The sequence below is a fragment of the Malania oleifera genome, chromosome 8 (genome assembly GCF_029873635.1).
Source record: "Malania oleifera isolate guangnan ecotype guangnan chromosome 8, ASM2987363v1, whole genome shotgun sequence".
Lineage (NCBI taxonomy): Eukaryota > Viridiplantae > Streptophyta > Magnoliopsida > Santalales > Ximeniaceae > Malania > Malania oleifera.
Genome location: NC_080424.1, coordinates 108,863,196 through 108,935,284, shown reverse-complemented (window position 1 = coordinate 108,935,284; position 72,089 = coordinate 108,863,196). Strand labels below are relative to the sequence as shown.

General features: G+C 36.0%; 4 protein-coding genes across 13 annotated transcripts; all 4 read left to right on the top strand.

Moving 5' to 3' along the window:
- The first annotated feature begins 510 nt into the window (after window positions 1–510).
- On the top strand, window positions 511–10,113 carry LOC131162974 (splicing factor U2af small subunit B-like). 10 transcript variants are annotated; one of them, XR_009138886.1, is made up of 5 exons: window positions 511–1,734; window positions 6,752–6,807; window positions 6,928–6,994; window positions 9,646–9,753; window positions 9,994–10,113. XR_009138886.1 is itself a non-coding variant. In XM_058119624.1 (2 exons), the coding sequence occupies exon 1, from the start codon at window positions 859–861 to the stop codon at window positions 1,687–1,689; it is 831 nt and encodes a 276-aa protein (XP_057975607.1). In that variant the 5' UTR covers window positions 511–858; the 3' UTR covers window positions 1,690–1,734; window positions 9,646–9,989. The 10 variants fall into 10 exon arrangements, 1 of the variants encoding a protein (XP_057975607.1); XR_009138882.1 differs by lacking the exon at window positions 9,994–10,113 and adding an exon at window positions 7,199–7,484 and having other exon boundaries at window positions 517–1,734; window positions 6,928–7,115; window positions 7,575–9,989; XR_009138881.1 differs by lacking the exon at window positions 9,994–10,113 and adding an exon at window positions 7,199–9,533 and having other exon boundaries at window positions 517–1,734; window positions 6,928–7,115; window positions 9,646–9,989.
- Window positions 10,114–20,037: 9,924 nt separating this feature from the next.
- On the top strand, window positions 20,038–23,692 carry LOC131162973 (bZIP transcription factor 60). Its single transcript, XM_058119623.1, has 3 exons — window positions 20,038–20,797; window positions 21,361–21,584; window positions 23,104–23,692. Exons 1-3 carry the CDS (start codon window positions 20,298–20,300, stop codon window positions 23,415–23,417), a joined length of 1,038 nt encoding a protein of 345 aa, XP_057975606.1. The 5' UTR covers window positions 20,038–20,297; the 3' UTR covers window positions 23,418–23,692.
- Window positions 23,693–29,822: 6,130 nt separating this feature from the next.
- LOC131162972 (pyrophosphate--fructose 6-phosphate 1-phosphotransferase subunit alpha) lies at window positions 29,823–40,571 on the top strand. Its single transcript, XM_058119622.1, has 19 exons — window positions 29,823–30,009; window positions 31,264–31,436; window positions 32,448–32,560; window positions 33,274–33,348; window positions 33,457–33,570; window positions 33,656–33,723; window positions 33,978–34,061; window positions 36,660–36,713; window positions 37,016–37,096; window positions 37,219–37,312; window positions 37,402–37,475; window positions 37,596–37,706; window positions 37,810–37,854; window positions 37,955–38,011; window positions 39,012–39,116; window positions 39,211–39,327; window positions 39,577–39,683; window positions 39,849–40,014; window positions 40,221–40,571. The coding sequence occupies exons 1-19, from the start codon at window positions 29,920–29,922 to the stop codon at window positions 40,347–40,349; spliced, it is 1,857 nt and encodes a 618-aa protein (XP_057975605.1). The 5' UTR covers window positions 29,823–29,919; the 3' UTR covers window positions 40,350–40,571.
- A 23,484-nt stretch (window positions 40,572–64,055) lies between these two features.
- Window positions 64,056–66,055, top strand: LOC131162890 (mogroside IE synthase-like). The gene is made up of 3 exons (XM_058119498.1): window positions 64,056–64,147; window positions 64,229–64,902; window positions 65,185–66,055. Exons 2-3 carry the CDS (start codon window positions 64,254–64,256, stop codon window positions 65,898–65,900), a joined length of 1,365 nt encoding a protein of 454 aa, XP_057975481.1. The 5' UTR covers window positions 64,056–64,147; window positions 64,229–64,253; the 3' UTR covers window positions 65,901–66,055.
- Window positions 66,056–72,089: the final 6,034 nt, after the last annotated feature.

Here is a 72,089-nt window from a genome sequence, read left to right as displayed (position 1 = left end):
TCCTGGACCTCTCCCAAGAAAGAGAGGAGATGAGCCAATAGGGTTCGGGCCAAGATTTTTTAAAAAAATATATACTTTTGGTGGATATTATGTGCGTCTTAGCATCAATACGTACTTATAAAAATAACATTTTAATTGTGGTGCAAGTACAAATAAAAACTTAATGACTGAGATACAATTTTTCAAAAATTATAACAAAACAAGATTTTTTAAAAATAAAAAATAAATTTTTTTTTAGAAAGATTCAAATAATGATTGAAAATCATTTTGTTCAAAATAATTTCACACCTTGTGGTGGAAATACATTTCTTCCTTATATTTTTTAAGCGCTAGAGGGGCTAAAAGTAAATAAAAGAAAAAAAGGAAGAGACTCAAAAGACCATAGTGAGGGCGCAATTTTAATCCGCGGTCAACGACGGAAACATGAAGTAAGAGCATTGGACGGTGTTGATTTAGCGTCGTGGCATGCTTAGTCGGCATATAAATATCCAGATTGGATCAATCTTACTTCTCTTTTCTCTGGCTTCGTGGAACCCTCTAATGAATCTCAAGTTCTAAAACAAAAAAACCCAACGAGCGGAGTCTGTTTGGGTACTAGAACCTTCTGCCATTCCCCCCCCTCCCCCCAACTTTCTTCTTTTGCCCTCTTCCTATTCGCGATTTAGGGTTTTCATTCTCTGATTCATACACACATGTAAATCCTGAGAGGATCGGCACCTCTTTCTTCCGATTCTTCCATTTCTTGTTTGTTTCAATTCCCCCATTCTGTTAATTCTTTATTTTTTTTTCCTTCTTTCGATCCTCTGCAAAGCCGTAGCAGGTTTGACCTGAAGAGCACCGCCACCGCCTTCCTCGTCAATGGCGGAGCATCTGGCTTCGATCTTCGGCACCGAGAAGGACCGCGTGAACTGCCCCTTTTACTTCAAGATAGGCGCGTGCCGCCACGGCGACCGCTGCTCGCGCCTCCACAACCGTCCCACCATTTCGCCCACTCTTCTCCTCTCCAACATGTATCAGCGTCCTGACATGATCACGCCGGGCGTCGATGCTCAAGGCCAGCCTATTGACCCTCGCAAGATCCAAGAACACTTCGAGGACTTCTACGAGGACATCTTTGAGGAACTCAGCAAGTTTGGCGAGATCGAGAGCCTCAATGTTTGCGACAACCTCGCTGACCACATGATCGGCAACGTTTACGTTCAGTTCAAGGAGGAGGACCAAGCCGCAGCCGCCTTGCAAGCCTTGCAGGGCCGGTTCTACTCCGGCCGCCCCATCATCGCCGATTTCTCCCCGGTGACGGACTTCCGGGAGGCCACGTGTCGCCAGTTCGAGGAGAACAACTGCAACCGAGGGGGTTACTGTAATTTCATGCACGTGAAGCTGATTGGGAGGGAATTGAGGAGGAAGCTGTTTGGGCGGTACCGTGGTTACAGGAGGAGCAGAAGTCGGAGCCGGAGTTTAAGCCCGCGGCACCGGAGGGAGCGGGATTTCCGTGGTGGTGGAGAGTTTCGGGACCGCGGTGGGGACTTCCGTGGGAATGGGCGGCGGGGTGGGAGGTATGATGGTGGCGATGGGGGACGGAGAAGGCATTTGAGTCCTCGGCGGAGCAGGAGTCCAGTGAGGGAGGGGAGTGAGGAGCGCAGAGCAAGGATTGAACAGTGGAATCGTGAACGCGAGGAGAGGCTGTAATTCCGTGCTCCTGAGTGGTGCTGCATTGGCCTATTTCTTCTGTTGGTAACCATTCTAGGTCCAGATGTTTTGTTCATGGTGCTTGAAAACTTCATATGATGTTCTTTTGAGCATGAGGGGGGAATCAGTTTAGCTTATGTTAGTTGTCCTTGTTACTACTGTTCACTTAGCAGTTTATCACTGATGAAAGGATTTCCAATTTATGCCTAAACTTTATGGTGCTTTGTTTAGACTTTAGAAAGTCATGAGCTTTCTTTTGTTTTCTCCCAAGATCGTGTTTGTTTGTGTTAACAGTTTGTTTCTATCATGTGTTTTCGATTTTTCTCTTTGATGGTAAAATTGTATATCTGCCTACTGTGAGCCTGAGATATTTGTCCATGTTTGTATACTGCTCTGAGATCATGAACAAAGATTATAGCGACTCACTGACCCCATTAGCAATGAGATGTTATTTTTATTTAAATTGTTTTATTGTTGGTAAGTATCATTCATTTGTGCTTCATGTCTTGTATATGTTCAAAATTTTCTTTTGTTTATTTGTTTGCTAATTGTTTGTTGTTACAAAACTATCTCAGTTTTTGAGTTGCTGAGAGTTTACTTTTCTCAATGTATGTTATATCTCAACCCTGTGGTTGTATGGTCACTGTTGAAGCATTTTCTCCTCTAATACTTCATGCTAGATTTATGGTCATACTGTGCGTGCTTGCCATGGTTTTAAATCGCGGTAGCGAGTAGCATAACGTAACGGTAACGGGTGTAACGGGGAAGCAGGAGTGGCGGATGTTACATAATGGGAAGCGGGTGTGATGGCTGTGAATTTTTTTGAAGCATGCACAACCTTGTGCATATTAGCGAACTTGTATGTTTCAAGCTTTTAGTCATTCTTAGAAAGAGTTTTAGTGTATTTTGGATCCTTTAGTTCGAGTAACTAAGTCATTTGGTAAGGACAACAAGTTTACATTTGTTTTAAATCACCATTGATAGAAAAATTACGTGTGCGCATATTTATACTTCCCATTGTTCTTATCCGTGATAAATTCTTATGTGTGCTAAATTAATTAATAAAACAAAATACATTAGACACTTCATTAATCTATTAGACACATAAGACATACGAATAATACAAATATAAAATAGCTAAAAAAGAAGAAGGTTGAATTGAAAAATATAAAACATAAATAGCACATTACTAATATTATCTAAATAAAATATTTTCCTAGCAAGTTAGTATTTTCAAATTGTTAATTCATGCATCTATTGTGAGTATTTAAAGAAATAGTAAATTTTGTATCATTGCCATCCTCTTTATAATCTTTTTCCCCTCTTGCCACTTAGTATATTGAGAATGATATATGAAAGAGAGGGAAAAAGTGAGAAGAAAAAGTAAATAATGAAATTAATTTTTGGTGTAACAGTCGTGTAGCGGTTACGTAACGGCCATAGTGGCCTTTATGTAAACTGTCGCGGACTGTAACGGCCTCTACGATCGTGATTTTCTTCCCACTGATTTCACGGTGTGTAACGGTATCGGTAACCCAAAAAACCTTTACGTAACGGCGTTACGTAACGGTCGCGGCTTTTATTTAAAACCATGGTTGTCACGACCCTCAATAAAATATAACATAATAAATAAAAATGGTCAACCCGAACCCGTGGGTAGCGGGGACACCTGTCAAGTGTTGCGGAAAACCTAGTAGCAGTAAACATACAATGTCGAAAATCTAATCATAAAACATAATACCAGAGTTATTTACATTCCCAAAATGCTATATTTATTTACAATCTTTCAAAAAGTCAAAAATGACATTAGGACCTTACAACAAAAATCTCATAGTCCTAGTTCAACGCTTACCCTTCTAGTAGTGAAGCTCCACTCACTCAACGGCGGCCTTGACCCGCCGGTTTCTCTGGATTTCCTGAAAAATGTGTTAATGTTGGGGGTGAGACACTTCTCAGTAAGGGAAAATAAATTAAATACAGCTGTGTGACAACATGAACATTTAATACAATTATACATATACCATACGTTTCATAATTCGGGAAAACATTCATCATATCATACTGAATAATCATACATTTTCATATTTTCTAATAACTCATAACGTACATAAAACATCCATTATAACTGTAATACAGAAAATAAACCTAGGATGAATAGTTAGCTGGTGTCATGTATTACCCTTCATGACGAGTTGTGCAGTCCAAAGGCGGGACCCGACAATGGCTAGCCGATCACTGCCGAATCAAATAAGTTTGTAAGTACGATGGGCCCGCCACACCCTGGTCCGGACTGCTTAGATGGACGTCCACACTCTACTGAAAGCCATATCGACTATCCATTTTCCATCCTCTCGTGGGATGGTTAGCACTAATCTGACGTAGATATCTGATCTACAATATAACTACGGTACCGAACCCTGAACTGAACTAAACTAACATCATGGTTGTAATAACATATAATACATGAACATACATAACATCATCACGGTCTCGTGCTGAAATTGTAAATGCATGGTCTCGCGCCAAAATCATAAATACGGCCTCGTGCCGATAATGTAAATACATGGCCTCGTGCCAAAATCGTAAATACAGCCTCGTGCTGATAATATAAATACAGTCTCGTGCTGATGACATAAATACATGGCCTCGCGCCAGATACGTTTCAGGTATTTACATTCTGAAAATAACTCATTTATCATATATTCGTCAAACTCAGTATAGCATAACTAGTCTTTTCAAAATTCCTGAAAATATGCTTTGCTCATAAAATCATTCATATCATGATTCACTTCGCATAAAATAATGTTCACGCCACACATAAGCCGTTTAAAGTCATGCTTCATATTCTAAAATCATCATCTCTGGCATTTCATACATACATATACATTTTAATCATAATAGCAGTATTTTCCAAACATACATTTCATGTGCGATAAACAAATATAGCATAGATTTTTCTGAAAATAAATGTGCTCATAATTAATAATAACTTGCATGGAAAATAATTGTTTTAGTTTATTCCCTTACATGACTACTGAGAAAGTCCCTAAAATTTTCTAACTTGACCCCCGTAGGATTTCCTACTCAATACCCTGAAATTCAAAACTCTAAGTATTAAACATCAGTATTTTCATGTATACATCAATTCTTATAACTATCACAAAGTCTAATTTGGCTTAAAAAGCCTTACCTCAACTCTGGGTTGATTTCTAACTTCGTTTCCCCAACGATCCGTTCTGGAAAACTAGCCCAAAATCGAAGAGAGAGAGTGAGAGGGCCGAAGAGGAGAGAGAGAGAGTGGAGAGGAAGCTTCAAATGACTTTTAAAAATTGAATTTTTCATATTTATAGATGGGGAATTTCGTCGACGAGCCCATCCTTCGTCAACGAATTCTCACTAATTTCGTCGGCGAAATTTAGTCGGCACCAAAACCCCCTCTCGGTATTTCTTCGTCGATGAAATCCTTAAAGCCTTCGTCGACGAAACCTTGTGTTCGTCGACGAAGTCTACGGCCTCCTTCTGTTTCTATCTCTATTTCCCTCTCTCTTTATTATTTAAATTCCACTGTTATTCGGGTTGTCACATGGTGCTTGCACATGTGCTTGTGGGTCATGCACACATGCTAATAATCTGCTCATTTGGTTATCATTTTTGTTGGTTTAATCTGTGGTTTCTTCGTGGTGTTGTTTGAGTGCCTATATACATATTAAGGCTTCATCCTTTTACGAAAATATAGGGCAATCATAAGCAGTGTTAGTCTAGTCGGGCATTTTATATTAAGGCTTCATCCGTTTACAAAAAAATACATTGCAATCGTAAGCAGTGTTAGTCTAGTAGGGCATTTTTTTTTTAAAGAATATTCTGCCTTCATTTTCAACTGTTTATCATCACTTCTATATGCGTATCTGTGTTCCATATGGATTTTTTCCTTTTAACTTTTAAACAATTTTGGTCAATGGTACATAGACCTTGAAGATGGGTTCTTCAAAATATGTGGATGTTTTATTCATCTAATAAGTTAGTTAATGCATCACGGAGTGTTATTCTTGAAATTGAGTAATCATTAGAATCCAAGTTCTTACCAAGGTGTTACAATAGTAGGTCTAGAAATTCCATTTTTTGTGGGGAAAAATTATATGCATGAACAGTTGGTTTGAAAAGAATTCTGGAGAAATATGTGCATAGGGTTTGTTAAGAAAACTAGGTATTGTGTAGTGATTAGCCCAATATTTTGCTTTATATTTGGGGATAAATATAATTTTCATTGGAAGATTTTGCAATTAATTAGAGAATTCAATTTTTTTCTGAAATTCCAGTGGAAGGGGGGGGGGGGGGGCATATACAATAAGCATAAATTTAGAACAACGGTTAAATGGCTGTAGGAACCTAAAAATCCAGTGGTGGCAGGTTCCGTACAAGGTTGAATGTAGGTCTGCCTCTGGGTTCTCATATTCAATTTAAAGCTTGCTCCAAAAGCGTGTGGCATATGTTTTTTGAGTCTCACACTGTCGAGGTTAAGGTTTATGAGAATGCCTTGGTCTTGAGGTAAAAAAATTGTCACAAGACTTGCATGCCTTTAAAAGCCATGATTGACCCATACTACTTACTTTTTTCTTATATGGAATCATTTATGAACATGTTGATTGTTACTCATGAAACTGTTACGTAGACTTTGTGGAAAACATAGAGGTGTTCTACCACTAGCAGCTGGATGGAAAGAGTTTGGTGGAAATATGTGAAAACTGGCTTTACTTCATGATTTTGTCTCCTTGGTAGTCTAACCGCTACTATTTCTATTATATATGCTTTTCTTTGGTTCCTTGTCTCTGTGCTGTTGTGGGTTAGACTCTAGGAGGTGTTCGGCAAATGTCTTAATGTTTGCACATCATTCAAATACTCTTATCTGATATGATGTTAGAAGTGTAGATATTGTAGCTTTGCTGCATCATTTATTTTGTTGCATATGCATCATTTGACTGTAAATTCATATAGGGCCATGCAGTCATTTGGGTGGCATTGTTAGGATGTGAGAATGAGACTGTGACCCCGAGTTTCACTGCAGGTTTGTAGGTAATTAAATATTGAGAGTTGAACTTAACATCTGAGTCTTGCATAGAGGTTGGTGCTCGACTGTTTGATGTTCTTATATTACTATTCCCTATTCTTATTTCTCATTCAGGTAGATGCTGCCTTAATTTTGTGTTTTTTCCCCTAATGATTTTTCACCTATGATTCTAGGGTCTATTTGGGAAGCTCTTCAATGGGGCTGGTTTGAAGAAGTTGGAAACTGTGCCAAACTTCTCTGGTTAGCAAGCACATAAATAGATGCTAATTATTTTGTTTTTTTTTAGGAACAACAAAAATGGCTCTTGTTTGTAAGGATACCCGTACTGTTTCTTTTCCAGGATGCAGGAAAGCTGACTATAGTGAGACATTTTACTTTTTCAGTAACAGTTTCCTGAATTTTTGTTGCTTGATCCAAGTAGGTTGACCCTGTCCTGTTTTGTAGGTGAGTCACAGGAATGATCTGTTAGCTGGCCCTTCCTTTCTGCATGCTATCCATTCTCCACTACATTTTCTGCCTTGTGGCATTGACCTTGTTCGGTGGACTTGTTTTTGTTTTCCAAATTTTTTTCACCCACTCATCCATCTTATTGCAGCCTTAGACATGCTTCACCCAATACATGTAGTGGGCCTCTTAGTAGATGAACTTCAGAAATGATATCTGGATGGACTTCATCCACCCACTCATCCATCTAATTGCAGCCTTAGACATGCTTCACCCAATACAACTGGTGAGCCTCTTAGTAGATGGACTTCAGAAATGATACCTTGATGGACTTAATGAACATCCATTCGAAGTGTTACTGTTTGTTCTATTATAGGCTTTCTGATGGCATGAAAAGCAGAGTGATGATGAGGCTCACTGGAATTCAGTGAAGCTGCAGCGAAAAGCCAGCCTATTTAAAGTCTCTTGATGAACCTGATGTGATATCATGTCAAACATTGCTTGGTCAGACCAGGATTGGGTTTGATTGAAGTTTATGTGGGTAACACAACCTCATTATTAATTTTTTGTCCAATTAATCAATTGTTTATTTCTTTTAGTATCTTTCAGGTGGAGCATTCTCCCCCCTTCCAACCCCTACGTTACAAGGGTTTGAATCTGGGATATCCCATCCCTCACCACGCCTCTCTTACCACCTTGTATTGGCTTCTAGCTGTTTTAGGGGGAATGCTTAGAAATTTACCATTGCACAAAATTGGGCTGAGCAAGGTGTACAGCTCTGTTTTTACATAGAATTAGTTTTTTTAGCCGTCGTACATTTATGTTTAAATAGCATTACTATTTTAGTATTTTTCATCCTTATTCAACTATTTAGGGGTGATATACAAAAAACATATTTGAGCACTACTTCGGTGAGCTGAAAATAAGTGTTGCCAGGTCTTTAAATATCTTGAACCTGCAAGATAAACTAAAATCAGTCAGTAGGAGGCTCTAGTGATGACCCTCCGATGCTTAAACGTATACATGAGCAATGGCAGGATACTGGGATTAAGCAAAAGAAGTTTGGTTCTCTTGTGATGGGTGTTGTATGAAGGTAATCAGTTAACATGAGATGGACTTATGTCCCAAATCGCAGGGTTGGCCGTTGTAAGTTTTGCCAATTAGCATCATTACCGTCTTGATTTTGTGGATGCACCAATTTATTTCATTTCACTTGTAGCCTGGTCTCTTATTTGGTCTGGTCTCTTATTTTAGTTGTTGAATGTTGGTCGCTGTTGGCTGGCCTTCTAAGCTTGATTTACTCTCGTATTAGTGTGGTCCCAAGCCATCAATATTGGCGTTGATGTTGAGCAAGATATCAATATTTGCTGGTCTTTAAGACATGATGACCTCAGTTTTGTTTATTTGTCATATTAGTTGGGTGCAACATGGTAACCCTCATACAAATAGAAGCTGTTTTGAGGCTGGGTTCTGGTTTAACCTGTTCAAGGGGGATTTTCACCTCTGTAAACATCCATTCCTTGAATATGTGATGCCCTCAGTGCTGTTGATGTGTGAAAGCTTTTTTGCATGCTAGCACTGCTCACATTGCTTCTGTTGTACGACTCGCTTCCTCAATGACCCATGGGGTTGTCTGCTTGAGTTTCTTCTTATGACCCTTTGTGTTTAAATTGGTGGAAAATGAAAATGTGCGATGTGGTGTTTGTTTCCTTCTCTGCATTTATGCTTTTTAACTGCAATAATATACCGAGGCTTCAAATTTATTTTATATTTTAACGGTGGTAAGCTTATAGAAGGGTAAGCCTTGATATCTTTTAACTAGGGATACTAAGAGTGGCTTAGATGTTATTTTGCATTTTATTTTGTTGATTTTCGCTCTGCATCAGTTATATTCTAAATTTTTCTTTTGTTCCTTGTTTTTGCCATGGTGTGGGGTTCATGGGTGGATTATAGGTGGTGTGCAAGCCTTGGCGCTTTATGACAGGTTTTGGAAATACCTTGTGTTCTCGTGCCATGCAACAAATACTCTTTACTTGATATGCTGCAAATATGTAAATATTGTAGCTTTGCTGTCTCATTTATTTTGTTTGCATGTGTAACATGCATTTCAATGGTAAATTTATATAGGAGCTTCAAGGCACTCTTAGGTTCCATTTGTTACTGCATGAATAAGTACGTATTCTTCTCATCCTTGTGAGAAGTCTTTTTAGGTAAATGTAGTCATTTTGATGGCATTGGTAGGATGTGAGGAAGGGACTATGACCGCGAGTTTCAGTGCAGGTTGTGGGTAATTAATTATTGAGGGTTGAATCTAACATGTGTGTCTTGCATAGAGGTTGGTGCTCAACTGTTTGATTTTACCATTCTTTTTATTGTTTTGAATTTGGATGAACATGGACTTAATTCACTTCTGTTTTTCCCTAATGATTTTTCACCTATGCTTCTAGGGCCTAGTGGGAAGCTCTGAAATGAGGCTGGCTTGAAGATGTTGATAACTGAGCCAAGCTCTGGGGTTAGCAAGCAAGCACATAAATAGATGCTAATGTTATGTTTAGGTTAGAAATGGTTCTTGTTTGTGAATATAGTAATTCACGCCCAAAAAAAAAAAAAGGAAAGAGAACAGTGTTATTCAAGGCAAATGACCATTGGTGTTATTCCAATCATTGGGGAATTGCAAGGAATTACTACTCAAATTTTTAACTTGAATTCTATATTGGTTGGAATAGTACTAATTTTTGCATTTGTTACTTGTGTTATCTTTTGATAAAAATAATAGAACTATTTCATTTTTGTAGAATAACTATTTCATGTCCGTCTACTCCTTTTGGGAAAACAAAGTGCAAGGTAAAATTGTCTTGTGTTTTATAGGAACAATGAAAATGTCTCTTGATTGGAATGGACTGAAACTATTCTTATAGGTGCAGGAGAAGCCAAAGTGAAGTGAGAGAGTTTTAGAAATGATAGGCTTTTGTTTTCCTGGTTTTGTGATGCTTGATTAAGGTAAGTTCACTCCCTATCCTTCTGTTATCTATGGGTGACATGAGATTGAACCATTAGCGAGATCGTTCACTTTTGCAACTATCCATAATTTTAGTTACCGTGGCATGGGGGAACTTACCAATTCATCCATCCATTCAGGCCTTGGACATCATTCACCCTATACAATGCACACCCTATACATCCCCTTTGATGCTTTATTATAGGCAGTTCAATTCGAAGGCCGGCCAGGACAGTGGTAATGGGCAAGCTGGAGTTCCCAGTGAAAACCCAACCTAGCTAAAGTCTCCCTTGGAAGAACAAGATATACATTCACATTGTTATGTTCAGGTTTTGATCTACAAAGTATGCTTTTGACTGTCTATGTTGATCATGTTTTTAGGGCGACCACCCATTTGACTGATATAGGCTCTTTTTTTTTTTTTTTCAATTATGGATCTACAAAGTATCCTTTTGACGGTCTATGTTGATCATGTTTTTAGGGCAACCACCCATTTGACTGATATTGGCCTGTATTCTTTTTAGGGGTTAAAATTTTAGGGTATGAGTTCTTGAACACTGTTATATCCTCTGGTTGGGGCCTTGGTGCTTATGTAGGAGGATCTCAGCATGGGACTTTTGGGTCATCACAAATTCTTTTCTCATTCATCTATTCCCTTCTTCTCGTGGAAAGCTTATACTCATTCCATGTTTCTGGCTCGTTTACACATAATAATTGAAAAGAGTCCTATTTGTTTTTTCTTTTTTTTTGGGGGGGGGGGGGGGGGGGGGGGTGACCATTGTGGCTGACCTTGTTAGAGTTTTTTTCTGTTGAGTATTTTCCAAAATAACTCTGACGTAATCTCGCTGCTTGGTCTAGTAAGATTTAAACAAATCTTGTTGGACCAAGCAGCGAGATTTAAATGGAAAGGAGAATTATGTGTTGATGTGTGGCGGCCAAATCTCGCTAGATGGAGCAGTGACATTTGCATGGAGTATTTTTCTCCCCTCCCAGCGTGTTTTTCCTCCTCTTCGTTGATTTTCCTATAAATACCCATAAAACCAGCTGCAGCGCGCACTCTCATCTCTCTCTCTCTCTCTCTCTCTCTCTCTCTCTCTCTCTCTCTCTCTCTCTCTTATAATAAAAAAGCTGCAGTTGGGCGGCGATGGGGTCGACAGCGATTAGAAGAGGGTTGAATGCTCTGCTTGTAGCCGGGGTTTTGGGGGAGCAGTTGCAGACATGTTTGTGTTTATCAAACATTAACAAAGCAAGCTTCCCTAAGGGTTTTGTTTTTGGAACTGCTTCCTCTGCTTTCCAGGTCCAACTCTCTTCTCTTCTCTTCTCTTCTGTTCTACCATTAATCTCCTCGCTCCTTTATTATTAATTAAATTTAATTTCAATTCTTGATTATCATTACTTTTTTCACAAGTTACAAATTTTGTTTAATTTTTTTCTTGTTGCTCCCGGTGTTACTTGAGCACCAGCACCAATACCAGCACCACCAGATTCTTTTGGTCCTTCCACTACAGCCAAAAAAAAAAAAGAAAATTCTAAATTGTCATAATTAAATGCTCAAAAAAATACTGTTCCATTAGTGAACAGCAGCAGAAATGCAGAAGTGAATGCAATAAAAATTGAAAATATATTTAGCTGACATACTCATATATTCAATGCCAAAGATTTGATGCACTTTTCAATATATATATATATAGACATTTGTGTTTGTGTGTGTGATGCTAATAATTTTCTGCAAATAATAGAATAGCTTTATATGATTTAAATTTTTTCCAATATTCAAAAATATTTATTATTATTTGCACACTATGCCAGACACAAATTCTTCCTGTAATTTGTAAGATGCCATTTTCCTTCAATGTTCTAGTAATTTTTTTTCCAATTTTTCTGCAACATGCAAGATGCATGTTTTATTTATGTCGCATGCATATTCAGATCTTAAAAAGACTGACACCAAATCTAAACCATCTAGTTTTCACTTTTCATCCAAAATAGTTTTGAATCCGCCAATTCAGATTTGAATCAGCATTCAGAATTTGAGACTTAATTTTACTAAACACATCCTTACACAGCTTTAAAAGTGACTCTATGGTGGAGATTATTCTAAATGAAAATTGATTTTTGACTGCTTTGCTTTCCCCATATATCTCTCTACACTCTCTTACTAATAGGAGAGAAGCTAGCTCCTTTTCTTCTCTCCTAGTTATTTTACTCCTCTCCACTTCTCTACATCCAAATGGAATATTTGTTTTCTCAAAAAACAGAAAGATTCACCACAAGGTGATTCGGTCTAAATGATATCTAAGAGTAAGCGTATACTAATTATCTGTCATTCAGCTTATTAATCTACTCAGGATGAGCCTGAAGAACTATTCAGCTGATTAAAGTTAAAACCATCAGCTTTTAAGTAGGAACGGCAGCATCAGGTTTCTCTTGCTCACTTTCTTTAAAAAACAAGCAAAAGACCCGACAAAATGCGATTCACCCTATCAATAAAATGCAAAATAAAACAAAAAAACTAAATAGATATATAGGTGGGCGTATCAAAGCTAAAAACAAAGTGTCAAAATCGCCGCTTCACCTGGTGGCTCCGGCCTCAAATCGGTGGACGCACCCAGTGTAGCATCAGTGCTGCTCTTGACCTGCTTGGCTTTGGTAGCAGAAGCAGGCTCTCAGCTTTTTCTCGGCGGACTTGGGTGTAGCAAATCCTAGTACAACTTCGGTAGGGTTCGGAGTAGCATCACTGGCCGTCTTTCTTGCCGGAGGAGTCTTCTTTGCAGCGGCTGATTTGGGGGTTCCAGCAGTCCTAGTTTGTTTTCATGTTGATGAACGGATAAACTTTGAGTGTTTTTCCATTTTATCTTTATTTTAAAACAATACATTAAATCCTTTTCTAATTGCTGTTGACTCCATTGCTGCTGCCTGCAGTGTTTTTATTATTAGAGAGAGATGAGAGTGAGCGCTGCTGGTTTTATGGGTATTTATAGGAAGATCAACGAAGAGGAGGAAAAACACACCGGGAGTGGGGTGGGGAAAACTCCATGCAAATCTTGCTGCAATTGCTCTATCATCGAGATTTGACCGCCACGTGTTAGCACACAATTCTCCTTTCCATTTAAATCTCGCTGCTTGGTCAGCAAATCGTTAGGCTAAGTAGCAAGATTATATCAGAGTCATTTTGAGAAATGTTTTTTTTATATATTATTTAGTATATTATTTTAAAATACGGATAAAATGGGAAAAAAACTCTACCTTGTTAACCTGAGTTGTCAATCACAGGGGTGTGTTTGTTCTTGCAGTAACTAGGATTAGCGGCTCTGGCTACTGAATTAGTAGCGGCGGAACAGGAGTAGAAAGCTTGGACATTATCCATGAATTTTATGGTCATAGAAAAATATAAATTTTTGCATCGACTGTGTTTTTCCTGAATCATCATCTGATTAAATGTTCATTGCGCTTTCGTAGTTGGGGACATTCTGAAAATGTTTCTTGTACAAGCTGTCCATGTGCTTAGTCGAACTAAAATTGAAATGAGATTGATTGAAGTCTGGTTCCCAATTACATTCCATTGTTTGATTGAATGTTTTATCCCAATTTCTGGAATCCATGTTCCTGAAACAATATTCCTTAAATTTTCTTTTAATTGAAACATCATTTCAAGTGAACTTTATTTTAAAAACTGAACTTAGATTAGGTTTGGTTCTTGAATGCTTTTTCTTTAAATATATGATATTATAATTATTTCACAGCTTAAAAGTGTGCCCTCATAAAGTAATAAAAGTATTTTTTTTCAAACAAAAATTATGATATTCGTACATTGATATGGAATAGGAATTATTGTTCTCAAATTTTATTACATGAATATCTATTCCTCTCTTAAGTAGACTTGTGAGAATAGTTACATTATTTATAAAAATATTTGAATGAACTTGAAAATTTTAAATATAATTGTTTTGAATATTTTTTGCATATATAAATCATTTTGTCCATTTTCAGACTCTGTACAAAGGTTTTTTTAACTTGTCGCTGAATTTAATTTCTCCTATATTCTTTTCCTGGTTTTCATTTTTTGGCTCTGCCCTACAAAAATACTAGTTTTTGTCCTTGGATTCATCATTAATTATCCCATCTTTCTATAAAAATTTTCAAATTTTTTGGCTCAAACCTTAATCTCTTCTTGGATGAATCTTGCTGTCCAGAGAAATTAATAAATTATGAATCACTGGAATTGAATTTGAGATGTACCATCTTATGGTTGAATCTTACACAGGAATATCAGTCACTTTTAAGAGAGCGTCAAAGATTAGAATGGGGAGCATGTCATTGTCTCAAATTAAATGTATGCTAGAGAGATTTTGGGTTTATGTTGCCTTTTATAGGATAAAATTGTAAGTAGGGGGTATAAGCGGTTTATTACGGTTCGATTATGGGTCAATTCAAAAATTGAATCGAACCTTGTGGTTTTTAGTATTCCAAAATCAAAATCAAAATCGAAACTGAAACTGAATCAAATTTATTGTCCCGAAGAATCGAATCTCCGGCCGTTTGTTCATAGTTTTTAATTGATTTTCTAAATATTCAACAATTGCTTTTGACAAGGGATATTGAGAATTTATTGGGTATTTTAATTTCTAAATATTGAAAGGACCAATCATGTATTAACATACGAATTAAGTAATAATTTTAATTTTTATATATGATTTAAATTTAAATCAATTTTTTCAGTTGTTTGGTTTTGCTATATTTTGGAAATCGAACTGAATATCGAAAAATCAAATCACTTGTGATTTCGGTCTGATTTTTTGGTTTTTTTTTTTGCATGATTTTTTAAATAGTTTAATACCCTTATAGTTGACATGATTGCTATTAAAATATTCTTCAAATTCTATTTTTTTTTTCTACAATATTTCATCAAACTAAATACAATATTTTTGAGAATCATAAATATGTAAGGTTGTGTACAATTCATTTTGAATCCAAATAACAAACTAATCCATGCTGTTTGGTTTGTTCAGTTCAACTTCAAATGTTACTATTGTAAAACAATCGATTTGATTTTTGGTTTTGAGAACTAAATTACGGTTTAAAACCAAAATATCTAGCTTACTAGCCTCGTCCGCTCACCGAATTAGGGTTAGGAAAAAAAAATAAAGGACTCATATTGTCTCTCCATGTAGAGATCCGAAAAATTTATTCATAATAATAATAATAATAAATGAGAGAGAAAAGAAAAGAAATCTTAAAGGTGAAATAACAGGGATTCGGAGACAAACCCAGGGTTTTCGTCGATGAAGTATACGTGTCTTGTCGACGAGAAGATATCGAGAGTTTAGGAATTTCAGGAAATTTCAGGTTTATAGACGAACCAGCCTCCTTGTTGACGAAGTGCCTTCATGGAGTCGTTGATGAATGCCGGCTTATAAATAGTAAAACTCTCATTTTTCAGCGTTATTTCTCTCTCTCCTCTTTGTCTCTCTTTAATTCCGGCTTCATTATAGCCCGAATTGATGATCGGGAACCGCCACGAAATTCGTGGGGAGATTCTCTACAACTTAACTAAAGTAGATTTTTAATTTTGTATTCCGGGGCACCATCGCAAAATCAGGATAAGTGAAGTATTTTAATATTTAATAGGCTATTTGGAGTATTTAAAACTTATGAAGTATTAAACAAAAAATGTTTTGGGAAATGAGTTGTTTAACTTGGAAAAAAAATATAATTTTTAGGGTTTTGAGTCTCGGACGCCGTGGGTGTAGGATTTGGGTGTTTACGAGCCTCTCAGTAAGTCGGGTAAGAGGAATAAATTTTAACAGGTATTTTAAGTATTACTGGTTGAGTTAATACGTGAAAAATGAGAATATGCTATTTTGTTTGAAATTATTATGATATGAATGTCCGATAGAAATTGTGTGGCATATGAGTAATGCTAAATTGTGATGTTTTGAAATGTGAAAGGTGATTATAGAAATGTTTTTATGATAAAAGGGGAAATATGAGAACGTGATATGTTTTATGATGAAATGTAGAAATTCGTAAAATGAGATATATATTATTATGAGAATGAAATGTGTATTGAAAAGATGGGAAGAAACAGAAAATGAGGAGAATATTGAAATGTGATATATACCATTATGAGATGAGATATGAATATTGAATGCGAATATGGCAATGAAAATGTGGAAATGTGAATATGAAAATATGAATATTATAATGTGAAATGTGAATATTGAAATATGAATGTGAAAATGTGTATAGTGCAATGGGAATTCTGTAATGTAAATACTAAAATGTGAATACTGGAAATGTGAAAATTACAATGAGAATTCTGCAATGTGAATACTGAAATGTGAATACGGGAAATATGAAAATTGCAATGAGAATACTGTAATGTGAATATTGAAATGAGAATATGAAAATGTAAGTATTGCAATGTAAATGATGAAATGTGGAAATGAGAACCCTGATGGACGATTGTTGATATTGAGCATGGTACCGTTGTTAGTGAGGTGTTAGTGCAACCATACGGTCTCGTGATAAGTGTGGTGTGGGTAGTCGATTGAGCAAGTGAGAAGGGTAGTTTTGCCCCCTGGGTCCATACCAAGGTTATGGCAGACCAATCGTACTATAAGTGCATGGACGGATTTCCTATTTTGATTTAACCTGATAGGCCAACCGCGGTTAAATCCAGCTTTCGGGCCGCACAACCCTAACCATGGGGGGAAGCATGACGTGAAGAATATCTTCAGGGTAGCATAACCTTGACCATTGGGTGAAGCATGACTTGAAAATAATATCCTAAGGGTAGTTATGAGTTACAGACGCGGATGTATTAGTTATTAAGGATACTCATGTGTTAGATGATGAAATGAAATTGAAAATGAAAAGAAAGAGCGTGAGTTTAATAACATAGATAAATTAGGTGAAGTAAAACTCTCCGCCCGATAACTAACTGAGTAAGGTGAGTACCCTGATAAGTATCAGTTGTAGTCGTACCCGAGTTAATCGGGTAGAGTTACAAACGATATCAGAGTATAGGGGAGCTACATGTATGGGCGTGTAATCTCCCCTATCCTCGGGAACTTTCGCTGATAAATTTGGGTTATATGTGAATGATATGAAAAATAGAAATAAAGCTTATAAAAGTTTGTGTTTTATATCTATATGATTATGAGAATAATTAGTGTATTTTCTTAGATGGGATTATCACTTAAATGTATATGTATATTATGATATAATGAAACTCATATCACCATATACTATAAATAATTTATTCCGTCTTACTGAGATGTGTCTCACCCAATTATCTAAATATTTCAAGGAATCGTGACAGACCAAGGGATACACCTTTGAGATAGAGGGGAGCTGATACCCTGATAGATAGCGTGAGTGTTTTGAGTTAGGGATGGATGATTCCCATAGAGAATATGGTTGATTTTTGAGAATGTGTTAGATGTATATATATAGATGTATAGTACTCTAGTTATTTGTATTTTGAATGATTATAAATATTGATTTCCGCTGTTAGAGTTGTTTGTATAATTGATTACTCAGTACCCGCTTCGCGTCGGGTTATGCTTAATGGTATTAGTGTTTTTGATGTGGCCGATGTGTGATTTGAATATTGATTATTTATTGGAAAAAAAATGGCATGAAAATCCGGGACGTCACACTCCAACAATCAAGTTTTAGACCGGAAAAGTTTCTTAATAGATAGAGGATGTATAAGAATAGTTATTGATATTGTTTAGAAAAAGGATGCATAAGAATAACTGTTGATATTTTTTATAGAATGATTAAAATTTTGATCTAAAAATATTGTATCGAGAATTAGAGACAATTAAAATCCTTGATCTCATTCTCTTTGTCTATCTTGTCTATTTGGGAATCTTTAATCACACTATGCGAATCAAAATATTTTGAAATGAGTAGTAGTTTGGAAAAGTCTTAAAAGTCTGCATGAAGAAAATCAATATCTTTTGTATTTTGAGTTTCCTAATTAAAAGGAATTGTGTTTTTTAATTTAGGAAAATATTTTTCTAAATCATGAAAATTTGTTTTAAATAAAAAATTAGTCTTTTATATTGGATTTTCCAAACTTGGCTTTCCCAATTAAAAGAATAACTTTGCATAGTTTAAAAGATAAATTCAGAGTGTTTTTTTTAATCAAAATAAGTTAATCTTGTTTGGCATGTTTTCCAAAATATTGACTTTTTCCCAAGGAAGAAAATTATTTTCTAGTAATCACAAAAATATTTTCTAAAAAAAAAGAAAGATATTTAGACCTTTTGGATTTTCAAAAATTGGCTTTCCCAACCTTATAAATTATTTTTCAAAAATTTAGAAAATAGTTTTCTAAAACAAAAATAAAAATTTCACAGAGTATTTTTCTTTAAAAAAAATAAAAAAATATTTTATGAACTACAAAGACTTGATCCTCAAATTTGCATACGTACGCGGCTTATCCCAAAAGGATAAGTCCAGTCGAAACTAAAAAATAATTAAATTTTTATTTTCTAAAATAATAAAATCTTTAAAAATATATATAAAAAAATAGCGAAATTTCCATGGGGAATTAGTCTCCCATATAGGTTTCATGAATTTTTTTTTTCTTGAAAAATAATAAAAAATAGGAGGCATATAAAAAAGAAAGTACTTATAATACTTATCACTTAAAATAAGTATTTTTATTAAAAAAAGAAGAAGAAGTGATGTTTGACTTGTACTACACTAAATACTTATTGGAATAAGTGTTTTTTTAGATTCATTTTTTTGAGAACTATTTAAGTGAATTTTGAGAAGAAATTTAAGATAACTTTTTGTCACTTATAAGTGATACTGCTCATAGGAGGGGTCAATTTTGTAAATATAAGAAAATTTAATGACTATTTTTTAATTTAAAAAATATATTAGAAGATAATCATATATTATTTAACTATGCATCGTAATATATTAATTATTAATGAAACATAATTAAATTTTGGAATAAAGAAGAAAAACCATCTATTAATTTAATCATTATTACTTTAGTATGCATTATAATCTACTAATTATTAATAAAATATAATTAAATTCTATAATGAATCAAAAGAACCATATATAAATTTAAATTAATATTAAATAAATTAAAATTTTTAATTGAGTTAATACTATTTTAATATAAATTAATGTGATAATCATAAGTTATAAATATACATTAATAACAAGATTATTGTTAATTAATAAATAATATTATATTATTTTAGTTAATATAAAATATTTAAAATTTAATTAGAAAATAATACAATTGTCATTTAAATTTTTAATTATAAAAGTTTGATATTTTAATTTAAAATATATAAAAAATACATATTAGTTATTATAATACAATTATGGATTGAGCAAGAATTATTTGTTAATTTAAATTAATATTAAATAAATTAAATTTTTTAATTTAATTAATAATATTTTTTATCATAATTTAATATGACAGTAATATGCTATAAATATTAATTAATCACAAGATTATTATTAATCAAAAAATAATATTTTCTTATTTTTTAATAAAAAAATATTTAAATTGTAATTATAAATAATTAAAATAATTTTTAATAAAAAATATTTAAATATTATTTATAAATAATTAAAATAAATTTTAATAAAAAATTTAATATTATAATTTAAAATATATTTAAAAATAATGTACCAAAATGGTAGTAGCTAAGCTTACGTGTCAAGATGCTACTGGTGACAAAAAATAAAACCTCTACGTGGAATATTCTTATTGGTCAGATGACGGGAGTGAGGATATAGGGATTTTCTATGTCGCAGAAATAACTAGTTTATTAATGGGGTTGGTCCACAAGAGCCCGTCCTTCGAAGATGATTGGTTGATATTGGGGCCCACTTGCTCGCCGACGGTTTCGTCATACGCGCAGCGAAACAGACGAGCAAATCTCCCCCATTCCTTCCGCCCGAAGAAACCGTGTCCGGTGGCGCGAACAGAGTCAAAGAGCCAAACGAGAATATGCTTTTGATATAAATGTTCAATTTCTGTTCATTAAAATTAGTTGGTGTAAATATTTTTTTTTTTGGGTTCTCTGATAATCTTCTTCTTCTTCTTCTTCGCTCATGGGGGATTCGATTTCGGTAGCCGTAGAAGAAGAACACGATCTAGATTGGGAACATGTGTTCGACACCGCCCCCGAGGTTATGGCGGATTTGTTTGGAGACAACTCTCTTCCTCCCTCTTCTGATTTATCACTGGAAGCTTCCGGTGATGTGATATGCGCAAACTCCTCTCCAGATTCGTTGTCCTCGTGGATTGGCGAGATCGAGCACTTGCTGATGAAGGACGATGATGACTGCAACGGGGTTCTTATAGAGTCTAATCCCCAATTTTGCAACGATTTTTTGGCAGATATTCTTCTTGACTCGCCGGCCGATCCATCTGCTGAGAATTTCAATGTTTCCGAACGCAGTACTTCGAGTCCGTTGGAGGATGGTAATTGTTCCGAGAGGGAGAAGATCGACGCTCCGGACGCAAACAGCAATGAGAGCTACAGCAACAACAACAACAACAACGATAGCGGCGGCGAAGAGGAAGATCCGATTTCGAAGAAACGTAGAAGGTACAAGTAATCTAGATTTTGTTGCTTTCGAATGTCTGTAAATATGACTCACATCTTATTATTTAAAGGCAAGGGTTCTCTCCTGTTCTCTTTGTGAGGATTTTGGTTTTGCGCGTGGAGTTGATGGACAGATTCATATATTTGTAAATTTTGTTGCTTTGGAATGTCAGTAGCTGGCTGGGTAGCCAAGTAAATACTAGGTCCCCCCTACCGCGCCCAGGGTCGGCGTTTTCCGTGTTAGGTATTAGGGTTTGTGCTCGGAGTTAATAAACTGTCTCATATCGTTGCAAATTGTTATTTTGTTGCGTTTGAATGTCTTTAGCTGGTTGAATTAGATCAATATTAGGGTTTTTTTTTTTTTTTCTTTTCAGGAATTTGGATTTTCTGCGTGGAAGTTACTTGTAGTCTCATCTTTGTAATTTTTTACAATTGATTATGTTAGCTAGTCGTTGCTGAATTGGGATTTTAATTTCTTACGTAAATTATTATAGGATTATATTCGCTGTTGTGTGGGAGATAAATTTATGGCTGCATATGATATAGCTTTGGGTCTAATTTTTCAGGCAGTTGAGAAATAGGGACGCTGCTCTGAGATCAAGGGAAAGGAAGAAGATGCATCTGAGAGATTTGGAGACGAAGAGTAGGTATTTCGAAGGGGAATGCAGGAGACTGGGACGATTGCTCCAGTGTTGCGTTGCAGAGAACCATGCTCTCCGTCTTCAATTACATAATGGCCAGGCCTTTGGTGCTTCCATGACCAAGCAGGAGTCTGCTGTGCTCTTGTTGGGTATGAAACCTGGACCTCGCCTTACCCTTCTTTTTATTCTCCTTTCTGAGTCATTTTTATTTATGTGGATGGCTGCACCTGTAACAAATCCATGGAAGGATTGTTATATACATTTCTTTTTGTCTTTACTCTAGGAATGTTTTTTCTTGCTTTGTTAAAATAGGCCTGCTTGGATATGCGCACACAGCTGATGGAAAATGGAATAGAAAAAACACAGAAGAAGAAAACAATTAACCTGGTTATCCAGTGTGTCTGTGTTCAAGGAGTCCCCATGAAACATCCACTTGGGCTTCAAACCTTGGTTGCAAGACTGCATGTATACGTAATACACATGTCAAACCCCATAAAAATCAATGAGAAACAGCAAACTAAGTCTTAAGTTTCACTAGGCAGGGTCGGTTACATGAATTCTTTTTCGCCAATTTATGTATCCATGGACAATTTCCTTCAACAAACTTAGGACTATTAAATCCTTTTTCACTGTCTCATTCTAAGTTATTTTTGGTTTATCCCTGCCCCTTCTATTGCTCATAGTCACTCATTCACTCTTCCTCACTAACACATTATGTAGCTTATGTTGCGTTGAAAGTGCTCAAACCTTTTGAATCATCTTCTTCCTTATCTTATCCTCTACATGAGCTATGTTTAAGTTATCGTGAATATGCTCATTCAATAATTTATTTTTCAACGTTATACCACTCATCCATCTTAGCATTCTCATATGTTTTTTCTTAGTCACCTAATATTTTGATCCATGTAGCACAGTTCTTACAGTCGTCTTATAAAACTTCCCATTTTATTTTAAGAGCATTCTACGATTACACAGCATACTTGAAGCATTCCTCCATTTTACACAACCTACTTTAACTTTATGCATTACATCTTATTCAATTTCTCCTTCAACTTGCATAATAGATCAAAGGTATTGAAATGTACTAGTGCTATTGATTTGTAAAGCTTCTTTCTTTAATTTGAACTTAGATCCTACTTCATCCTAGTTTCATCAATCAAGACAATATCATTTGCAAACAATATATCATGGAACCTCATTTTGGATACTCCCAGTAAGTTCATCCATTACTAAAACAAAAAATAAAGGCGCAAAATAGATCTTTGATGTACACCTATTGTGATTGGAAATTCTCTAGTTTCTTCACCTATAGTCCTATTGCTAGTCATTGTTCTATCATATATATTCTTAATAACATTAGTATGTCTACTACATACATATGGTGCATGGCTGGTGAAATTAATATATATAATAATGTAACATAGGGTAGGACTTTCAAGTTTCATGCATTTTGATTTTGGTTGGGTGGGGGGAGTTTCTATGCTTTATTATATCAGTTGTACTTAAATCTTTGATTTTAGTGTGGCTCGAATGGCATAGTTGTCATTTTAGTTGTCCTGATTTGTTGATTGGTAAACATATTAATTTTTGAGGGATTAGACTCTGTCAACCTTGATCAGGCAAATGTATGAAGTTTTGATTGGAATTGTATTTGATTGACAAATGCAGAATCCCTGCTGTTGGGTTCCCTGTTTTGGTTCCTGGGCATCATTTGCCTGTTGCTCCCTCTGCCCCCTCGGCCTCGGTTGACACCGGAATCAGGATGGGAGGAAAGCGACGGAGGCAGAGCTTTGGAAAGGGCGGCTCCAAGAGGGGCAAGAAGTAAGAGCATCGGATTACAGGTGTTCAAGAGTAAGAGATGCAAAGCTTCGAGGACAAAGATGAAACCAACCCCTTTACCTCCTGTTGGAGTTTTTGGTGCGAGGCATCGAGCATCCTGTATTTTCCATGGCTTTCCACCACTTTTCATCCTGAATGTTTAGATTTCCTTCTCCACAGGACTACATAGATGAAGTCCAGTTCCAGAGGCCCATTCTAAGTAGTGTAGTTGGTAGCCGTTTGTAGTAGTGTTGGCGATGATTTCCCATATTTCTTGGTTTCTTCTTATGGAGCACTACTCTTTTCCTCCCTTCTTATTTTGCTGCTTAGCCGTTTGTAGTAGTGTAGTTGGTAACGATGTCCCATAATTCTTGGTTTTTTCTTATTTTGTATTACTATTTTCTCACCTAAAAATATATATTAATTTCTTTATTGCTCCCTTGGGATTGAGCGTGTATTGGGGAAGGGTGAAATCTGAGTTCATGACCAAAATTAGGCTATGTAGAGAACCACACTTACTTTGATATAGCCTATGAGTTTAGCTCTACCAATATTCATGAGCGTGGATTTTGTTTTGACTTCAATGGATGGGGTAATCCAAAGGAAGGAAAGTAAAGCTGTTTGGAAACACAGCATAAAATCAATTAAGCATTACCATAATCTCTCTCCACTGGCCGGGGCCATATACAGTTACGAAGAAATTTATTGTATAAATTTTTGTTCGGAGTGAATATCAAACAGACCCCCTCAGAAGGTGGGTTTTTAATGTGGCGGATTTTTTCTCTTTTGCAATCAGCTGAAATTTAAAATTTTATTAAATTTAATTTCATTACTAATAGGCAATGTGGTCTGGGCTGTTCCCACCGCTTGGGAGCGACAATCCTATATTCTAAATCCATTGTTTTTTGGGTTTAACTAATGTAAAAATATGGTTTACAGAATATGATGCAGTTGTCTAGTTAATATTAATGTGAGTAGTGAGTTGTTTATTTATAATACAAGGCAAAAGATAATGATTATTTTTTTTTAAGGTTTGATAAAAAAAAATAATAAATTTTCTTCAAGATGCAATTTTTATTATTTATTTTAAAGAAGCAAGAAGTAATTTTCACTCCATAATTGTGAACGGCAGCAATTGTTGGTGACCGGCGGGGGATGGGATGGCGTCATCAGGTGGTCGGGAGGACAACATAAGACGACACCCGAAGGGGTACGGTAAATAGGAAAATCTCAAAAAGAAAGGCAGGAGCCAGGAGGGGGGAGCTTAATATTTATTATAGTGTATAGTTGATAGGGAGCCAAAGCCGATGAAGAGGGTAGCCCCGCCCCACCTTCCGGTGGAGTGGTTGGTGAAGACACAGACAAAACACACGCGGAGAGGGCATGCCGAAATTACAATAATATCCTCCCCCCAGCCCTAGCATATTCTCTACAGCATATCCCCCCCCCGGAACATCCAGCTGCCCTTCTCCATTTATATACCATTCTTCTTCTTTACTTTCTTCACTTTATGTTCCTAATTTGTCCCTACCCCCTAACCTACCCCTACCCGATTATTTAATATTAATTTTAATTTTGTGAAGAATGACCTTTTATTTGAAATTTTAAAATTGAAGAATTTTCTCAAAATATTAATTGTTGACCTGATAGGTCATACCCGATTTTGATAATGACAAATACTCTTGATATTTGAGGACTTTCAAGTTTGTGTGCAGATATATAATTAGCAGATCAACTAATGACACATGAAAACTCAAAGTCTAAAGATCTCGAAGACTTCTTTTGTTGTAACTTATATTATATTGGTCTGTAATAGTAATTATGATATCGGTCTGTAATAATCTCTGCATGTCATGCATGTAGGTTTGTAAACTCAAAAATGTCATAAACTGACTATAGAGACCGAATGACTTTAGGGCACCTTTCGATCGACTGACGCCAGATTTTTGGCGTACTCAATAAAACCTTAGAAAGGACCTTAGGGTCTCAACACTTGCATAAAAAGAAAGTCCCAAATATCAATTATAATATTTGGAAAATCAATTGAAGTGAAAATAAATGTAATAGACATAAAATTAGAGAGGTTGGGCGACCGAACCCCAAGAGTTCAAAACTCCTTGGGCGACCGAATTGTACAGTTTAAAATGAGCCCTAGGTGACCGAACATAAGAGTTCGGGCGACCTAACCAAGGATCGGGCACCCAAAGTCACGAACAAAGACTACTGACTTTGATTCGGGTTACCGAAGCATGACATAGGCGACCGAACTCATTTAAATTCAATTGAAGTGAAAATAAATGTAATAGACATAAAATGAGAGAGGTTGGGCGACCGAATTGTACAGTTTAAAATGAGCCCTAGGTGACCGAACATAAGAGTTCGGGCGACCTAACCAAGGATCGGGCACCCGAAGTCACGAACAAAGACTACTGACTTTGATTCGGGTTACCGAAGCATGACACAGGCGACCGAACTCATTTAAATTACTTTTATTACTGTATTTGTTCGAGCGACCGAAGCATGGTTTAGCTGCCCGAATCTCGGCTGGTTAAAATTATTTTAATCACAGTAAAATAGGATTAAGTTGAGTTAATTGTGTTTAAACTATTTAAAACTTTTTTAAGAATACTCAATAGGTCACAAACGGTTATATTTTTGATATTGTCTATAAATATAAGTTCATTTGTGAAGATTAGTGTGAGATTAGCCAAATAATTAGCAAAAAATCATCTATTTTGAAAATATTCTTTTTGTCCAAATACTCTTAAAATTCTATTCCCTTGATACATTTTAGTATTGTAAGAGTATATTGGTTGTACTAGTATATATTAGGTATTGCTAATACTCGCAGTGTTCTTATTTGATTGATTGATTTATTTTTGGGGAGTTAGCAAAGTTTATCCCACAGATTTGAATATAATAAATCTTGTGTTGGGATATATTCAGTAGCTTAAGGATCTTTGCATTATCATTACAAGATTCCTATAACTTTACTTTTGTTGTGTAAATATTTTTACAAGTTATAATATTTTTCAAACTACTCCTCTGTTCATTACATTGAATGAAAATATTTTGAGTTAGTTTGAATATTTGATTAGCATATTTGAAATCTTGATTATTATTAAGATTTGATATATACCATTTCAAAGTTTTTAATTTAATTAGAACACTCTTGAACATATTAATGATCATATCTTGTTGAGTGTAACTTGCACAAAAATACACATCATTGAGCTTACATTTTTAATAATGTTGATGTGTAATTGATTGAGTATACTGCGTGTATTGAGTACATATCTGTTTAACATGAAAGTATAATCACTGTACCGGTTATTTTTTGAAAAATACTGTTATATTTTCAGGCGTGGCCTGAGGGGGTTTGATCTAGTCCGTAAGATCAGGTTGGATTAGCTTTGTGAATTTGACCTAAGACTTTTTTCACGCTCGCAAGGAGAATTTGTAAAGGTTGAGATCAGCTCTGTGCTAATTGAGCTGGTTGTATTAGATGACGTTCCACCCGTTAAGTGAACTATTAGTGGAATTCTCGAACTTGTGAGCAAAAGGTAGGGACGTAGGTACAGTTGGCCGAACCTCGATAACATATCGTTCGTGTTCTTTATATTTCAACAAATTTATTTTTCGTACATTTATTTTCAGCACATATATGTTGTATGTTTGATTTATTATATGTAGTACATGTGTTGATTGAGTTTATAATTAAATAAAAAGATCATAAGTTTATATAACGTTGCTGTTGAATTAGCTAAATCTAAGAATAAATTTTTAATACCCAATTCACCCCCCTTTTTGGAAATACACCAAAGTTAACATTAACAATTCTAAAATTTTAATAAATATAATTTTTTTTTCTCTCTCTCTGATTAAACAATTTGTATATTATAGTCATTAAAATAGTATTCTTAACCGCGTATATAAAAAAACATTTTAATTTTAAAAATGTTCCACGACTTCCACTGCGCTGAAAAGCCGTCATTTGTTTGAAAAGTAAAAATAGGAATGGGGAGGTGAAAAGCAATTACACTACAAATTCCAATGAATAGCATGCATTGACCTTCTAGACTTAAATCTGGATGACATGCTAATTGTTTTTTTTTTTTTTTGAAAATTTCCATCCAATGAACTCCCATATTTTAATAATAATTGTTTTTTTTTTTTGTTGCAGCCTCAAAGTCGATCCATCTTCGTGAATCCTTTCCCGATCACAATCACCTGAAAAAAAAAAATCAAACAAAAATAACTTGAAAGACCTAGAGTGTATTCCGGACTACTCCAATGCCTAAGTAAAAGGTTAATAAGAGACTCTAAATTGTAATAGTGAAAAGAATTGAATATGACAATGACATTCCATAAACTTTGAATCGAAACAATAATATTTTTTGAAATTTTAAAAATTTTAACGACTTTTTTTGAAATGTGTCAAAACACAAATATTTTCTTTTATTTTCTAAATTTTTTTTTAAATAGATGCTTTTTTATACAAATTTTAGGTGAGGTCTGTAAGATTTGGAAAGGTAAGTATCCTTTATAATAATAATAATAATAATCTTCTCTCTTTATGACTTTTATTATTATTGATATTTTTCCCCCCACAGACTATATCGTCACCTTAGGAATTTCTATGTCACTTTATGACCAACTATGGCAACACGTGAATTGATTCAACTAATGAACATGCATTCACGTTGAAAAAAAAGTACTGCTAAATGGAAAAATCATTCATTCTAAAATCTGCTTTAAAAAATTTAATTGGTACATAGTTTTGGGTCATCTAGAAGTCAAAACAACCAATTTGAAAAGTGTTTATAAAAATAAAACGGTCAAATTGGCTAATCAAGGTCAAAATTTTGATTGAGAAAAAAGAAAATAATGAAGAATAGGAAGGGAACTAATTTTTTGCTATATTTTTCCTTTATATTAATTATTATTAAAAATAAAATTTTATTTTTATATGGTTATAAATTAAGAAACCTTAAATATAAATGTTATGTAAAATTATGTTTGTGTTAATTGATTTGGTAAATTTTTTTGTTTTTATTTTTTTTATTTTTCTTGATAACCAAACATGAAAAAGTGAATTGCTTCATATTTTCTTTTTCTTTTTCTTTCCTTTCCTTAAGATTTTTCAAGTTACAAATAGACACCAAACATGTATGATAATCTTTATGGATGAAAATGTAATTGAAAAAATCATTTTGAATAAAAAAATTAAATTGAAAAATTGGTTAATCAATTAATCGTTTCCATTTAGTATTTAAATTGATTAAAATAAAAATGTATTTGAAGGGAATATAGTTAATGCATTAATAGTTTTGTAATATTTGAGAAAATTTGACGATAATAATGAAATTGAATAAGGTAAAAGATGCTCACATTTCTCGAGATTTGATAAAAAGACAAAGATCTCTCATAAAGTTTCAAAATTGTCACAACTTCTCATGAGATTTCAAAAATTTCATATACCCCCTCCCGCGATTTGTCAAAAAGATATAGACCTACTCTAAAAAAATTTGTCGTTTTACAATATACAAGAAGAGATTTGTGACTTTTTGGTGAATCTTAAGAGAGATTTATGAAATTCTTAAAAATTTGGGAGAGATCATTGTAATTTTTATCAAACTTCGGGGAAGTTAGTGTCTTTTGTTTTAACAAATAATTCATTAGGAAAAAAAAAAGCTACCTTTTAGCATTAAAAAGATTCAAATTTGTAACTATTAAAAATTCACTTAAGAAAAAAATAAAGTTTGACTTTTTAAAAAAATAAAAAAATTTATTTACTGAAAATGTTCAACCCGATTTTTACTTTTAGAAAGAAAGAGTTTAAGTGAAAAAAAAAGAAGGCCAAACTCATCCTTCACCCTCATATATTAGCTAATATTATTTGTTAACCAAATTTATAAATCAAAATGTGGCCACCCTTACCTAAGCGTCTTAATGTTCTTTATGCCTATATTTTAATTAGTAATAAATTTTAAAATTTTAAACTTATTTTGGATCTTGTAATTTTTTTTTTCATTTTTTAAATTTTTAAAATTTTAAAAAATACAAAGAAGTCTATTTATTTTTCAACTTTATAATATTTGTATAAAAAACAAAAAAACAAAAAAAATTAAAACCGTTCTCTTCTGGAAATAATTTTAACTTTAGTTTTTAAATAATTATAAAATTATTTTTTTTAATTTTATTTATTTTCATATTTCTATATGGAAATATAAAAAATTATCCCATATTTCTGTATTTTCATATTTACATTTTCAACCCATTAAGAAATTGCCTAAAATTAAATACATTGAATATCATCATAATATTAAGTATTAAGGGGTGGCAATTGTGTAATAATATAGGGGAAGGAGGCTTGTTTTGGTCGACGTCGACGAGGGAGGGTCTAGCAGTAGCAGAGCAGAGTCAAAAACAGCGGGGTAGTTACGTAATTCAACGATATATACAGGGGCTAATATCGTAATAATATCCCAAAGCAATGGACGATTTCGTAGTTGGCTCCACCAGGGTTGAACCAAACCACTGGCTAGGTTGGTTGGTTAGATCGCCGGGACCTATAAAACCGGTATTAGAGGACAAGAAAAACAGAACACACACGAAGACACAGAGAGAAGGAGAGAGTGAGAGAGAGAGAAAGAGAGCTAACAGATGGATTCAGATTTCGGCATTCCCAGAGAACTCTCCGATCTGCAAAAGGAGCGATCTCTCTACCATCCCGAACTCCCTCCTTGCCTTCAGGTAGGGTTCGTGATTTTCTTATTTTCCGCTGTTTTGTGCTGCTTCTGCTCCTCAAATCTGACGAAATCTGCCATTTTTTTTTTGTAATTTATTTACTTTCAATGCAAAACACTTCTCGTTATGTTCTTGGCGCGATCGGAGATTTCATTGTTTTTGTAATCTGCTGAGACGCAGGGGAAGAGATCGAATTGTCAGGCCGCGCGCGCTTATTGTTTTCTTGTTTTCGATTTATTTGTTTGACTGCTTTTTATATTTGAATGACTCGCTTGGGCGGCACTGTGAGCTACGCAAATAACGTCTGGTTGTTTTGGATTTATTTTTGTATATTGTTTGTATTCAGCGGAGCAAGTTTGAATTTTTGGTGCGGTAGTTTGGATGATTGGGCCTGTATAAGACTTACGGCAATCTTTTGAATCAGTTGTTGCTCTGAACATGCATTTTATTGATTCTGCTACATCTGTTCGGGAATGATAATTTTGCAGGCATCTACCACAGGCATTTCACAGTTTAGAGGGTTTTATTCGCACTGAGCATGACTAATAAATTCTATTCTAGCTATTCATGTACAACTCACGCACCATTATGTGTTTTCTTTATAACTACATTGAAATACAGGAATATGATACCAGAAAAACATAATATAAATTATAAAGTAAGCATTTTTGCACAAACTTGCTTTCATTCTTGCCCCCCATGAATCAGTTACTAGTTCCTTATTTTTTGCCTTTACAACATGTAGACTACATAGGACAAGAATCCCATTTTGTAATTTTGTATCGATTGTTGTTATGTTCCGTATTTCACATCCCTGTCTGTCATCCTTGCAGTCTCAAACTTGGTAGGATCTAACTATAGTTCATTTGTTGATATCTGCATCTATGTGGCACTAGCTAATGAACTTTCAATTATAATGAAGATCCCCTATTTATTTATTTAATAATGGAAACTGATGAAGAGGCATCAAAGTTTATCACTTCAAGTTTTAGAAATCCAAGAAGACCAGTTTGGTTTTTGACAAAATCCCATAAATATGCCTTTCTTTAACAAAGAAACTAGTATCTTTTTGCATTTTCATTCATTACACCATTAAAATATATTATGTGCCGATTAATATTTTCTGTTTAATATGGTTGTGCTGGAAGATGCTTTAGCCTAGCACAGTCGGTTGTCACTGCCTGAGCTTACTTTTTTGAATGGCTAGAATCATGTCTCTGTTGAACACATTCTTATTTTATTTTATTTTTAAAAACTCAGGGTACTACTGTCAGGGTCGAATATGGTGATGCAACAACTGCTGCAGATCCCTCTGGTGCTAACACCATAAGTCGGTCCTTCCCGCATACGTATGGTCAGCCTTTAGCTCACTTTCTTAGGGAAACTGCAAAGGTCCCTGATGCAAAAATTATAACTGAGCATCCAGCAATCAGGTATGCAAACAATCACTTTTTGTTCATTTTAGTTTTCATCTAGTGAGCATGACTATGATAAGTTAAACTGCCTAAAGGATGATGATTTTATCTAGATAGGTGTATGTTCTGGTCTGTGGTGGTAGAGTAGACTGCTTAGTTTTGTATATGGTACTGTGGTGGTATTAGTTCACTATCTTGCATCGTTGTGTGCTTTGAAGCAAGCACTTGGGCTGCTTAATAAATGTTGAAAGTGACATTAGGCATGACTGCATGAAATAAATATATTAAAATTTCTTACTTTCTCTTTTTCTATAATCTATAACTGTTTTGAGATTCAATTTTCTTAATATGTTTTGATTCTTTAATTTTTTTCTTCCATTTTTTCATTCTTACATTTAAGAGGATGGTTCACCACCTTTGGCCATCCAAACTGCATGCCATTGTGTTTTGGGTCACAAGAGGTAACCATAAATTAGGGACATGACCCTGCATCCCGGTTCCCGGACAATCCCCCCATTCCCTGCTTACTATGGGATGATCTGCCATTAAGTTTCTGTTGAGCACATGCTAAATGCTGGCTCTTCTTGTGCTATCATTATATATCCTACTGTGACTTTACGTATATACTAAATACAAGTATGATTATATGTGCATTATGTGTAAAGAGGAAATTTATGGATGGTTGCAGTGGCAGTGCCAATGGGGATGGGGAAAAATAGGGGAAAATGTATATAAAAGTGATTAGAAAAGTGGAGTCAAGCTCCTATATTTTTGTGGGAAAAATTATGATAGCTTTTGTTCCTTAACAAAAAAAAAAAAGAAAAAAAAAAGGAGGTCTGTCTTGAAGGCTTCATGACAATAAATTAAAATGTACATCTTAGAGGCTTCATAAAATATTGTGCACACTTGCATAAATGCAAGAATTTGAGCGAACAACATTAGGAAACTAGTTAAAAGCTATTGTGAGGAGTGTTCTTTGTGCTATTTGCATTTTTAAGAATATTTGTTCATTTCAACTATCTTTTGCAGGGTGGGATTGGTCTTCTGTGGGAGACAATCTCCTGGAGGACATAATGTCATATGGGGTCTTCACAATGCACTTAAAACTCACAACCCCAACAGCACACTACTTGGATTTCTTGGTAAGCAGTGACATCCTGTATCTTTGGTTTGGTTTAGCTTATGCTTTAGCTCATTTCATCAAGTGTTTTTCATTGATTTCTCAGGTAAGTTCCACTTTGTTTTTTTCAGTTCTTATCATTTGACTCTATTGTCATTTGCCATCATGAGTGTCCTACTTTGTGGCACCTCTTTTTCCAAGAAACAATAAAATGTTTTAGGGCTCCTCTTATGCATGTGGCTCCTTGCTGAAGTGTTAAATTGGCCTTTTTTTATTGCAAACTTCATTTTACATGGCTTGACTTTCTCATGATTTGGGCACTATGTAAACAGATACAGCTCCAAGTTACGGACTTGAGATCCTAATATTTGAATTGTTTTAAGATCCCTAAACAAAGACCCTAGAGTTTGAAGTGTTGAATTAAAATCAATTGTGCTTGGTAGTTGTTGAACTTAAAACAAATCTTTAATGGGAATTTACCATTGAACAATGCTTTTTTTGATTTGCATGTGAGCATAAAGTTAGTGTTGATATGTGATATTCCTTGTGAATTTCTTTTATTTTAATTATCTCTATCTTTTCTTAAAGATTTGTGTTTACTTCTAATAAAATATCCCCTCCTTTTTTTCAAATAAAAAAAATAATTTTAATGAGTGAGTTCAAGGCATAAAAACTCAAACCTCAGTCACGAAGGTGTAACTTTCATTTAATCATTGCCTTTCGGCTTGTTAACAGGTGGCTCTGAAGGTTTATTTGCACAGAAAACTCTTGAGATTACAGATGACGTTCTTTCAACCTACAAAAATCAAGGTAGTAATGTTCTTGAGAATTGCTGCAATGAGAGCTCTGATTTTTTCTCTGAACTTCAAAATTGTATCAATGCTAATTGTGCATTATGATATGCTTGTGCCCTTGAAGGTGGTTATGATTTGCTAGGGCGGACGAAAGATCAAATAAGAACAACTGAACAAGTTAATGCTGCACTTCATGCATGCAAAGATTTGAAGTTGGATGGCCTTGTTATCATTGGAGGTAGACTAAGTTAAAATTTTTCTAAGATATAGTTGGTGTATGGTGTTTCAAAGTTGCTTAACACAACGATTTGGTACTTTTGAAGGGGTAACATCAAACACAGATGCTGCTCAGCTTGCAGAGACATTTGCAGAAGCAAAGTGCACAACAAAGGTACTTCGCATGTCACTAAGAATTCAATTTGATGTGTTTTTCTATTTTATATTTAGGAAATTCTGTTACTGTTAACTTTTTTAATATTTCTATGTTTCCTAAACCTAGTTAATTGTTTTCTCATTACTGCTCCCCACGTGCAGCAGGGCTCTAGTTGGGGTTTGACTAGGGTTGCTGTTGTCAAGCTCTGTTTTGTTCAAACTTATGTGACATCAACATGTAGTAACCACATTTGTTTTGTTTGGGTTTTACAGGTTGTTGGGGTTCCTGTTACTTTGAATGGAGATCTCAAGAATCAATTTGTTGAAACTAATGTTGGTTTTGATACAATATGTAAGGTATTACTTCTATTACTTAATGCACGAGATTTTTTAATATGTTAAAGCAAATCATTTCAGTCTATAAAAGTAAATGATCCAATTGCTATACTCTGCATTGTTTTTCTGGTGATGTGATATTGACAAATATTGTGGTGGCATTTGGTTTGCGACTAGAATCTGAGTGGGATTGGAATGAGAATGATAGAATTGGAATTGGAATCATATTCTAGTGTTTGGTGTGTGAGTCTAATTTGTCCATGGCCACATAGTATGAAAATATGTTATTTAATATGAAATCCAATAGTTATATTATAATGTTTTTTATTTAATTGCATAATAATTAATTTCTATTAATATGAACATTAATGGCTTCATCAAAATGTACTTCATTATTCTTTGCAAGTTATATTTTATTATAATTCTTGTTGTCGTTAAAAGAAATGGTTCATGATGGGATAAATTGGCGGAAAATGATTCATATAGCCGATCCCACTTAGTGGGACTTAAGGCTTGGTCTTGTTGTATAGTATTTGTTTTTTTTTTTTAATACTTTTTATAATATATGTTATAAAAATATTTTATTATTTATGTAATTTTATATTATAATATATAATGCTATACTATTAAGGGGAGAGGAGTTGGTTTCCAACTTGCATATTTTCCCTTCATTGTTCCTAAAATGCATTAACTAATTTATTTAATGCAATTATAAAAATTAAGAAAATGCCAAACAAATGGAGGGAAAACACTTTAATACCTATATAAAAAAATTAAGGAGATATTTAAAATTTTAATAATGATTAGGGAATTAAACTTATGAGTCATACAACGAAATTGTGGGAAAGGGTAGTTGAACAAAGATTACGGTTAGAAACGAAGGTCTCAAAAAATCAATTTGGTTTTATGCCTGAGAGATCTACTACAGAAGTTATATAATCTTTTTAGAAGATTAATGGAAAAATTTAGGAAAAATAAGAGAGACTTGCATATGGTGTTTATTGACTTGGAGAAAGCATATGATAGGATACTAGGGAAGTTCTATGGTGGGTTTTAGTAAAAAAGAGTGTATGTAGTAGGTATTTCGATGTTATTAAGGATATGTTCAATGGAGTAATGACTAGTGTTAGGACTATAGGTGGAGAGATTAGAGAGTTTCCAATCATAATAGGTGTACATTCAAGGATCTGCTTTGAGTCCCTATCTTTTTGCTTTACTGATGGTTGAATTGACTAGGAGTGTCCAAAGTGACATTCCATGATGTTTATTGTTTGCAAATGATGTTGTACTAATTGATAAAATTCGGGGTAGAGTAAAGTTTAAGTTAGAATTATGGAGAGAAGTTTTAGAATCTAGAGGTTTTACAATAAGTAGAAATGAGACAGAATATATAAAATGTAATTTCTGTAATAGTAGGAGGAATATTAGAGACAAAGTTAAACTTGATGATGAAAAAATCAATAGCACTAGTGAATTTTGATACCTTGGATCCATTATGCAAGTTAAGGTAGAAATTGAAGAGGATGTAATGCATAGAGTTAAAGCAGGTTGGGTAAAATGGAGTGTTTCAAGTGTGTTTTGTGATCGTAGAATACTCTTAAAATTAAAAGGAAAATTTTTTAGATGACTATAAGACCAGCTATGTTATATGTATCATAATGTTGGGCAACTAAGAAACAACATATTCAAAAAGTTAAAGTTGCTGAGATGAGAATGCTTAGATGGTGTAATGTTAAAAAAATTCAGTGTTTTAAAAGGCTCAATCGATGCTTGCCTTAAGGCTCGCCTCAAGGCACAACATGCTTAAAATGCCTTAAGGCTCAATCTAAAATACCAAATTCCAAAAGGGCTGACGCATTTTTACAAATGGCACACCTTTTGTGCCTTTTTAGTTAAGGCTTACGTATTTTGGGTGTGCGTGAAACTTAAGTTTGGTTAAAAAATTCCAACTACATGTTTGTATAAAAGTAATCTCATAATATGAGTTGATTTCTATAACTCTTATACTTCATTCTTTCCAAAATAATAGAGAGTTGTATCTTAGATCATGAAAATAGTTTGAACTTTGTAATAGTATAGCTATCTCTTTTCATGATTTATGTCATGTATTCAAGTTCGCAATTTTTCAAGTGACCGACAAGTAGTTGCAAAGTACATATAATTTTTCTTTCTTACATTACATTTGTGATTTTCTTAATTTTTCTTTATTTTTAAAATATATAAATTTATTTACATTTTTTAAATCTTAAAAATAAATTCTTAAAAGGCTTACGCCCCAATGCCTTAAGACGCCTCACCTTTTAAGGGTTAAAATGCCTCGCCTTACGCCTTTGCCTTTTAAAACATTGAAAAAATTTTAGTATTGCTAAGAAGACTAGAATCCAAAAAGTGTACGACTTTCTAATTCTTGTTTAAAGTGATAGATTCTAGTGTTCTTAGCAATACTAAAATTTTTAACTGGAGAGTGTCTATGCTATTTGATTTTTTGTAATCATACTATGTTCAATTGTGCAGATTTAAGATTGCAGAAGACAATGGATACTGGCCTTTTTGTTTATGTTTATTGTGAAATTGCATGCAATTATTAAGAATGAAAGCCTTTTGTTCTTTTGTATTCAGGTCAACTCCCAGCTCATCAGCAATGTCTGCACTGATGCTCTATCTGCAGAGAAGGTAACTGATCTGTCAATTATTGAGATTTAAATACAATGGGGCAAAACTATAGCATTGCTTGCTTGTACTGGAAGGGGCAGAATGAGCAGTACAAAGTAGTTATTTGTGGCACTAAAACCTGCAGTGACTTAATATTATTAGTGTTATTTTTGTGAATTGTAAACTGGTTTAGCTGAAAAGATAAGTTCCTTTACTTTTAGTCCAGATGTTATTTTGATATTTTCCATTTTATGTAAATCTTGAAACTTATCAGAACAAAAACCTTCGGTCTTTGTTTTTTTTTTTTTTTTTGGGCCTTTCAGTATTATTATTTCATCAGACTCATGGGCCGAAAGGCATCTCATGTTACTTTGGAATGCACGCTTCAATCACATCCAAATATGGTTAGTTTTCCTTTTCTATTATTATTATTCTTATTTTAATATTGCTGTTATGAGGTCTTCAGTGTGCTTCTAAATATATCAAGACCTACCTTCTAGACTACGCAATACTTTGCTTTCTGCAGGTCATTCTTGGAGAGGAGGTTGCAGCATCAAAACTTACTCTTTTTGATCTGACAAAACAAGTTTGTGATGCAGTTCAGGCCAGGGCAGAACAAGGTCTGGAATTTGTTAACTCCCCTTTGTTGTGGTGGTGGTGGTGACTATAATGAGTGCAACTGTTATCTGATTTGATGTTTTTGGACCAGACAAATACCATGGGGTCATCTTACTGCCTGAAGGGCTTATAGAAAGCATTCCTGAAGTGTATGCTCTATTGCAGGTAAGCTATAGAATTCATTTCTTTCTGTTAATCCGCTTCAAGCTTTATTTTGATAGTTTCAGTTTGCACAAGTCATTTATGAATTTGACATGATTTGTGACCTCACCTTGTACCCGACAGGAAGTTCATGGCTTGCACAGGCAAGGTGTTTCTATTGATGACATTTCTTCCCAACTCTCACCATGGGCATCTGCCTTGTTTGAATTTTTACCACTCTTCATCAGAAAACAGGTCCTAAGCTCCCCATATTTCTTTATATTGAGAGATTTTTGCCTTTTATTGGCCTTGTTTAATAATCAATATGTTCACTAAATTGATGTTTTTGACATTGCAGCTGCTTCTTCTCCCCGAATCTGATGACTCTGCACAGTTATCTCAGGTATAGGAGTGTGAGCTCTTTGTGTTACTAGGATAATGAATTACTGAATTATGTTGTATTTTTTATTTAATGATTGGTGATATATTTTATTTTTTTCTAGATTGAGACAGAGAAACTTCTGGCACATCTTGTGGAAGTTGGAATGAATAAGCGACTGGTAGGATACGTGCAATTTTGATTGATTTGATTAAAGTGAATCTTCATATTATTTTTACCATTTTAGATTTTTTCCTTTTTGGTGCTGGACAGACTCCACGCACTCATTCCAGATTGTGCAATTTCAGATGATATTTGTTTTATTGGGAGACCTATCAGGCTTGGGCAAAACAATAGGATTAGCTTATGCCCCTGCAAGGTGTTTTAACCCTTGAGAGGCGAGGCATAAGTCTTTTTAAATTAAAAAACAATCTATAAATAAAATACTAGAATTCGTTCTGTCAGTCATTTCCAAGATGATGTTATAACATTAAGTTCGAATTATGTTCAATATCAAAGAGGCAACTCTCATTTATTTTGGAAAGGTTGAGGTTAAATAGTTTTAGAGATGAACTTATATTAGGACATCTCTCTCTTATAACATGTGGTTAAAATTTTCGTACAAAATGTGACTTAAGTTTCACACATAAAAAATGCATAAGCCTCACCTGAAAAGGTGCAGAAAGCGTGCCTTTTGTAGAAATGTGTAACCCTTGGTGCATATGCTTTGACCTTTTTGGAATTTGCTAATTTTAGACATGCCTCGTCTTAGGTGAGGCTTGACTGAGGCTTTTAAAACATTGATGGGCAAGTATAATATTTCTTTCTGCTCTTCAACCCTTCTCCTTGTGCTCTTTTCTTTTATTTTTTCACTTAGAAATAGCATCTTTTGTTTACGTTATTCATCAGCACAGCTTACCTTTCTTTCCTCAAAATGATCCTCTTGTTGTCCAAGCTGCACTCTCCCAGGGAGGAAATTCTTAAATGCCTTCGGGATCACAATAACCCATTTCCATGCCCATAATGATTAGCACATTTTCCTTTCTGTAAAATGAAATAAATAAACCTAAGCAATTTGTGTGCTACACATTGTCTCTCTTTATTCACTTGTCTTGAGTAAATAATTATGACATTTCTAGACACTTATTTACTTATTTATATATTTTTTGGGGTTTTTCCAGAAAGAAGGCACATACAAGGGGAAGAAATTCAATGCCATCTGCCACTTCTTTGGTTATCAAGCCCGTGGATCATTGCCATCAAAATTTGATTGTGACTATGCCTATGTATGGTTATGATAAAAATTGCTTTGCCACCTCAGCTTGCTACTTATCAGTTTGCTTTATTGTTATTTTTAGTATTAAAACAACGTTTATGCAGGTTCTTGGGCATATTTGCTACCATATTCTAGCAGCTGGTTTGAATGGTTATATGGCGACTGTTACTAACCTGAAGAATCCTGTGAACAAGTGGCGTTGTGGTGCTGCTCCACTTACGGTGAGGATTACATTTTTATCCATCATTTCTGTAGCTAATCTCCTTCGCAGCATGGATTATGAAGTTGCAGTTGTGCTTCTGTTGTTTTTAATCTGTCTTTACATCTGGGGAAGAAAGTTCCTTTCCCCACGCTTGCATTGGTTTTATGTTAAGGTTTGGGTATAATCCAGTTTCTAGATGATTCAGCGTTTTAGTAATGCTCGCAGTGGTAGAGGACACTGACTTTTTGAATGTATTGGTGAACCCCAGGCAATGATGACTGTAAACCGATGGTCTCGTGGTCCAGGGGCCTCATCATTGATTGGAAAACCTGCTATTCACCCAGCCCCTGTGGATTTGAGAGGCAAAGCATACGAGTATGTTTCTTTTCAACTGTTCCTGGATGTCTGATGCATATATGCTTGTCCTGTATAATAAATTTAGAGGAAGAAAAAGAAGGCATGAGTATTATATGTTTTGGGTTGATCATTATTTACACAATAATTGGTTAGTGATGATGATAACTGCTATTTGTTCTACAGGCTGCTAAGACAAAATGCAACAAAATTCTTAATGGATGATCTGTACAGAAACCCCGGACCTCTTCAGTTTGATGGGCCGGGTGCTGATGTTAGGGCTGTAAGTTTGTGCGTTGAAGACCAGGATTACATGGGCCGTATAAAGAAACTGCAGGAGTATCTGGATAAGGTGCCTATTTGCATTGATCATTCATTCCTTTGTTTCTTATTCCAAAACCTATTCGTTCCCATTCCATGTTCCAAACAAAATCTTGTTCTATCTGATTGTTAAATGTTAAAAGTAATAACAACGTATAGTTTTCATTTAATCAGGTTCAAGTATTTGGTTTGTGACCGCTGTCGTGTAATATATGACAACATTTTGTTTGCCCTCAGGTGCGAACAATTGTGAAACCAGGTTGTTCACAGGATGTTCTTAAAGCGGCTTTGAGCGCCATGCAATCAGTGACGGATGTTCTGAACGTGATATCTGCACCGTCGAGCAGCAGCCAGCCACACTATTAGGAAAATAAGTATTATTAAATCTAAATCCATCAATTGTAGTGTTGTTTCAGGTTTGTTGCAGCGGCCTGCGGGTACCTGCATTCACTTCTCTAGGCAAGAAAACCTTTTTTAGATGACCCACCCTAATAAACCACTATTTTATTACCTGAAATTTTCATGGGGAATAATTATGAGAGGGCTGTACTTCGAATCTTGAAGAGGAAAATTTTGTCCATGTTCTCATTCCTTGTTGTCTGTGTGTGTGTGTACTTTGTACATTCTTGCTAGAAGAGAGGATCAGTATACTTTCAGCTCCTTTGGAAGGAAAGATACGAAAAATGGAGGGATTTTACTTTCTCATATTTGATTATGAAGGAGAGTGAAATAAAAAAAATAAATAACTAAATTAATTAATAAAGTTTAAATTTAGACATTTTTAATTTTTGTTTTTTTTTAATTGTTTATATTTCATTAGTTTTTTATTTTTTAGTGGCATTTGATATAAAGGGAATATATAGTAGAGAGTAATTTAAAAAAAAATTCTTATAAATTTTTCCTGTAAAATTTTTAATACAAACAGGCCATTATGTTTTCTAAATTAGAATAAAATGAGAATTTAGTAGACATTATTTGGAATAAAATAGTTGAGCGATGTAAAATTTTGTTTCATACAGAATGTCTTTTCAAGGATAAAGTGAAATAAAATGAGAATCTAATAAAATTGTCTAAAAATAAAATACAAAAGGGGATGTTATGAAATTTTCCTTGAGATAAATAATACTAAAAGTCCATATGTGAAAGTTTGTGTGTATTCTTATGTAAAAAAATAAAAAAATAAAAAATACCTTGACATAAATAATTAAGAAAAGTATGGTGTAAATTGTAATAGTTCGTGTGCATTCTCATTTAAATCAAATTGGATAGGAATAGCATTTTTTTTTTTTGTAAAAAATTGAAAGAAATAAAATTGTACAAATGTTAAAATTGTTGATGATGATTTTGAGAGAATTCTTCAATTTTGAAGTTTGGAGGATGAAGAAGAGGGGATAAAATAGAGTTGAAGTGATGAAATTTGAATGATTTACTTACAACTTACTTCTGCATATTTTAGAATACATATTTTAATGAATTAATATAATAATTTGAATGTTTTACAACTTACTTCTACATATTCCAAATTTACATAAATAATTTAGAAAGAAAATTTAATTTTAGATTTACGAAAATTCCATCTATGTTAAGTGATGTATTGAACTATTGGCTAAATCCTATTAGTCACTAAATTACAATTTATTTCATTTCAATAATTAGAATTGAAAAAAAAAAATTTAAAAGTTGAAACCATTCCATATTATTAAAACTAAAAGAGATTAAAATTTTTGTTGAACATATACTCATTTTTGTCCTTTAATCAAATAATGATTAAATATATAATTAATAATAAAATATAAAATAATGAAAATTTACAATATGATAATAAAAATGCTTATATAAATCAGCCTTTGTCGATTTCCTTGACGAAACTCGGAGCTTGGCTGAGGAAGAGTTACAAAGCGTTAAAAAAAAAAAAAAAAAAAAAACAATATGTGGAATTAGCAGACATCATCTGGTCGGGTCTTGCCGGTATCAACAACTAGAAAAAAAACAACTAAAACGTTATTTTACTAAATCATTATATTTAAGCATTTTCATTTTTATTATAATATTGTGAATAAAATGCATTTTCTTCATTATTTAATAAAGTGATGATATGATGATGACTTTTGAACCTATATTATAATTAGCTTTAGAAAATAAAATAGCAATATCAAGGCATTTAAATATTTTAAGCAATAGTTGACATCATCTCATATGTTATTTTTTTTTTTAATAATTAAGGTATAGGGTGAGCAATTTGAATAATTTATAAATTGCAATTAATAATATTTCAGCATTTTGAATATTTGGTGATCTTTAATTTCTAATAAGCATTAACTAATTCCCTTTTATTTTTTATAGTTTATGATTCATTATGGTAAAAAATTCTTAAAAATCTAAAGTTCACGTAATAGAAATTTGCTTCAAGGCACGTTATAATGTCGTTTTCCTCAACACATTATTTGCCCCCACCAGATTGGTGTGTATTAGGTCAATAAATACGTTTTTAGAATACAATGAAGCCCATAATATGATTTGATATCAGTTTGCATTATACACAAACGAAAACTGATCACAAACACCCTTATAGTAATCTAAATAAATTTTTTGGAATTCTATCTTTGCAGAAAGTAGAATCCATATTTAAAAAATATATAATTTGTAGAAGGTTTATGTAAGAAAGAGAAGGAGAGAATGATGAATTTTCTTGTGTATTTCGTGGAGTTAATCCTATCTATGACAAAATTATGCCTTTTCCGAAAGGTTGCATTTGTTCAAATCGCGAAACAGATTCAACCTGATCGCACCAAGCAATGACCTGGTCGTGCCCCTAGTCGAGACTCTTGGGATTTCAGGTTCAGTCGAAGGTATTGTCAAAGAGGTCGCATCTGATCTCCTGGTCGCACCACTCGGTGGTGCCACTTAATCTTAAAAAATATAATATTAATTTTTAACTATCTAATTATGATTAACAGTCACAATCTCGTAACGACTAAATGTGCTACTAGCGCCCTACAGCTCACGCTATGTGGGCATGTGCGGACGGTGCTCCGCACCATCCTAGGGTGTACTAGAGTACACACTAACACTTTCTCTAATTTATTTTGCTTTCAAGTTCATCAATGACTAGGTTCTTTTCTTTTTCAATCGAAGTTTGAGATCTTAAATCTTCTAATTCTTTCATTACTTTTTCATTCTTGCTTTCTAATCTCTTAATTTTTTAAATTCATTTCTCTTTCAGCAAAATTTTTAGATTCCAATTCTTTCATAATTGCCTCATTCTTATTTTTCAACGAAGAATATCATTTAGTTACTTTAACTAAAATCTTATGAACTTTGAATAGTTCACGTTGTAGTTCTTCATAAGATGACATACTCTCATCATTCGATTCATCAGATGAACAAGATTCATTGCATGAATTATCAAAAGATTTGGACGAAGAACTTTGTTCTTTATCATCATCCCATGCCATAAGGCAAGCGTTAGCAACCTCTTGGTTGCTTGATTCACTTTCCAAACTATTGGAACTTACATTGTCCCATGTAGTGACCTTCATTGCCTTCTTTTTCTTCTTTTTAGAATCCTTCTTGAGTTGTGGGCAATCCAATTTTATGTGGCCTACTTTCTTACAATTATAGCATGTAGGAGGTTCATTCTTTATTTCCTTCTTATTAGTTTCTCCTATTTCCATTTTGGAGTCCCAAAATTTTCTAGTAAATTTCTTGTTCTTTTTGAAGAATTTTCCAAGTCTTCTTGTAATTAAGGATACATCATCGTCATCTAGTTCGTTGTCTTCCTCTTCACTAGAACTTTCTTTTGCAGCCTTAAGGGCTATTGATTTCTTTATTTTTGTTACCTTCAGAATTTCTTTCATTGATTGACATCTCGTATGTGAGGAGTGATCCTATTAATTCATCTAGGGAGGTATTTTTCAAGTTCGTGCCTTCCGTTATTGTAGTAGCCTTAGGTTCCCAAATAGGTGAAAGTCCTCTAAGAATTTTTTGAATCATTTCATAAGTAGAGTAATTTTTCCCTAATGCATTAAGAGAGTTTATAATATGGGTAAACCTAGTGTACATACTAGTGATGGTTTCTTCAGGGTTCATTCTAAATGCTTCATACTCGCTAGTGAGCATATTAATTCTACTATCCTTTATGTCAACCGTTCCTTCATAAGTTACTTCAAGTTTATCCCAGATTTCTTTAATTGATTTACATGCCATGACCTTATTGAATTCATTTATATCAAGGGCGCAATATAGTGCATTCATTGCACTAAAATTTATTTGCAGCATCTTTAGGTCATTATCAGTCATCTCTTTTTCTTCCTTAGGTATGTCTTTGTTGTCTAGGTTTTTAGTAGGGATGAAGTCACCATGTGTGATTACTTTCCAAGCTTTCCAATCCATAGTTTGCAAGTAGATTCTCATTCGCTGTTTCCAGAAGATGTAATTAACACAATAGAAGATAGGTGGTCTAGAAGAGGATTGGTCTTGTGCAAAGGAAGATACACCTAGGTGTGCCATAGGGATCTTTATGTAGCTTCTAGATTAAGATTTACCACAACCTAGGGTTCTGATACCAATTGAGAAGTAAGGTGTAATCACAAAAAGGGGGGAGGTGGGGTGAATTGGTTTTATTAAAATTTCTTTAAAAATTTTGTTCTACAAATTCCTTGATTCAAGAATTAACCCAACGAATTAATATTTAGCAATCACACAATCACAATGATATTGATTTGCAACCCTACAAGCACAACCAATAATCCTTTTAAGTTAAGTCAACAAAGATCAGTTTGAATAAAATCTTAGAATATTTAAAATCTGAATTTTCTTTTAATCAATGACTAGTTAGAATAAATAATTCAGAGATTTGATTTTACAAGACTTGAAATTTTATTTTAATTGATAGGGCAAGATTAATTTCAGCAGTGTAGTAAAATCAATAATCAAAATTACTTCTGAATTTGTCAAACCACTTAATAAACAAATAATGATAATGTAAGAACCCGAACCATGATATAGGGAACTAATTAATTAAGAGAAGGGTAAATTGGTAATTAAGCAAGCTTTGTCGATGAAACCAGAGTTTGTTGACGAAGTCTTTGTAGTTCTCGGCGATGAAGTGCAGAGTCTTATTGACGAGGAGTGGCCGAGTCAAAGGGTTATAAATAGATATTTTCATTACTTCTCAACTAAGAAAACTCAAATTTTCTATCTATCTCTCTAGAAACTCAACCTACTCTCTATCTCTCTAGATTTTTTCACCGTATGTAGTGGGAATCGTAGATCTGACGTCACCACGAGGATCAGGGAAGGATTCTCTACAAGTTCTATGGATTGGATTTTCGTTTTGGGCATTTTCGGGTTTTGGCTCGGAATTGAGATAAGACTCGATTTTCAATTCTGATACGGTAGTTATGTAGTGAAGAGGATTGTGAGTATCTTCTGTACTCTGCTTTGTAGGTTTTGGAACTCGGTTCGTGGTTTAGGAGCCTTGGAGTTCGGGATTTGTCATTTGGGAAAAGGTAAGGGGATTCAGTTTATGTTTGTTATTTTTGAAATTGGACTCGGTAGAACTGTGGTTCACGGTCTTGTGTGTGTTTTGGTTACTCATTTGGAAAAATCTAACAGGTAAAACTGTGGGTTTTTCATGTAACAATTTTTGGAAAAAAAGGGGTACTGGACTGCATCCTTGGTTTTGTTGGAAAATCATAAATATATTGTGATATATACTACGTTATAGGGATAGTCGTGCCTTGACTTGTTTAAATTGTATGTGTTTGGAAAATCATGATTTTAGATTACCAAATGGGTGTGGTTTGTTTGGTTATATGAGCATGCATGGTTGTGTTTTGATGAAATGCAATAGGAACTGGGTTCCAAGTTGTTCTAGGTACTGAAAGAGTATCCGACTCTATATCTGAGGGTGCGTTTTTATCGTCTGCCACGTTGGCAAGAGCGTCTGGTTCTATATCCAAGGGTGTGTGCCTTACCGGTTGATCACCGAAGGATGTGGATCCACCAGTTTGTACCGGTGCGATGCCATGGGAGCCTGGGGTTCCCCATGTGCCGGGGACGCCGTGTAACGCGGAACGGCTACGGGCCGACACCAGGTATTACTGGCCGGCTTCGGGCCGAAGGGTGTGACTGTAGTAACTGGGAAAAAAAAATAAAAAATAATAATAAAATTTAATTTAAAAAAATATAATAATAATAAAATAATAAAATAAAATAAATTAATTAAATTAACAAGTAAAATGAATTGTATGATAAGGAAAATATATATATATATATATATATTGAAGCATGTATATATATGTGTGTGTGTGTGTGTGTATATATATATATATATATATATATATATAGTAAGTTATTATGATATGTATTTAATATAAAGGTTAAAGGTATATATATATATATATATATAGAAAGTGGAAAGCTTCTTCAAGAAGCTTATTTGGATATTTTTTGGAAGTGCTCTCTCTCTCTCTCTCTCCTACGACTCTCTCTCTTCGATTCCGGGTTAGTTTTACGCCGGATCGACAAATCGAAGCCACCACGACGCTCCTGGCGAAGTTCTCTACAAGTCTGCCGGAGCGGATCGTTAGGGAAACGAAGTTCGATTTCATCCCAAATCCAAGGTAAGACTTTATATTCAATATTTGAATTTTTGACAGTTGAAGAAAGTCATATAAGCGTAAAAATACTGAACTTTAATACTGGAAATTTTCAGTTCCAGGGTGTTGATTGGGAACGTTGGGAATCATCCCTAAGTTGAGGTAAGACTTTTTTAAGTCGAATTTGACTTAGTGGTAGTTATAGAACATGTTGTACGTACGAAAATACTAAACTTTAATTCTGTGAGTTTTCATTTTCAGGGGGTTGAGTTGAGAACCTTGTGGGTACGGGGAAGATTTTCTTAGGGGCTTTTCAGGAATCAGGTAAGGGGATAAACGAAGCTAGTTTTGTTTTGAGAAAATGTATGTATATATATGTAGCATCTGGTTTCAGGAAAAATAAATATATTTATATATATGATTTATATTTGGAAAATACTGTTTAAATGATGATATGTTGAATACGTAGAAAATTTGTTTAGTGTGGCATGAGTATAAAAATGTTGTGAAATACTATTTTTTTTGGGAATGGGGACGATATGGATTTCTATGATGGAAAACTGGCGTACGGGCCGAGATATTTTTATATGTATATGTGATTTGCGGGCGTATGGGCCGTACTATATGGATGAGATTTGTTGGCGTACGGGCCGTGCTATGTGATTTGCCAGCGTACGGGCTGTGCTATGTGATTTGCCAGCGTACGGGCCGTGCTATGTGGTTTGCCAGCGTACGGGCTGTGCTATGTGATTTGCCGGCGTACGGGCCGAGCTATGATAAAATGTGTAATACCGGCGTACGGGCCGATGATTTTCATGATACATGTATATATGTGAAATGATATGATTGATGTGAAAATAAATGATATGAGATATTTATGTATCACGATTTTAGTATATGTATATGATATCAGAACCTGGTTGGCTTGGTTTAGGCTAGCACTTGCACGGTACCGTTGCTATGTGTCCATGGTCCTCGTGATCATGATATCTGTGTTAACGCTGCTGTACGGAGTGGTGTGAGATTGGATGGTCGATGTGGTTATTTTCAAGAAGTGTGCTGTTATCGCCCCTGGTGTACGGACCAGTCTGGGTAGACCCATCAGACCTACAGACTACTGTTTGACTTGGCAGTGGTCGGCCAACCATTGTCAGGTCCTGCCTTCGGGCCACACAACCCAGTCATGTGGGGGTAATACATGACAACAGCCAGCTAACCTACCAGGATTGTTTTTATGTTATTATTATTATGATATGAGATGAGAAATGTTTATGAAAATGCAGTATGTTCTGCCATGTTTTGATATGCATATGTTTTCCCAGATTTGATAAACAGTATTGAACATGTTATGTATGGTATATGTAGAACACAGAATACTCATGTTGCCACACACTGGTATTAGTTTATTTCCCTTACTGAGAGGTGTCTCACCCCTAAATCTTATACATTTTTCAGGAGCCCCTGATAGGAGAGCAGGAAAAGCCCCGCTGATCTAGATCAATTGTTTGCCCTCTTTGGAAGGGTAAGTTTTTGGTAGGGACAGTTAGGTTTTGTGGGGATTGTCCCTAGATTTCATTTTTGAGATGTATATACTGTGAGATAGTAATTGTAGTGACTCTGGTATGTGTTATGCACATTATGATGAGATGTATATGATTTTATACTTTCTACTGCGTAGGCTTCTGCTGTATGTTTTGTTATATCCCTGGTGCCCACGGGCCCAGGTGGATTGTGACCTGCTGAACTGGAAAGTATGATGTGATGATAATTTATTTATATAAAAAAAAATATATGCGAAAAAGGAGCAGGTCGTTACAGTTGGTATCAGAGCCTAGGTTGCTAGGTTCTGTAGACTTTAGAGTGCAGCAAGAATAATACCAGAGTTTAGGAAAGGATTTGAGATTTTGTTCTACAGTCTAGAGGCAGGACTTCCGTGGTAGTTTCTGTGTTTTTCCTAGGGAGACGATTTCAGGAAAACCATAGTAAGCTATTGTCGGGTTGTGTTCCTAGAATGTAGGACTGGGGATTAACAATGAGTTAGAAATGTTGAGATGAGTGGTGAGGATAGGTGGGTAAATTATGAGGATAGGATTACTGAATTGCAACTGCTATTTTCCAGGATGGATCCAGAAGGAAATAGTGCCCATGCGAGTGGCAGTGATGGAGTAGGACCATCAGGTACAGCTAGGACCGACTCTGATGCGGTATTACGTAGCGTGGTTCAGCAGGTTATGGCTGAGATGAGCAGAGTGGTCCATCTACAGGCCATGGGTGCATTATAGAGAAATTTACAAAGATGAATCCTCCGGCGTTCACAGGTGGAGTTGATCCAGTAGCCGCTGAGAACTGGATGCAGGAGATTGAGAAAATCTTGGCTGTGCTGCAATGTACTAAGGAACAGAGGGTCCTCTTTGCCACCTATAAATTGACAGGAGAGGCTGAGAGGTGGTGGACTGCGGTGAGACTATTAGAGCAGCAGAGGGTGACTCCAATAGCTATGACATGGGACCGGTTTAAAGATCTGTTCTTTGACAGATATTTTCCAGCTACTGTGAGGGAGGCTAAGGTAGAAGAGTTCCTGAGTCTGAAGCAGGGACAGTTATCCGTCCAGCAGTATGCAGCACGTTTTATCGAGCTCTCTCGATTTGCCCCACACATTGTTCCTGATGAGGTGAAGAAGGCGAGGCAGTTTGAGAGAGGCTTGAGGCGGAGTATATTTAGGCAGGTGGTGGTGCTGCGGATCCAGGACTTCGCTGAGTTGGTCGACAGGGCGGCCTTGGTAGAGATTGGTGAGCGTCTTGATACTGATGAGCAGGGACAGAGGAAGAGATCTGCATCTACGAGCTACCAGCAGGGTCACAGGCCGGGTCAGTGGAGGAGAGGTAATCATGGTAGAGGGCGGAGACAGGAGACGGGAGGACGCAAGGTGCAGACAGGGCAGGGTCCTCCAGTTTGTCGTAGGAGGCACTGGGGAGAGTGTCGAGCTGGTGGTGTAGTGTGCTACCGCTGCGGTAGATCGGGACATATAGTGCGAGATTGTCCTACCCCGCCAGATGCAGCTCCGGTGTGCTATTGCTGCGGTAGATCGGGGCACATGGTACGAGACTGCCCTACTCCACCAGATGTAGTTCCAGCTCCTAGACCATACCGGGGAGGTTATCAGGCACCATAGGGAGGCCAGCAGAGGAATACGGCTCCAGCTAGGGTGTTTACTCTGACGCCGGGTGAGGCTGAGACATCAGGTGACGTGGTGACAGGTATGGTCATTATGCTTTCTTTTAAAGTTATTGCATTATTTGATTTAGGAGCTACACACTCGTTTGTGTCCTTGGGGTGTATTAAATTATGTGAGGCTGAAACACAATCATTAGATGTTGAACTGTTGGTATCTACACCGACTGGGTCGGTAGTGAGGTGTGGTAGGGTACTCCGCAACTGCCCAGTAGAGATTCAGGGGAAAACATTGTCTGTTGATTTGATAGTGTTAGACATGCATGGGTTTGACGTTATATTTGGCATGGATTGGCTAGCGGCTGATTTTGTCAGCATAGATTGTCGTGCATGAGAGGTGATATTTAGACCCCCGGGGGAAGCAGAATTCAAGTTTGTAGGGTCGCATGTACAATCCCCGCCTCAGCTAGTTTCAGCTATTCAGGCCAGGAGACTACTGCTGAGTGGTTGTCAGGGGTTTGTGGCGGTTGTGAAAGAGATGTCAGAGAATGAATCGAAACTTGCTAGCACGCTTGTAGTGAAGGAGTTTGTGGATGTTTTTCCAGATGAGTTACCAGGCTTGCCACCCGACCGTGAGGTGGATTTCTCTATTGATTTACCTCCCGGTACAGCGCCGATTTCTAAAGTACCTTATCGAATGGCACCAATGGAGTTAGCAGAATTGAAGAATCAATTGCAAGATCTACTAGATAAGGGCTTCATATGACCCAGTGTATCTCCGTGGGGAGCTCCAGTTTTATTTGTGAAAAAGAAAGACGGGACTATGAGGATGTGTATAGACTATAGGGAGATAAATAAAGTGACAATCAAGAATAGGTATCCTCTACCCCATATCGATGATTTGTTTGACCAGCTCCAGGGTACACGGGTGTATTCGAAGATTGACCTCAAATCTGGCTACCATCAGGTGAAGGTGAAAGCAGAAGACGTCTTAAAGACGGCCTTCAAGACTAGGTATGGGCATTACGAGTTTCTAGTGATGCCATTTGGTTTGACGAATGCTCCTGCGGTATTTATGGACTTGATGAATAGAGTCTTCCACCAATACCTAGACCAATTTGTTGTTGTTTTTATTGATGATGTACTGGTCTATTCTAGGAACTATGAGGAGCATGAGATGCACTTAAGGCAGGTTTTGCAGACACTTCGGGAAAAGAAGTTGTACGCCAAGTTCAGTAAATGTGAATTTTGGCTGGAGAAGGTCGTGTTCTTGGGGCATGTTGTATCTGGAGGCGGTATTTCTGTGGATCCTAGCAAGATTGAGGCTGTAGTGAATTGGGCTAGACCGAGAAATGTCCACGAGATCAGGAGTTTCTTGGGGCTAGCAGGCTATTACCGTCGTTTTGTTGAGGGATTCTCAGCTTTGTCAGGGCCTTTAACATGACTGACGAGGAAGAATGTCAGATTTGAGTGGGATGATAGCTGTGAGCAAAGTTTTCAAAAGTTGAAGCAGAGACTAGTCACAGCACCAGTGTTGATCATCCCATGTGGGGGTGAAGGGTATACCATTTACAGTGATGCGTCCTTGAAGGGACTTGGCTGTGTATTAATGCAACATGGCAGGGTAGTGGCGTATGCATCCAGGCAGTTGAAAGAATTTGAGAAGAACTACCCTACCCATGATCTTGAGTTGGCTGCAGTGGTACACGCACTGAAGATTTGGAGGCATTACCTGTACGGTGAGCAGTGTGAGATCTTCTCCGACCATAAAAGTTTGAAGTATTTCTTTACGCAGAAAGAACTGAATATGAGGCAGAGAAGGTAGTTGGAGCTGATTAAGGATTTTGATTGTACCATCAGTTATCACCCAGGGAAAGCAAACGTGGTGGCTGATGCGTTGAGTAGGAAATCCAGGCAGCCAGTGTTGACGGCTATGGGGATCCAGCATCTGATCAGAATGGATCTGGAGAGACTCGGCATAGAGTTGGTGGAGAGTGATCTCCCAGTATGTATTGCTAGCCTAGTGGTACAGCCTACCCTGCAAAAGAGAATTAAAGTTGCCCAGAAGGAAGATTCAGAGCTAGTGGAGGTGATAGACAAAGTACAGAGTGGGCAGGGGGAGGAGTTCAGTATCGCAGATGACGGAGCTTTGCGGTTCCGTTCCAAATTATGTGTTCCTGCCGATACTGAGATCAGGAAGACTATTCTAGAGGAGGCTCACAAATCTTTGTATACAGTTCATCCCGGTAGTACGAAGATGTATAAAGATCTGCGAGAGTCATACTGGTGGAGTGGTATGAAGAGAGAGATTGCCGAGTATGTAGCGCAGTGTTTGACGTACCAGCAGGTAAAGGCTGAGCACCAGAGACCGACAGGGCAGTTGCAGCCGTTATTCATGCCGGAGTGGAAGTGGGATCACATATCGATGGACTTCGTGTCAGGACTGCCGACGGCGTTACATGGTCATAATGCCATCTGGGTGATTGTTGATCGATTGACGAAAACCACCCACTTTATTCCCATCAAGATCAGCTACTCCCTCAGCCGTTTAGCGGAAATTTACATTCAGTAGATAGTACGTTCTCATGGGGTGCCTGTATCTATTGTGTCAGATCGAGACCCACGATTCACATCACGATTTTGGAGGAGTCTGCAGGAGGTTCTGGGGTCTCAATTATCGTTTAGTACGGCATTCCATCCTCAGTCAGACGGGCAGACTGAGAGGACGATACAGATATTAGAGGACATGCTCAGAGCGTGTGTACTAGACTTTGGGGGTAGTTGGACCCAGTTCATGTCATTAGTAGAATTTGCGTATAATAACAGTTATCAATCTAGTATTGGCATGGCACCATTTGAGGCTCTGTACGGTAGGAGATGTCGTTCTCCTTTGTTTTGGGATGAAGTGGGTGAGTGGCGAGTAGTGGGACCAGAGCTGGTTCAGCAGGCGTGTGATAAAGTTCATCTTATCAGGGATAGGATCAGTGCAGCTCAGAGCCGACAGAAGAGTTATGCTGACCATCGCCGCAGGAATTTAGAGTTTGACGTAGGTGATCACGTATTTTTGAAGATAGCTCCGATGAAAGGGGTTATGCGATTTGGGAGGAAGGGTAAACTTAGTCCTAGGTTTATCGGTCCATTTGAGATTCTAGATAAAGTGGGACCGGTAGCCTACAGGCTAGCTTTGCCACCTGTATTGTCCAGGATTCACAACGTATTTCATGTTGCTATGTTGAGGAAATACGTCCCAGACCCTTCTCATGTCATCAATTATGATGAGTTGGAACTTAGTGATTCACTGGGATATGAGGAGGTACCAGTACAGATTCTGGATAGGAAAGTGTAAGAGCTATGTAACAGGACGATTCCTCAAGTAAAAGTCTTGTGGAGGAATCATGCAGTAGAAGAGGCTTCTTGGGAGTCTGAGGAGCAGATGAAGCAGAGGTATCCGCATTTATTTCAAGAAGTCTGAGTGAATAAATGTAAATAGTTAAGTAGTTTTCTGTTGCAGGTACATGTAATGGTTGAATAGTGTAGTACTTTAGTTTTGGGAGAATGGTTTTCTTTTGTATATGTAATCTTCCAAGACTCGAGATGTAACCACGATATTCCTCCGCCATAAGTGAGGGTAGGTAATAAAATGAGTAGACCCTTTTTCCTGATTAAAGGATGGTGAGTTACGGAAACAGTAAATTTCGAGGACGAAATTCTTTTAAGGGGGGAGGAATGTAGTAACCGGAAAAAAAAAAATAAAAATAAAATTTAATTAAAAAAAATATAATAATAATAAAATAATAAAATAAAATTAATTAATTAAATTAACAAGTAAAATGAATAGTATGATAAGGAAAATATATATATATATATATATATATTGAAGCATGTATATATATATATGTGTGTGTGTGTGTGTATATATATATATATATATATATAAGTAAGTTATTATGATATGTATTTAATATAAAGGTTAAAGGTATATATATATATATATATAGAAAGTGGAAAGCTTCTTCAAGAAGCTTACTTGGATATTTTTTGGAAGTGCTCTCTCTCTCTCTCTCTCTCTCTCTTCTCTCTCTCTCCTACGACTCTCTCTCTTCGATTTCGGGCTAGTTTTACGCCGGATCGACAAACCGAAGCCACCACGACGCTCCTGGCGAAGTTCGCTACAAGTCTGCCGGAGCGGATCGTTAGGGAAATGAAGTTCGATTTCATCCCAAATCCAAGGTAAGGCTTTATATTCAATATTTGGATTTTTGACGGTTGAAGAAAGTGATATACGCGTAAAAATACTGAACTTTAATACTGAAAATTTTCAGTTCCAGGGTGTTGATTGGGAACGTTGGGAATCATCCCTAAGTTGAGGTAAGACTTTTTTAAGTCGAATTTGACTTAGTGGTAGTTATAGAACATGTTGTACGTACGAAAATACTAAACTTTAATTTTGTGAGTTTTCATTTTCAGGGGGTTGAGTTGAGAACCTTGTGGGTACGGAGAAGATTTTCTTAGGGGCTTTTCAGGAATCAGGTAAGGCGATAAACGAAGCTAGTTTTGTTTTGAGAAAATGTATGTATATATATGTAGCATCTGGTTTCAGGAAAAATAAATATATTTATATATATGATTTATATTTGGAAAATACTGTTTAAATGATGATATGTTGAATACGTAGAAAATTTGTTTAGTGTGGCATGAGTATAAAAATGTTGTGAAATACTATTTTTTTTTGGAATGGGGACGATATGGATTTCTATGATGGAAAACCGGCGTACGGGCCGATGATTTTCATGATACACGTATATATGTGAAATGATATGATTGATGTGAAAATAAATGATATGAGATATTTATGTATCACGGTTTTAGTATATGTATATGATATCAGAACCTGGTTGGCTTGGTCTAGGCTAGCACTTGCACGGTACCGTTGCTATGTGTCCATGGTCCTCGTGATCATGATATCTGTGTTAACGCTGCTGTACGGAGTGGTGTGAGATTGGATGGTCGATGTGGTTATTTTCAAGAAGTGTGCTGTTATCGCCCCTGGTGTACGGACCAGTCTGGGTAGACCCATCGGACCTACAGACTACTGTTTGACTTGGCAGTGGTCGGCCAACCATTGTCAGGTCCTGCCTTCGGGCCACACAACCCAGTCATGTGGGGGTAATACATGACAACAGCCAGCTAACCTACCAGGATTGTTTTTATGTTATTATTATTATGATATGAGATGAGAAATGTTTATGAAAATGCAGTATGTTCTGCCATGTTTTGATATGCATATGTTTTCCCAGATTTGATAAACAGTATTGAACATGTTATGTATGGTATATGTAGAACACAGAATACTCATGTTGCCACACACTGGTATTAGTTTATTTCCCTTACTGAGAGGTGTCTCACCCCTAAATCTTATACATTTTTCAGGAGCCCCTGATAGGAGAGCAGGAAAAGCCCCGCTGATCTAGATCAATTGTTTGCCCTCTTTGGAAGGGTAAGTTTTTGGTAGGGACAGTTAGGTTTTGTGGGGATTGTCCCTAGATTTCATTTTTGAGATGTATATACTGTGAGATAGTAATTGTAGTGACTCTGGTATGTGTTATGCACATTATGATGAGATGTATATGATTTTATACTTTCTACTGCGTAGGCTTCTGCTGTATGTTTTGTTATATCCCTGGTGCCCACGGGCCCAGGTGGATTGTGACCTGCTGAACTGGAAAGTATGATGTGATGATAATTTATTTATATAAAAAAAAATATATGCGAAAAAGGAGCAGGTCGTTACAGTGACGACATCGGGTTACTTGATCATGTGTGTGAGAGTGTATGCACTGTTTTGAAACTGTTTTGTGAAAGTACTGGAATTGCATTTAACTGTGTATGTTTTGCTATCATGATAACACTGAAATGCCACACACCGATATAACCTGTATCTGCTTTATTGAGAGGTGTCTCACCTCTGCTGTACGTACATATTTTTTAGGTCCTTCGGGTAACCAGAACTAGCTACCTAGTGTAGGAGCGTAGTGTTGGTGTACTGCGGGAAGTACTAGGGTAAGTCCTAAGCTTATGCTGGGTGGTCTTTTAGGGGTTTTGACTGCCACCCGAATTTGTGTTGTATTTTATGGAGTTAGACTTCTTTGTATAGACTCTGGTATTGTACTGTACATGTATAAAAAGACTTATCTTCCGTTGTGTTTCTGTGGTATATGTAAATGTACATAAGGTGCCTGGGAACCCCACGGGGACGAACCCTTGTTCATTGTACTGTGTCATTGGTGATTTGTATGATATAGGGACATGATTAGGTTACTTATTCACCCTCTTTCCCATTATTGGGTTCGGGGCGTGATAGATAACTAATATGTTTCTTGGTTTTAAATATGAAACAAATTCAATAATTCAGTGTGTGACGCCCCAAACCCGCCAAGTGGAGTCTTGGTGTCATGTATTCCAATCACTTGTATCTGATACCATAATTAACATGCACGCAATAGAATATAAATAAATAACCTCAAATAAATACCAGAGTTCTATATAACAACCCAAAAATGAAACTACAACATCCAGATATCCGTATCTACAACCAACATTTAAAACATAACCCAGTACAAATATGTTTATATATATATATACTAGTATCTCACAATATCCCAAAAAGAAACCACCAAAAGTAGTCCCAGCCTAGGCCTTCAAACCTGATCTCTAGAAGAACCTGAAAAGTTGTTAATCCACTAAGGTGAGACACTTCTTAGTAAGGGCAGAATAAATTATAATAGTGTGTGACAAATGAGTTTTAATATTTATATATTAAAATAAACTGCTTCTTATATAATATCAATAACAACTGAGAAAACGTATCATTAATAACATCACTGACATCTGATATCATACACACATTCAATATGCACATGTACATAATTTTTATGCAGGCAAAAGTCCCTGTGGATAGGGAAGATTACCCCCCATACAAGTAGCTTCCCTATGCTCTGGTACTAAAAATTACCTACCAGAGTACTCACCTTACTCAGTAAGCCCTCAGGTGAAGAATTACCTCGCCGCCAGTATACACATCTTTATTATTTTAAAGGTAAAGGTTTTCGAGAATCGAGATGTCTATCCACCCATACAAGTAGCATCCCCTTGCACTGATACCAAGAAACTACCTATCAGAGCATTCGCCTTTCTCAACAAGCCCTCGATGGTATGTTTACCTCGCCGCATGCACACACATGCATTCACAATATGCTATACCATTATTATTATGTTTTAATTAAATTCACATGCACAACACATCCACACAGGAATCATGCAACTTAAACTTTGTCTTCCAATGTCCTCAGTACGTGGCCCACATAGAGTAACTGTGTACATATCAGCATGTGGCCCACACAGGAACCTACACACTTTTTATCTACACGTGGTCCACACAGGCACCACTATCCACACATGGTACATAACATGGCTCACACAGGCGTCACTATCCACACATGATACATAACATGGTCCACACATGCGCCATTATCCACACAGGATATAACGTGGCCCGCACAGGCACCACTATTCACCAGTATCCAATCCCCATGACGTACTAGTAGTACATCGATAGAACAAGCTCCTTGACCTGCCAATGTTCTACCCCATATAAATGACAATATGACGAGCTCCTTGACCTGCCAATGTCATAGCATGATTTATATCTAGGCAATATAACAACCTCCTCATGTCAACATTATATTGAGATGCATATGAATAACCACACCAGTTAGTTCACACAAATGCATCAATGTATTACCACACAGGTATCCAACAGATCAATACATTCCCACACAGTAATCCGACAGATCACTACGTTTCCACACATGAGTCAAACATAACAATTCATTCATCATGTCATAATCATTCCAAACATTCTCACATGCAAACCCAAATACCACAGTAATTCATATTCAATTTATTAGGCAAAATTGTTCTCATGTTACACGAATTTAATATCATATGCAATTATCTCAAATATGAACCTTAAATAAAATCATCATTTTCCAGTACTCAAGCTGTTCCCAAAAAAAAAGTCATATAGATAAATAATTTAATTTCATATGCTCGTAAATAACCGGTTCACCTTAGTAAAATACTGATATAATTTTATTCCCCCTTACTTGATTTCTTGAACCACGCCTGCAGGGTTCCCAAAATTGTACTTGCAGCATTCACTCGAATCTTGATTCAATCAAATCAACTCCAATAAAATATTATTTTAACATTTCCTAATTTATAATAATTAAATAATAATTAATTTCTAAATAACTCATTTATCCTAGTTTTGGGGCTATGCCTACAACGACCCCACGAGAAATCCGCTCCTCTAGATTTATATAGAATCATCCCTAGATTCTCGTGATGGTGTCTGATCGTCAATTTGGCTTAAAATATAAGAAAAATTGAGATAAGTGTGAGAATTTGCTTTACCCCAGGAGATATGCCTACGTTGCTCTTATGACAAATCCACTTCGGTAGAAATGTCGGTGGCAAAAAATGGAATCCAGTGGTATTTTCGAATTTTCAATTGGGCGAGAATCCACCGCGAAATCGTAGAGATAAAAGAAGTGGAGAGCGTGAGAGCCTGAGAGAGTTTTTTTTTTTTTTTTTCTATCTTCTTTTTGCTTCCAGGAAGCTTCAACATTAAGCTTCTTTATCTTTTTTTTTTTTTTTTTCCTATATCCTTTATTTTATACTTATAATAATAATAACTTATCCTTATATGTATTTAAGCATATATATATATACACATAACCCACATATTTCCTAATTTAATTAGTTTCCTTAATAATGTTTAATTAATTAATAAATATTTATTTAATTAATTATTTAATTATTATTTTTTCCTGGTTACTACACAGTGAGCTTCAAAATTTGATAATCTGATTTTTCAATCAATCAATCAATATAGTATACTAATTTCAAATATGGATCAAAGTAAGAAACTTCAGCAACTCTCAATATTTAGCAAGTGTTAAATAATCATACACATAGGTTATATGTTTGCATAAAATTAAGGAGAGTAGGGAGAAGAGCTAAAGACCGTATTTTTACAAGGTTCGGCCAACGTCCTTACCCCAAGCAACCGCTGTGAGAATTTTCCTTTCCAACTTCTTTACAAGCCAAGTTACAACCTCTCCGTATCAGGTGGAGATTCCTCTCTAACAAGAATACCCCTTCTTGTTAGCCAACGATTCAACAATCCTGAATCGTTAAACAACAAAAAAACAAGAAACAATTCTGTCTACAAGTAAAACTCTCTCAACAAGAGCATATTAGTACAATTTAAAATAAAAAATATTTCAATCAATAATCAATATAAAGAGTGAAGCTCAGATTATTATCACCAGGGTTCTGATTTGATTTGAAAATCTCAGTACAGAATGATCAGAAACCATGAGTTATATTAGCACAAACACAACAAGACTTCAGAAAATATTTGAGCAAGAAAGATTTGAAGAGTAGAAAGAATTTAGATTAATTGCTGCTTGTAGGTATCTTTGATCTTTAGGTTTACCATGTATTTATAGAAAGAAAAAGTTAATTTTCATATTCACCAAGTTTCTTAGAGTGTTTCCCAAGTTTTCACAAAGTTTAAGGGCCAAGTAATCAAATTTGGAAACTTCCCTCATTATTTTAAAATTTAAAAACATGAAGGTCAGTCGTCCGATCTTAAAGGGTCAGTCGCCTGTGCCTTGAAATTACAGCGTATTCTGAAAGTCAATACAGGGTCAATTGCCTGAGCCTTAATGTTCAGTCTCCTAATGTAGTTCTGTTTGTAATAAAAACATATAAAAATGTCAGTTAACTGATTTAACTAGGTCAGTTGCCTGAACTTACAACTTTTAAAAAATCTTTGATTTTTAATACTTCATCCCTTTGATCTTGGAAAAAACTTAAATAAAACATTTTCCAGGGTTTTCAAAAATTGGTCTCTAAGTCAATAATGATTCCTAAGAGTTTCAATCATTTATATTGAAATTTATGAAGTACTTACATGAGACTTCTTAAAACTATGACTTTTCTAATCACTAAGTCTTCATGTTTATCTTGACATCAAGTTTCAATAGTCTTTAACTTCATCATGTCTTCTATCTTTGAGTTCAAGCTTTCAAAAGACTTGTCAAGCACTTGATCTTGATCTAAAACACTTGAATCACTTGATCACTTGAGTCCTGAAACTTCGCTTAACCAAATATGTTAAGTTCCTTTGATTTGTTATCATCAAAATAAGATTATAAGCCTTGTTAGGCCAACACCCTTCTTACTTGATAATTGGCAATGAGTAGTGATACTATGAAAGCATCATCATGTGGCTATTGTACACCTTCCTTATCTTTCTCGGTAAAGGTGATGATCTCCTCTTGCTTCTGCTTTTTATGATTCTGATTTTGATCATCGGGTAGAAAAACCTGCTTTGCATATCTCTTCCTTGCTCATGCGCTATCCCCTCTACTAGTTGATCCTTTGAAGAACATGACAATTTTTCCCATAACCCGCTCGTCTTTTTGCTTAACCTTTAGTTTTTGTTGGCTACGTGCTTCAACTCGACGGTCACTTCTTTTTATAAACTTTGACAAGTACCCACTTCTAATTAGAGTTTCAATTTCATTTTTCAAGTGGACACACTCTTCCTTGTCATGCATATGATCCCTATGGAATTTGCAAAAATTTGAGGTATTCCTCTTGTACGACGGTGTGCGCTTAGGCTTTGGCCAGGAGATGTAGCCTTTCTCCCTGATGTGCATTAACACATTGATTTGAGAGACATTCAAAGGGGTATAGGATTGGAACTTAGGTATGGGTCCCACCTCCCTTAGAGTGCTAAATTGCCTATTACTTTCTTGCATTTTCCCCACTTTGGCTGCTTCATCCATGTCCCTTGGACCCTTCCTTTTCAAATCGGTTAGACTCCTTTTTGTAGTCATAACTTCTTCTAGATTGATATATTTTTGAGCTCATGTCATCAATTCTCCCATATTGATTGGGTTTTTTTTTTTCCCTAACTAGTTTAGGAAGTGCCCCGGCTGAGGAGCTATTGTCAGAGCTGCTACAGCTACTCCATGATTCAAGCTTTGAATCTCTAAGGTGGCATTGACGAAGTGGTGCATGAACTCTTTTACTGTTTCCTTTTCCCCTTGGAATGGGAGGGGGTGCACTCTTAATCTTTACAATCCTAGATGGATCAGAGGAGCAGTACACATTGGGGTTGGAATTTTCAATGACAAATAACGATGCAGAGTATGAAGCCTTATTGGCAGGGTTGCGACTCTCGATGTCCCTTGAGGTGAGAAGACTTAAGTTTTGAGTGACTTTCAATTGGTAGTAGAACAAGTGAGAGGTGATTTTGAAGCTAGGGAACCAAAAATGAAAAAATATCTGGCAAAGGTATTAGAATATACCAAGACATTTTTAGAATTTAATATTAAGCACATTCTCCAAATAGAGAATGCAAAAGCTAATGCACTATCAAAGTTAGCCTCATCCTCAAAGCTAGACTGAGAGAGTGTAGTATACTTGGAGCGAATAAGAAAACCAACTCATGAAGAAATCACCATAACATAAATGGAAGCAGAGGAATATTGGAAAACTACGATGGTAAAATATCTTCAAAATGGATGGTTACCTGACGATAGGAATGAATCAATGAAGCTAAGGAAGAAGGCAGTAAGATATACGTTAATAGGCAAATAATTGTATTGACGATCTCTAAACGTTGTCATACTTATGATGCTTGGGGAACAAAGAAGCAGAGTATATATTGAGAGAGATCCATGAAAGGATCTGTGGTAACTACCTAACTGGAAGAGCATTGGCTCACAAAACTTTATGACAGTGATACTATTGGCCCACCATGAGGAAAAATGTGCCAACTGTTGCTGTAAAAAATATAACGGCTTTTGTGAATCATCCCTCAACCACAACCACCTAAAAAGAATCAGACCTAGATAGCTTGAATGACTCGAGGCGTACTCCGAAGGATCAATCCATTGCCTAAGTTAGGAACTGTGGGAAGCTTTAGGTTGCAACAATAAGAGAAGAATGAGTGAGAATGATATGCATATTTCCTCTTAGAATACCCTTTTTTATAGTGGTAGAGTCTGACTCTCCTTTAATTTAGTGTTTTTGGGCGCATTATTATATTTATGAGGGTTATGGATAAATTAAGGGGATTTATGCAGAGAGTTTTAATAGCAATTTTATAACTGTTTCCCCTCATGAAAATGTCTATTGACTTTAATATATCAGTTAGGCATGAATGTTAATGATGATTTTATAATCGTCTCCCCTCATGAGTGTGCTTAATTATTAATTTTGGGTATATCAAAAACTTATTTCTTTTCCAAATATGAAAATTGGCCTTAGTCCTATCCTCTACTTTAATTTTCTTTATCATAAAGAAAGAATAGACATGCAAATAAAGTAATCAATATTATGATGACTTTTGTACCTATATTATAACTAGCTTTAGAAAATAAAATAACAATACAGTGCATTTGAATATTTTAAGCAATGATAGTTGACATCATCGCATATGTCAGCACAATGTTATTTTTTTAATAATTAAGGTATAGGGCGTAAATGGGCAAGCAATTTGAATAATTTTTTAGATTGCAATTAACAATATTTTAATACTTTTTATTTATAAGGGACAACCTAATTATTAAAGTTTATAATTTTTATATTAAAACTTTTAGGTCTTAAAAATCATACAAAAAATATTATTGTGTTCCAAACCTACGTTTCAAATTAATCAAAAAATTTTACATTTAACTCAACATCAGTATTATCTTTTGATATTTGTACATAAATTAATATATATATATATATATATCCCTTTTTATAAAAAGGTATAAATATGATAATGTAATATAATGTTTCAGTGGGCCCCCATAGGGAAGCTTGTCGCTTTGCTTCCACATGACCTTTATATCTGACTTTCAGAAAATGCGACCTACCCAATGCTCATTTCTAACCCTTGTTAACACAAATTTTTCATTGTATTTTATAAAGACAAATTTTTTGAAGGGATATTTGTGTTATTTTGATAAATCTTAGAAAAGATTTGTGACATTTTCAAAATTTTATGAGAGGTGTATGACATTTTTGAAATTTTGAGAGAGTTTTTTTCTTTCTTTTTTCCAAATCTAAGGGAAGAAAAGTATTTTTCGCCTATTAGTTTAAAATATTGCTTATGGAATACTTTAAAGACATAATATATTTTCTCATATTTTGAATTTCTCCTTTGTATACCTTCCAATATATAGATACCATTGAATTGTAATTTGTAAAGTTAAGGTGTCCGCGCACCAAGAATTCTTTTTCCCCCTTTTTAGAAAGAAGAAACAAAATAGAATGCATATTATCTTTTGTCAATAATGTAATGAAATCTAACTACATATTTTCATCTTTTAGTCTCATATAATTATTAAACTAGCTTTTCAAAAAGAATATATAGATTATTTATAAACATTGTGAAACTATACGAGGGGCTATAATGGGAGTCAAAAAAAAATTTCTGTTGTGCAAATGTGGCGACCGCAGTGACCAAAACTAGAAAGTGTTTTGAGTATAAATACGTTCCAATTGTCAACCTCTGCGATTCACATTTTCCCTTCTCTCTCTCTCTCTCTCTCTCTCTCTCTCTCTTTGCGCTTCTTGGTTGTTCAGATTGCCTTCTGCAGGAGGTAAGCAGCTCAAAATCTTCCAGGTATAATTGAAACATAGTTGATATATACTGTGCTTTTCAAAATTTCTCGCATTCCTCAAATCTCTTCCCTCCCTTTTTTCCAATGCAAAGACTAATGACGAACCCCATTTCTATTTTTTCCTCTTTTTCTCTTTTTGAATTACCCTCTTCGTGATTTCTTTCTTGGTGTTGATTTCTCTGCTTCCATATATATATATATATATATATATATATATATATATGCTTTGCAGGTAGGAATAAAGAGAATGAAATTTAAATTATCATGTGATTTTGTAATTAATCAGTTTTTTTTATTGCATTTCATTCCTTCCCCATTTCATTCTACAGATCTAACATTTGGAATCCCGCGTGATGAACATTTCATTCTACAAATATTGAGAATATGATGCCAATCCTCTTTCATTATCTTTAATACATACAAAATTAAGAAACCAAAACGTGTCCAATTATTTGCCCATGTGACTAAACAGCCTATATGCATAAATATAATGTTATGATTTTATATTATATTGTATAGTAGTATAATAATGCAAAAATATTTACAGAGGTTAAGTTCTTCAACTGGAGGGACATGCGCATGCCCGGCTGCATGTTGCCAGACATTACTGTTTTAATGCATTTCTTTGCTGGGCAAGGTGATATGGGCTATCATTTTCACTTTTCTGCATCTTTCCAACACAATATTGATAAACAGCTGAGATACGCATATACTGCAGGGACAAATACTTGTTTGGCAGTGAAATGGAGGAGGAGAGAGCTTACAAGGCCCATGTTGTGGTTTTTCCACTAGATGGACAGGGTCACATAAACCCAATGCTCCAATTTTCCAAACGTCTGGCTTCAAAAGGACTCAAAATCACAGTAGCTGCTACCACCTCCAACATCAAGACCATTGAAGCTACAGCTGGGTCAATGGCACTTGAGCCAATTTATGACGATTGCAGTGAAGGCGGTTGGCATGGACAAGGAGAATTTAAGGGCTATCTTGAGAGGTTTGAAGCCAGTGGTGCGCGGCGCTTAACTGAACTCGTCAAGAGACTAGAAAAAACCGCGCACCCTGTCAAGTGCCTTTTATATGATGCAAATTTACCCTGGGCTCTCAACATAGCCAAGCAGCTGGGCTTAGTTGGAATTGCATTTTTCACTCAGTCATGTGCTGCAATTGCCAACTACTACTCCATGCATTACGAGGTATTAGCTAAGCCATTGCCAGTGGCTGCATATCCAATGCCTGGGCTGCCAAAGCTTGGTGTTCCATGCATGCCTTCACTGGGTCCAGAAACAGGACGCTATCCCCCTTTAATCGTACACATTTTGAAACAATTTGATGGAATTGAGAATGCAGATTGTATCGCTTTCAACTCATATGATAAGTTGGAAGAAGAGGTGAGTTAATTTCATTGTGAGTTTAATTATAATGATTCGGTAAATATTTAGTGTGTTTTGATTCACTAAGGGTATAATCGTACAACATAGACTTGCATTTGAATCAGAATTGAACTCACCTTATCAACCTTGATGGCTTTTCAGTTCTTGCTGAAATAATCTTCCCTATTGTTGTTCTACTGACAGCCATAAATGTATATTTAAAGTCCAAAGTTTCTGTATTACGACTTTAGACCAATATGATGTCTGATAATAAGAAAACGTGGCTAAAATCAATTGTAGGTAGTGGAATGGATGGCAAATCTCTGGCCTGTTATGACTGTTGGACCGACCATACCATCTGCCTACCTTGACAAGAGGGTGAACGATGATGAAAGTTACGGTTTCAATCTCTATAAGCCAAACAATGATGCGTGCATGAAGTGGCTAAACAAGAAGGAAACTGGATCCGTGGTGTATGTTTCATTTGGGAGCGCTGCAAGATTGAACGCAAAGCAGATGTCTGAAATGGCATGGGCTTTGAAGCATACTAACTACAACTTCTTATGGATAGTGAAGGCAGCTGAAGAGAGCCTGCTTCCCAGCAATTTTGCAGAGGAGACTGCAGGAAAAGGACTAGTTACGACCTGGTGCTCCCAATTGGAGGTGCTGGCCCATCATGCAATTGGGTGCTTCATATCGCATTGTGGGTGGAATTCCACTGTCGAGGCATTGAGCTTTGGAGTGCCACTGATTGGAATGCCTCGGTTTCTAGACCAAATGGTTAATGCACATTTTCTACAGCAAGCGTGGGGCGTGGGAGTTAACCCCAGGGCAGATGAGGAAGGTTTTGTTACCAGGGAAGAAATCTATAGGTGCATCCGAGAAGTTATGGATGGAGAGAGAGGACAAACCTTTAAGAGCAACGCAATTCGGTGGAAGCAGTTGGCCAGAGAGGCGGTGGATGAAGGTGGAAGCTCAAATAAACACACTGACGAAATTGTTGCTCGAATTGTTTCCTAGCCCTTCTAATATTTATTGTCAAGTCAAGACTTGCTTCTTTCTCTTGCTCATGTCCTTAGCTGTTGTGTCATGGAATGTTTCTGTCTAATCATTCAGGGGTAATTTTTGGGGCAGCCAAAGGTTTGGAAATGGTGGGTCGATTGGTTCTGCTCAAATGTTGCTCTCTATATTGTTGTGAAACACCTCATATTGCCAAGGAACTCTAATATATTTTTATGATTGACTGTAGTTAATACAAATTTTATCCAATCCACCATCGTTAACGTCAACAAATAGCTTGTGCAACTGCAGCCATCTGTGGACCATGGGCCCCTTCACTGGGGCTCGTTGCCCGGGTGCTACGCCCTCAAGGTGGTTGATTAATAGGCTAATAGCTTAACCACCAACAAGGGCAAAGTAGCATAGAGCTGGAGCTTTGAAACTCGAAAGCGAAAACTCGAAAACGTCTCAATCCATGGCATTCAAACTCATTGACCTAACATCCTTTGATTCCTATGTAACTCATGTGACTCATGACCTAATTACCTAACCTTTTTTTTTTTTTTTTTTTGTAAAAGGTAATTGTAATAAGAAAAGACTAGTTGATTTGAATTAAAGTTTAAGAGTAACATGAGTAACTTTTATAAGTGTCATTGCAATCACTTTTTTAGTTATGGATGTGTAGTTGATTTCTTGAGCGCAACGATGCCCAATCCTTAGATTGTGCCTTTTGTTAGAACTAGTGGTTATTAATTATTTGGATGTATTTGAAAACAAACATTTGAACTCTAGTAACCCGAACCAAAAAAAAATAAAATCTTGAAGGAGACATTTTTAAATTACTTAAGGGCTAAATTATGTTTATTATTTCTCTCTCTCTCTCTCTCTCTCTCTCTCTCTCTCTCTCTCTCTCTCTAAGATCTCAGGCGGCTCATTACCCGAATTAACGATCCAACGTTACTATGTGGATCAGCGGGTGAATCTCTACAAGTCCTATGAAGTAGAATCTCGATTTGTGGATTTCTGGATTTTTACCCCGAAGTTGAGGTAAGGGTCGAAACAAGCTTAGTGACTTGTAGATCTGTACTAAATAGGGTGATATTGACGTATGGTCTTTTGGTTTTAGGATTTGAGAATCCGTGTGGCTGTTTCGAGCCGTTTGGAGTCGTGTTTCGATATTCGGGAACAGGTAAGGGGATTTGTTTATATCAGTTATTTTTAAAATCTGATCCAGTAGAACTGTAGGTTATGTTTATACGGATGTTTTGGTTACTTGTTTGGAAAATTTCACTGGGTGAGATTGTCGATTTTTCAGGTGTATGGTTTTCAGGAAAATTAGGGTTTCGAGTATTGTCTCCATTTCTTTTGAAAAATTGTTAATTTGAATAAAACTACCATACCTTTATTTTATATTAAATTGTATTTTTGGATCAATTATCATTTGATTGTTTAATTATCCAAATAAGTGTTGCAGGAGAGGATATTTTGTGATGATTGAGTTGTGATGTATTTGAAATGAAATATAGGAACTAGAGTTCCAAACTATTTACAGGAATGGTGGTTAATGACATGCCGATTTCATTATCGTGGGGTCAATAATGAAATGCCGGTTTGATTCCGTGGGGTCAAGACATTCCGGATTAATACCGTGGGGTCGTAAGACATGCCAGGTTAATATCGATGGTTGTAAATTTTCGGTTTACGCTGAAGAGTGTGAAAACACTAGATTTGTACCAGTTCAATACCGTGGGTCAATAATGACATGCCAGTTTGTCGGATTATGGTTACTAAAACGCTACTTCAATATCGTGGGGTCAATAATGACATGCCAGTTTGTCGGATAATATCGAGGTTTGTGGAATGCCTGTTCAATACCGTGGGTCAATAATGACATATCGGTTTGCCGGATTATGGTTACTAAAACGCTAGTTCAATACCGTGGGGTTAATAATGACATGCTGGTTTTCCAGATAACATCGAGGGTTATGGAATGCCGATTCAATACAGTGGGTCAATAATGATGTGCCGATTTGTCAGATTATGGTTACTAAAATGCCAGTTCAATACCGTGGGTTCAATAATGACATGCCGGTTCGCCGGATAATATTGAGGGTTGTGGAATGCCGGTTCAATACCGTGGGTTAATAATGACATGCCGGTTTTCCAGATTATACCGAGAATTGTGAAATATACTAGAACTGTTTGTGAAAATACTAGAAATGCGAAATGCTTTGTTTCTTATTGGAATAACACTCATGTGCCCACACAATGATGTAACCTGATTCTCCCTTACTGAGAAGTGTCTCACCCCAATTATACAAATCTGTTTCAGGTCCTTCAGGTAGCAGAACCTAGCGTTCTAGAGGGTTCTAGAGCGTAGTATTCTGTTAGTTTTTGTAAGTACTGTTGTGAGTACTGAACTGTAGCCGAGATGTCATTTTGGATTATGTTGGATACCTTGGGTTGATGTTTTTTATTATGACAGACTTAGTACTCTGGTATGAATGAAAGTAAGCGGTTGAAATATGTTTCCTTGCGTTATTCATATGAATAGTGGTTGTGAGTAGGGTATCCACGAGCCTTATCGGGTTAGACCCTTATATTTATTGGTATCATGGATGTTTGTATGATACATATACATGTTAGGTTCTCATATCATAGCATGCGGCCCACTTTCAGGGTTCGGGACGTGATAACTTGGTATCAGAGCTAACCAAGTTGTTAGGTCTTGTAGACTTGGTTAGGATTGATTAGGTGAACATACCAGAGTATAGGAATGTAAGGAATGAGTAGATTGAGATATGGGTAGAGTAGGTTGAGGGTTGTCTTGTAGCTAAACATAGATTCATTGACAGTGTTATGTGTTTTTCCTGAAATGACGATTTCAGTAAAACCATGGCAAACCATTGATGATTTCGTGTCGGTGCGGTGAGGCAGACCTTGACCTGAGAGTTTAGATGTTAACATGATTATTTTACAAGGATTATGTTAATTGTGCTATGACATAGGAATACTAATCTATTCTTATCCTGTTTTCAGAATGGAGCCTAAGGATAAGAACTTGGATGGTAGCTCGAAGGGACTTTGAGTGATGGGTCCCCTGCTGTGCCTCGAGGCTTGATTGAGTAGGTCTCGTGGGAGATTGTGTAACGACCTAAATTTAAAATGGTATTTAAATGATAAAAGAAAGGGAAATGGGAAACGAAAACAGAAGGGAATCAGCAGGGCTTCGTTGATGAATACAGGGGATTCATCGACGAAGGCTTAAGGGAATTCGTCGACGAATACAGGGGACTCGTCGATGAAGAAATACCGAGAGGGGAGTTGGAATCAACTGAATTTCATCGACGAAGGACTGAATTTCATCGACGAAATGTTAAAGAATTCGTCGATGAAGGACGTGGCTCGTCGACGAATTCTTTCCTATAAATATGAAAAATATGGATTTTAACTTCTTAATTAAGTTATCTTCATCCTCTCTCTCTCCTCTTCGGTCCTCTCCTTCTCTTTTGTCGATTTCGGGCCAGATCTTTGCCAGATCGATAATCTGAAGTCACCACGACGCTCCTGGGGAAATTCTCTCCAAGTCTGCCGGAGCGGATCGTCGGTGGAGTTGAGTTGGAAATCATCCCAAATCAAGGGTAAAACTTTTTACTCAATATTTGAACTTTTGATAGTTGAGGAAAGTGTTGTACACGTAAAAATACTAAAGTTTAATATTGGAAGTTTTCATTTCCAGGGATGTTGATTGGGAATGTTGGAAATCATCCCTAAGTTGAGGTAAAACTTTTTAAGTCAAATTTGGTATTGTGGTAGTTATAGGAAATGATATACGCATGAAAATAATGAAGTTTAATACTGGGAATTTTCGGTTTCAGGGTGTTGAGTTAGGAACCTTGTGAGTGCGGGGAAGATTTTCTTAGGGGCTTTTCAAGAAATAGGTAAGGGGATAAACTAAGCTAGTTTTGTTTGAGAAAATGCATGTATATACATACATAGCATCTGGTTTTAGGAAAAATAAATATATTTATAAATATGATTTATATTTGGAAAATACTATGAAAATGATCGTATGTTGAATATGTGGAAAATCTGTTGTGTGGCATGAGTATAAAATGTATGAGATATTGTTTCTGGAAATGGGATTATGATATGGATTTTTATGATGGAAAATCGGTGTACGGGCCGAGATTTTATATGATTTGTCGGCGTATGGGTCGAGCTATGTGTGTGATTTGCCGGCGTACGAGTCGTGCTATGTGACTGTGATTTGCCAGCGTACGGGCTGTGCTATGATTTGCCGGCATACGGGCTGTTCTATGTGGATGTGATTTGCCAGCGTACGGGCTGTGCTATGATATGTTTGCTGGCATACGGACCGTGCTATGATGTGATTTACCAGTGTACGGGCTGTGCTATGTGTTGCCGACGTACGGGCCGAGCTATGATAAAATGTGTAATACCGGCGTACGGGCCGATGATTTTCATGATATACGTATATGTGCAAAATGATATGGTTGAATTGATAATTAATGATATGAGTCATCCATGTATCACGGTTTTAGTATATGTATTTGATATCATAACCTGCTTGGCTTGATTTAGGCTAGCACTTGTACGGTACCGTTGCTATGTGTACATGGTCTTCGTGATAATGATATTTGTGTTAACGCTGCTGTACGGAGTGGTGTGAGATTGGATGATCGATGTGGTTATTAAAGAAGTGTGCTGTGATCGCCCCTGGTGTACGGGCCAGGTCTGGCAGACCCATCAGACTTACAGACTTGATATTTGACTTGGCAGTGGTTGGCCAACCATTGTCAGGTCCTGCCTTCGGGCTACACAACCCAGTCATGTGGGGGTAATACATGACAACAGTCAGGTAACCTACCAGGAATGTTTTTATGTTATTATTATTATGATATGAGATGAGATATGTTATGAAAATGCAGTATGTTCTGCCATGTTTTGATTTATATATATGTTTTCCCAGATTTGATAAAACAGTACTGAATATATTATGTATGGTATATGTAGAACACGGATTACTCATGTTGCCACACACTGGTATTAGTTTATTTTCCTTACTGAGAGGTGTCTCACCCCTAAATCTTATTAACTTTTCCCAAATATGAGAGCGGGAAAAGCCCCGCTGATATAGTACTGTTTATTTGCCCTTTTTGAAGGGTAAGTTTTTGTAGGGACAATTAGTTTTTGTGGGGAATGTCCCTAGACTTGATATTCTGGGATGTATATACTGAGATACAGTGATTGTAGTAAATCTGGTTATTGTGATGTATGATATGATGATTGTATGTTTCTTGCTATTTAGGCTTCTGCTGTATGTTCTGATAGATCCCTAGTACCCACGGGTCTAGGTGGATTGTGACCTATTGAGTTGGGATGCGAGATGTGTGGTAATGATTTTATTATTATGTAAAAAAAAAATGTGGAAAAATGAGCAGGTCGTGACGGCTTGGTATCAGAGCCTAGGTTGTTAGGTTCTGTAGACTTTAGAATGCAGCGAAAACAATACCAAAGTTTAGGTAATGATTTGAGGTTTGTTCTACAGACTAGAGGCAAGACTTCCATAGTAGTTTCTGTGTTTTTCCTGGAGTGATGATTTTAGGAAAACTATAGTAAGCTATTGTCGGGTTGTGTTCTTAGAATGTAGGACTAGGGATTAGAAATGAGTTGGAAATGTTGAGATAAGTGGTGAGGATAGGTGGGTAAATTATAAGGATAGGATTTCTGGGTTGTTTTCGTTGTTTCCAGGATGGATTCAGGAGGAGGTAGTGCCCATGCCAGTGGCAGTGAAGGAGTTGGGCCTTCGGGTGCAGCTGGGACAGACTCTGACGCTGTATTGCGTAGCGTGGCTCAGCAGGTTATGACTGAGATCGCTAGGAGCTTGAGGGAGCAGAGTGGTCCATTTGTAGGCCATGGCTACACTATAGAGAAGTTTACGAAGATGAATCCTCTGATATTCTTGGGTGGAGTTGATCCTGCAGCCACCGAGAACTGGATCCAGGAGACCGAGAAGGTCTTGGCCGTGTTGCAGTGTACTGAGGAATAGAGGGTCCTCTTCTCCACCTACAGACTGACAGGAGAGGCCGAGAGGTGGTGGACCGCAGTAAGACTGTTGGAGCAGTAGAGGATGACTCCAATAGTGTAATGCCCCGAACCCTTAAACCCGGGTCCGGTGCGTTATAT

Coding starts and splice junctions, on each gene's coding strand:
- LOC131162974 (XM_058119624.1), top strand. CDS start 859: ATGGCGGAGCATCTGGCTTCGATCTTCGGCACCGAGAAGGACCGCGTG.
- LOC131162890 (XM_058119498.1), top strand. CDS start 64,254: ATGGAGGAGGAGAGAGCTTACAAGGCCCATGTTGTGGTTTTTCCACTA. Junction 64,903..65,184: donor TAAGTTGGAAGAAGAGGTGA/GTTAATTTCATT, acceptor AATTGTAGGTAG/TGGAATGGATGGCAAATCTC.
- LOC131162973 (XM_058119623.1), top strand. CDS start 20,298: ATGGGGGATTCGATTTCGGTAGCCGTAGAAGAAGAACACGATCTAGAT. Junction 20,798..21,360: donor ATTTCGAAGAAACGTAGAAG/GTACAAGTAATC, acceptor CTAATTTTTCAG/GCAGTTGAGAAATAGGGACG. Junction 21,585..23,103: donor GTCTGCTGTGCTCTTGTTGG/GTATGAAACCTG, acceptor TGACAAATGCAG/AATCCCTGCTGTTGGGTTCC.
- LOC131162972 (XM_058119622.1), top strand. CDS start 29,920: ATGGATTCAGATTTCGGCATTCCCAGAGAACTCTCCGATCTGCAAAAG. Junction 33,724..33,977: donor AAGCAAAGTGCACAACAAAG/GTACTTCGCATG, acceptor TGGGTTTTACAG/GTTGTTGGGGTTCCTGTTAC. Junction 37,855..37,954: donor ACTCTGCACAGTTATCTCAG/GTATAGGAGTGT, acceptor ATTTTTTTCTAG/ATTGAGACAGAGAAACTTCT.